Raw genomic sequence first — 72,089 nt, 5'->3', positions numbered from 1 at the left:
CTTTTTTTTGTAATAAATACAGTAAGGATTTCAGTAACAAAAATTATATCCTACCTGTTTTATAATCTAGGTGCTTTCTATTGAGTACAGTATAATAACCTCATTTCTGCTGGCGAATGGCGAAGCCGGAAGCTACTTAGCAGGATCTACAGTATACTAAATCTGGATCATAGTAATCTAAAAAAGCTGTATTGAAAGACTAAAACTCAAACACACACACACACACACACACACACAATATATATAATATATATATATATATATATATATATATATATATATATAATATATATATATATATATATATATATATAATATATATATATATATAAGAGTCTTACATGTGCCTGAATTCCCAGTCTGCCATGTCCCTATCATCCTTATCAAATACATGTGTAGGTAAGCTTTTGCGTGTGTGTTTTTTTCTGTGTATATTATACTCTACTTTTCTACCAGTCCTTGTGAGTTTATCGTCCAGGAAGGGGGATTATCACTTCTTTCTATCTTCTAAGGCAAATTTGATCTGTTCTTGTTTTGGTTGAGTTCTGCCAAACAACTAACAAATTTCTCTTTCTCCCCAAAGTATATTATTAGGAAGTCACCTACATACCTAATCCACTTAGCGGTCTCGAGCCCAGGTATCTTAATTTTTCCACCTTTTGTGTCTTCAGCCATTCCATAAATATATACAGGAGAATGGGTGACCATGTGTTCCAACCTGTCGCCTATTATTGAAGCATAACACGAGTAGTAAATATATAGTGTGTGTGTGTATATATATATATATATATATATATATATATATATATATATATATATATATATATATATATATATATATATATATATATCTATATGTATATATATATGAGTGTGTGTGTGTATAAATTTCTGACTCACATCAGGATCGAACCCAGGTCTTTCAAGTGAAAGGCAAGGCCGGTGACAACTAAGCCACACAAGTCATAAAAGAAGTTGGTACCTAAGTACCACTGTACCTAAGGCTTTACCAGGGCAGGCTAACTGCCCCGCATACCAGCGTGTATGTATGTATGTATGTTTGATAACAACTTATCGTTTAAAACATGAGCCAAGAGTGAACCATAATCTCAGTAACCTTCCAAAGTATAAGTTCCTTCATTTATTTGCAAGAGATGCTCATAGGTAGCCTTTTTGATAGCTGCATGTTGCAAAGTTCAGCTCTTTCCTGCGCTGTCTTTAGCATCTTAAATATTATCACGTTCTGATTTCAACACCTTTTCCATTTTGAACCTATCTTGTGATAGCTCCTTAGCCTCCCTGATTAAACTTCTATTATTTATATATATTGTTTTTATGGTAACATATCATTCCTCATTTTCTTTATTTAAACAAACCGACTCATAACTCTCAGAAGTATAAATACATTTAATGTCTTCATGAATCTCTCCCAATCTCGTCCATAAACTATGAGGACTTTTGACGATGAACTATATCAGAAGCACTGTGAAACTTATACATGCTTATAATGGTCCATTGTGACCATATTCAAAATGCTTAAAATTTCTCCTTCAGAGAAATAAAACATTCAGATCAAGGATAGGAAATGGATTGGGCAAATTAGTGATCTCATTAAGCAGCGCTTTGGATTTTCTTTAGATGGTCTGCTAAGCTGCTTCTCGTCGAAAGCTAAAAACTGTGCACTGTAAAAGCACAAAAGTGTTGCACGGGAAATTAAGTTTATTGTTATTATACTGAAAAAGATTTGTTCCTTTTTTGGTATCGGAAAATAGATGACATCCATCATATTTAGGGTATATCTTCTTCATCAGCTACAGCTTAGTATTTAAGAGAGAGAGAGAGAGAGAGAGAGAGAGAGATAGATAGATCCCATATACCAAAAGTCTTCTCCTGAAAGTTTGATCAGACATTTTACAGCCATATTAATGCTCTGTTCCCGGACCTTCTCCGCCTTTGTACTTCTTATTGCATTTTCCACAGTGAATATATTATGATGCAAAGTTATGTTTGCTATATCTCTATTTAACAAATGCTCCAAAATTTCAGCCTGCTTTCTGATCTTTTCCATAGTGGGTAATCCGCTGCTGGTTTCCAAAAGATCTTTCTTTTCCCCTTGTGCTTAATCCTTCCATGAAATGATCATTTCCTTAATTTTGCTAAGCATTCGCTCTTCCATTAATATACCTCCTTTTTCAACGTTTAATCCTACTTCGAAAGAAACAAATTTCAGAGTTTCTATGTTCTTTATGTGTGAGTCAGACACCACCATTTCCTTGCCTGGGACAAGGTTCCCTTTTTTCAAAGGGCCGAGAATTACTTGAAAAATGATGAAGAAGACTATCAGTACAATCTCGTGTTACCATAGCATTTTTTATCCATGGCCAAGTGTTTGTTCAGAAGTTGTCTCACATTAGAGTGGATACCTAAACAAATAGATACCACCTGTTTTCTCGAAAACAACGAAAATAAAAGAGTGACTATTTTTTTAATTCTGATTTTCTTACAGTGGGGTGCCATAAAATTTTTTTGATGAAAATGTTAGAAACTTCGATGAAAATATAGCTTAAAAGGCAATAAATTAATTATAAATAAAAACATATATAAATATATAAATATATATATATATATATATATATATATATATATATATATATATATATATATATATATATATATATATATATATATATATATATATATATATATATATATATATATATATATATATATATATATATATATATATATATATATATATATATATATATATATATATATATATATATATATATATATATATATATATTATATATATATATATTATATATATATATATATATTATATATATATATATTATATATATATATATATACTGTATATATAATGGTTCTAACCTCATTGTACACTTCTATGGAGTACAAACAACATAGGCCGGTTTCCTGAACAATCCATTCTAATCCATTTTGCACCTGACAAATGGTGGAGAATTTTGTATCCAGTAGGTAGGCTAGGCGACTCTATTGGGTTGCAACTAGAATGGAACGAGCAAAATACTGGCAACCTTTGTACCATCGTTTGAGGTGAAAGCAGATTTAAGCTGATTCTATACATGTTAACCGAAGTGGAATTTTTTTTTTTTTTTTTTAGTTGATAACATAGGCTCGAACTACGGAACACAAGACCCCACACAGGCCGTCAACTGCACGTCGTGATTTTTTGTGTTCCGTGGTTCGAGCCCATGTTATAAAAAAAAAAAAATTCCCCTTCGGTTAACATATATGAAAATATATTATTTCGAGGTAGAGCGAACTGGATATTAAACGACATTTGCTGCTTAATGCTTGTATATGAATCACGGTGATGTCATAAAATTCATTCATATACATATTATATATATATATATATATATATATATATATATATATATATATATATATATATATATATATATATTTGTGTGTGTGTGTACATGCTTGCTGTTAAAGTAGAGAAGCATGAGAGTGTAACAGCTCCTCTGTAAAAAGACAGCGCCCATCTGATTACTTAGAAATGTTTTGTAAATTGAAAAATAAATCACATTCATTTGTATCGATAACACTTGGCTTTAAAGAATGATGAAACGTGAAAGTTGGCTCCTAGTTTAAAGTTCCAAAGAGGTTTATCGCTCTCCCCTTATTAAGGAAGACCTCATTTAATACTGATACCACTATAAAAGTGACTCTGGTTTTTGCATTGCCTAAACTAGGTTTTCGTTGTTATACAATGCCAGTCACAGAAGTTAAGAGAGAGAGAGAGAGAGAGAGAGAGAGAGAGAGAGAGAGAGAGAGTTTTATTCCCCCTAACTTCAGTTCCATTCTTACATCTAGTACAATAGCCTACGCTTATTCCATGACTGGAAGCATTTCAATTTCAACTGAGGTTTAGGAAAAAAGAATGAATTTTTTTTCTTAATGTTGAATTAGAGCGTAAATGGGCTACCGTTGTCTATTCCCTTTGTTCAGTTTAATAGTCCATTCACTAACTTTTGACATATAAAACTTTTTCATTACCTTTTGTTTTCTGTAGGAATATTGCAAACGTTCCACCTTTTCTCATATGTAGAGACAATGACTTAAAGGAAGTAATAATACATGAACAGACACTTTGAAAACATATTTTTTTTATGTGACCAACTGAAGGAAATAGTATTTTTGGGAGCAATACCAAAGATTCAACATTATTAAAATTGTTCTTTCATATGTTAACTTTTCTTTTAAATATTTTAGGGAAATGTTTTCAGCATACATTTTAGGTGTTGGATATAAATTTTAATTTTTTTTTTTTTTTTTTTTTTTTTACAGGAAATCAAATAACCTGGTGGGAATTAAAAATAACAGCTTACCATCGTTCAGCGTACCGGAATAGACATTGCCATAGTCAAACTACGGGGAGCCAGCATACATAGAGCCATTTATAATGACAGGTGCTACCGTTGTATGAAGTATGTGTGAGAAATTAAGCAAGTTTGTATTTAATGAAATGCCGTCACATTTCCCCCTTTGATTGTTGTTTAAGCACTGTCGTTAAGTTAATCTGCAGCTAAAAATAAACATATAACATGTATACATTATGTATATGTATATATACGTATATACATGTATATATTTGTATATATTTGTGACTTTTTTATATTCACAAATAATATCGAATTCACTATGCTCTGAAAGTAACGTGCACCGAAGGGAAGCGTAATTGATAAGGGTATCTGTTCTGCCCACGGTTATAACCTGGGCTTTTGGTTTAAACAGTGGTAGAATGTCGACTTAGACCCTTTGCCTGTTAATTTTATAATGAATTCGGTGCTAAATTGTACATGTGGCATCATATTTATGATATATATATATATATATATATATATATATATATATATATATATATATATATATATATATATATATATATATATATATATGTGTGTTTGTATATGTATATGTATATATATATATATATATATATATATATATATATATATATATATATATATATATATGAGAGAGAGAGAGAGAGAGGTATTTGTCTAAAAATTTTGCAAAATGTAGACCTATGCAGTCGGGTTTCATGCAGCATCCATACCCTCCTTTCAAAGTTGTCTTCACTCCCTCTAAAGAAGAAGGACTGAATTAGTACTAAAGCTTTTCGCCTTCATGGTAAAACCAACATTAGCTCCGTAACAATAAAAATAAAGTTTTTAACACTCTTCACCATCATTATCTGAGGCGCACAATTAACTCACCAGAGGATTTTCTGCCGAAGGATTTTGATTTCTCCCTTCCCGAGCGTTATCCTAACAGCTCCCCTTCCATCTTTTCCATCTCCTCCAAAGAGGACCATCTCGTCTGTCAGCAACAAATCAACCCTAACGAACTCCTCCCCATCCCAGAACCTTCAACGATGGTATTCATCAAATGAATTCTGTCACACTTTTCCTTGGTACGAAACTCTTCATTTTATTTTCTTTTCTTATTCTCTGTCCTGATGTTTTTTCATGATAAATTGTATCTGAATATAATATCATATACATTATCACGGGGAAGGTGGTGTTCAGAAAGTGACTACGAATTTTATTGAAACATCGCAGTTACATTCTGGAAGAAACAAGAGGTGCGTGGAGGCAAACGATGGATGATGAACGGTTTAAAGATACAAAAGAACCTGGTCGTATGTTTCAAAGATTCATGGATGCAGTATTGGAACGGCAGGTGGTTTTTGCCTGTAAAGGAACATAGGAGGGAGAAATGAAACATGTACATCACGGCATAAATGCTGAATGATTTAATGAAGGAAAAAGACAAGGGTTGTAATCCACTCGTGATATAGAAAGGAGACTGGTTACTTTTAGTGTGGACTGATTTTGATTAAGAAAGCGAGGAGGACGAAAGGGGACTTTTGTAGAATCGGTTAATGGATTAAGTTCTCGCAGACAAGGGCAAGTGATGGTCGGTTAGCTAGTGATTAAAACCATTAATTTTTACTTGTGAAGGTAAAAGGCTTATGTAGAACTCACGAAGCAGAAAATAAATGAAAAAAATTATGATTCAAAGCAAAGTTATTTATGACGTAAAGTGTATATTGTAGTTTAATAGCACTGACAGGGTTTGGGCAAGACTCTATATGGTAGGCGTAAGGCTTCATAGGAGATCAAGTTAGGAAGAAATGGGTTGTAAATGAAAGTAAAAGGATTAATACTTAATGTTTGATTGTTGGTTACTGATGTCTTATACAATACGCAAGACTTGTACCAACTTAAGATAGTGTTTGTTAGAGAAATGTTAAGCCCAAAAAGGGGAGAATACAAGTTTACAAGAAAAATTTTTAAAAATACAGGGAATTGGAAGACTGAATATAGCGTGGAATGGTGAGGGAGTCGATGCACTTTTCGGATTTATTTATTTGACAATTCCAGAAGTGTAAATCACACACACACACACACACACACACACATATATATATATATATATATATATATATATATATATATATATATATATATATATATATATGTGTGTGTGTGTGTGTGTGTGTGTGTGTGTGTGTGTGTGTGTGTGTGTGTGTGTATGTATGTATTTATAGTGTATATAGAAAATCTTCGTCCAATGCTTTTCCCAATTTTCCAAACAAGTGGTATTTCTGTGTGTAAGCAACAAACAATCCACTATAAATTTCATTCTTTAAAAGCAAATTGAATATACAACCCATCGTTAATCCCGTGGATTTTTAACTTCATCTCCCTCTTTCGCTCTCAAGAAACTTGAAAACTTACTGTGTTTCATTGACTCCGCGTGACGAAATTTGTATCGCTCTCGTGTCAATCTTTTTTAACACAGCTGTTTTCTCTCCACATTCTCCCGTTCCAAATCTTTTCAGAAAATAACATCTACCATTTCTTTTTATCGGCAACGAATGATCACCCGACATTACCATAAAAGGATCCTTACTTGACAGTACCTTCTCGCATCCAAAATGGAGCTTTCGTAGAGAAGTATTTTTCATTTCAAACCTTGTGGCCCCACTTTCCCCAACAATCACTGCGTTTAAGAAAAAAAAAAAGAGGTACGTAAGAAACCAAGGAAATTAATATGACTGTAAAACTGGTATAAGAACCATTACGATCAGCTAAATTGTTAACTGAGAGAAAGCATCATTTCCATTTATATTCCAGAATAAAAAAGACTTTCTAATGGAATTGCAGATCAGCTGAGGTACAAGTTATTGGAAAAAGCTTCTTTGCAGCTGAACATGACGAAACTAACCAGTATCTCTGATATGTTTAAAAGTTAGTTCCAAGGTAAAGGTTAGCACCGTGGAAAGTGAATGAAGTGACGTCTGACTCTCTTTCTGTGGTGTTGCGAAAAAAAAAAATAGATTTATCTCACTCACGCTGGCAGAAAGACAACAAATAAACACGCCCCAGCAGACACACACACACACACACATTTTATATAGTTGAGAGAGAGGAGAGAGAGAGAGAGAGAGAGAGAGAGAGAGAGAGAGAGAGAGAGAGAGAGAGAACAATTATCTACGCCATGAGCATCAAGAGAAATGTGACGCTTTTCCATAAACTTATACCATCTATCCTTCGTGCTATTCTTCATCTATCGTTTTATGTTTTTATTACATAGGTGTCATTGAAACGAATATTTCGCCTTGCATCAAAGTTTGAAGAATTTACATTCACTATTTCCCAGGCTTTCGTAAAATTGGGAAGCGCGCCTTCCTTATCACAGGCGTCCTCCAAAACGAGGCTATCAACTAGTCCGTAAAAGCTGGTCGTGATTCCAGAAGAGAGCGAGGGGAGGGGGCGACGAGGCGACTGCCACTTCCTAACAGTCCATCCCTATTCCGAGTCCTTCCGGAAAATGGGTCTCATTGGACGTTTCAGTCCACTCATGCACTCGCCACTTCGGATTTTTTACACGCTAAATTGTGCTTGGAAATCGTTTGCAGGCTCTTCAACATACTGATTTGTTAAATATTCTCTAGGAGTCCTTTGATTTCTCAGATAGTATTGCTGTTACCATTAACATCTTAGTCAAATAGTGAGTGTTGAACGTTGCAGATGAATATTCACAGACAAAACAGCGTTTCAAAAGTGGAACACTACTAAAACTTCATCATTATGATGAACGGTTTGTTCGTAACTGGTCCTTTTTCACAAAGAATATAAATGACCCCGTGAATATTTCAGTATAAAAATGAATGGAAATTAACACTAAAAGATTTTATAATCATTGACATCTGACGTTTAGAAATTATTTATTTTGAGATAAAATTAATATAGCGTATAAAAATCAAATAAATTCTCGGGATATCCACATTATTTTCAAGTGAGTCGGCTCATCAACAAACGAGAAGCATTTTGAGGTAAATGTCATTAATTATACTTTAGCATCGTCATATGCCGTCAGTACTTAAGTGACATTCATCAATTAACAGGATAACTCACTGCAAAGAAAAAAAAATATCTTCTATAAAACTGATGAATGATCACATGAGATTGCCCGACGTAATTAATATGTCGAGTCTGTGAGAAATTGAACTGTAAATCATATTTTATGACAAATTATGGGCGGGCAATGCCTCTTTCCTCGGTTTGCTTCTATTGATTTATTTATTTTGTACAGGTTTCAGGACGGGTGATGAGTACGCACCACTGAAACGAAAAATCATGTTAAGCATTAGTTGACCTCAGCAATGAATTAGGTACCTGATGGCTAAGAAGACTTTGATGGTCCCACCCAAGTTGAAAATATCGCCGGCTAGCAACCTTTTCATCACCTCTGGGGAAACAAGTTGTATGTACAGAATGTATGTATGTATACACACACATTATATATATATATGTACACATATACATATATATACATATACATACACACACACACACACACACACACACACATATATATATATATATATATATATATATATATATATATATATATATATATATTTTATATACATATACAAATTCCAAAATATTTCCATTTGCTTTTCACTGATCATTTCATGTAAGGCTTATATAAACAAGAAGGCAATGTTGATTGATAAGTAATGTTCTTCATGTAAATATTTTTCCTACAATATTTTCAGTTTCTTCCAGATCCATAATTTCATCGGCCTCATTATAATTTTGAAGAAGACTAGTTTTCTTTCATATATATTGCATAGTGCTCGCGTACACGCTACTCCATTCCATAAAGAAAAGCTGATAGGCCATCGCCCTCTGAATCATGGCTCGTCTCCCGAAACTTTTATGATTTAACCATGAGTCTTAGGTATATTGGATGTCTTCCGTCGAGGGGAAAGTAAATCATTGGTTATGCTTCCATTCCTTAAATGAAAACGTGACGGATTCTCCGGAAAATTGTACGACAGGAAAACTTGAAGCTAAGCGAGTTCGTATCTTTGATAAACTTGTAAAATATGTTCACTGATTATGTACAGAAAAAGGTTTCTGGTCAACAATTGCCAAGTTTCTTGTTTGTTTCTGAAAACCAAACAACGATTTAAGGTTAGTGATAGGGTTCAGAGCTAAAAGTAACGCATCAGGAAGAGATTTTTTATAAGCGGAATTTCATTTTATTTTCACGTTTAAGTAGAATTTTGCGTTCGATAATATATGAAGAGAAATGATAGAAATTTTGTTTAGTATGATAATTCAGCAAGTGACCATCTAATTCGCTTTTCCTTTTCCTTTTAGTTTATATATACTGGTATGTTATTTTTTTAAAAACCATTTTTCTTTATATAGCTGTAATCAGTTATGATACCTTATCTGTGAATGAACAAAATCAATTCGAAAACTGAGCTGTAGGACTAATCATGTAATATATTATGCCAGTAATACGTTGTGAGTAAAAAGTTTCTTTGTGGAATTGTATAAAGAAAAGACTGTCTTTTATAACCCTAGTGAAGATAGAAGAAAAAAAAAGTATGAACTTGAAGCTTACTGGTAGTCTCTAGGTGTGTTTAACAATGTTTTGCTACCGCCAAGTAAACGTGGTCAAAATCATTGCTGATTGGTGGCGTGATGTATAGTGTTGAAGGTTCGTCAGTTGTCGACATTATGATTCTTGGTAAAATATTGTAACCTTACTGCGCTAAAACGAAGGTAAACCTTTCCTGATTTCATAATTTCAGGACGAAAAGCAGGTAACCAACGGCAGAAAGATATGTGATCGAGAATGGCGTTATGCTTACGAAAGTAAGAACAGCAACGGTGTTCAGCAAAAATAAATAAACAAATAAATAAAATAATTAAATAGATAAACAAATAAATAAATAAATGAATAAATAAATAAATAAGTAAGTAAGTAAGTAAGTAAGTAAATAAATAAATAAATAAATAAATAAATAAAAGTTTTAGATATGGTGTCAGGAGGGATGACAAAGAAATTACCTCGTGCATTTTTGCAAAAAGCCACACAAATTTTTGCTAGCAATCTGCGGTAAATATTTTCTGTTTTCGACTGTATTTGATATTAATCTAGTTAGGATTTAACTCCGGTTTTGTTGAATAAGTTGACGTAATTCAAAGATTCTTTATTACTTTTAACCTCTCAAAAATTGCTAAAATATTTATTTACTGCTTCTTCTGTGAGTATCTAGAAATATATGCCGTTAGCAATTGTGCTTATTGATTTATGTTATATATTCTGATCATGTGTTTGTTATTGCTCAGAACAAAACTTACAGAACAGTTTGAAAGTTGTAAAGAAAAATGAACTACGTTATCCTATTGCATCCATCCTTCTTAATGTGAATGGATGCGGATAATTAAATTTAATAACAGAATATGCAAACAATTGAGGAATAAGTTTAAGTGCAGAAGACCTACATTTATGTAATGTTAATTTACTGTTTGATTATATCTTCTGCAAGATGGCTTTCCACAATGAGCTACTTGATTTTGTAGGTACTACGAATCTCGGTTCTGTGGATAATAGGTTATGAAGAGGAAAATTAAAACCAGTTTTTTGGGAGGGACCTTCAATTCTAAAATGACCTGTGTTCTGTAAGCGTGAAATCTAAACTCTCCATTTAGAAATTCAGAGAACGTAAAAATGGCTATAAAATTCTTTTTTAATTTTTTAAACCTGTGATCGAGAGAGAACACAAAAGCTATCTCATTGATTGTATGAAAGTCATTAAACTTTCACGCTCGCCACCACACCAAGAGAAATATGATCAGAAGCAGCTTTATGATTTAGTGCGTCTCTGACTTTCGTTGGGACTGTGTTGAACTACAGAGAAACGTTAACGGCCATATTTCACATTTCTCTACTTCTCTACTACGAGGATAGCGCCATCAGTGCACCTCATGTGGTGCACTCTAGGCATTGTTTAAGGTTCTCTGCAGCGTCCCTTCGGCCCCTTTCATTCCTTTTACACCTCCGATCGTATTCTCTTTCTGCCATCTTACTGTCCACCCTCTCCTAACAACTGATTCATAGTGCAACTGCGAGGTTTTCCTCCTGTTAAACCTTTCAAACATTTCTACTCTCAATTTTCGTTTCAGCGCTGAATGACCTCATAGGTCCCGGCGCTTGGCGTTTGGCCTAAATTCTATTCTATGCTATGCTTATGTACGTTTAAGAATAATTGTGCATCCGTATCATTAAAATGGAAAGGTTCCTGGGTGAGTCCATACCCTCCTTTCGATGAAATAAATATTAGACAAATATTGTGCAGCTTTTCCCTACAGAAAAAGGAACCATTAGAGTAATGATTTCTTAATAATGATATTGCAAAATGAACCACGTTGATGCAGCTATAATTCTTAATGAGACATGTATACGATAGGGCCTCCTTCCTTGACGTTTCAGATAAATTGGATTAGGTTTTTTTTATTCTATATTAATGATAATAGCCTACTCTTCTCTGGTGGTGGTGAATGGTCGTTCCAGTGTTCATGAAGAAAATATACTTTGTTTAATTGCTATCTATTCGTTTAAGTAGACGTGCCAGGCATGCGCCACCTCTACATTCCTTCTGAATATAACTAAAACATGTAAGACTCTCCTGACCTGTGATCACAATATGGTCGGGTAGCCATGACTAGTCAAGGCATCTGCTTGCATAAGTGCAAAGTGGTGGATATGGGGTTATGACTGAGACCACTGAATTGCCTTTGGGAATAGCGGATGGCACTGTATGCTTCCCAGCTCTACTGCCGAATCCAGGATGCCATCCCCAAGGCAGAACGAACACTTTTGGTGAACAAGTTGCTAGAGGCCTTCAAGGCCTTTCAAACCACAAACCACATCTGTCAAATCAGGAGGGATCGGCACCAGGAGGAAGGTAGCAGTGGAAGAATCCAAGATTGCACTGCACAAATTTGCCCTTTCAAAAAAGGGTACCCATCTTTTACATATGCTACCACAAGTTTGGACCTGCTCCCTGGATGCAGTTGGAAGAAAAATTGCGAAGGGTGACCGCCCAAGATAATTGCAGTTGTTGCCACAACCCCGATGGATGCTCGCTCCACCTGATTCTACATCACCAGCCAAGACCCTAGCAGGAAGTTCCTGGTGGACACAGACTCGTTCAGTTCCATCCCTCCTGCATCAACGGCAGAGCACTGGAGGCCCTCAGACATTAGTATAATATTTGTGGCAGCCAGTGGTAACCACACGGATACGTACGTTAAAATTCGTCCAGAACACGCCAGAACCATCACAAAATGGTATTTCAGATTCATAATACATTATAGTGATAAAAGTAACATTTATAGAAATGTATTTTCTGTTGTTGTAGAAACCGGTGTTAGTTTTTCGTAAATGAAGGAAAGAAGTGAAGTCAAACATAAATGTTTGACTTAGGAATCACGAGACAGGAATAAAGAAATTAAGAAAACAGGGATGTTTTATGAAAAATTTTGTATACTTTGAAAGAATAGAGTAGATTGATGGTATTTCACAGGTATGGTTAAACTAAATGGGGTAGCTTTTAGTTAGCTGACTTGGTTCAATTTTGTATGCTTACCTGTTAAATCTAATAATCTAATTTAATTTTTTCTTTTGTCATTTAGTGTTTCATTTGAAGCATTAAATTTTTTACTCCTTTCTCATAACACTAGATTCATTGAACTTTAATGTTCTATTTCACTGTTTTAACTCCTGTTGCGATATAAATGAAAAAAAAAATTCTTCAAAAGTTGAGAAATTGTCGGAATCAAAATTATTAAAAACCTCATAGTCAAATTCATGCTTATTGCAGGCAACCATTTCGTATAGATTCGCCAAACTACTGGAAGCAATTTCAGGATATGCAATGAAGTCCTGTTATAAAATTTTGGGCAGTACCTCTTGAAATAGTTGATGATACCACCGAACAATGACGCAATGTATCGAAAACCACTTATTCTGCAATGTAGATTTTATCAAAAGAAAAAAAAAGAATTGGACTCTTCTCCCTAAACAACCCAACTTCTCCAATCGAAAGGCTATTAGTGGCGGATAATGGACTGTTATGGGGCAGCACACTTATTTTTACTAAGGCTTTGGAAGTTTAGCCGTTAAGAGAAACGATTCCCTTCGTGAATTATCACGGCCATTCGTGAACCAAAAAGTGGCATCAATATCCAATGTTACACCAGGAATTAATGAGGCAAAGTCTCCATGAAAGAGATACATGGTGGGAAATTAATTGAGAGCAATTTGCAAGGGAAGTGTGAAATGACCAAGAAAATTGCGTATGGACCCGAGGATATCTTTGGTAAATTTTTCGTAGATTCTTCCATGATGCTATCCATGCTTTAAAGGTTCGGATAGAGGCTTCAGGTGATATATAGCTTTAATGGAAACCAACTAACACCAAAAAAATAAGTTGTTAAGATGAACCTTACAGCATTGCTTTATTTACAAGGAAGCATTTATATACATGAAGTATTCGGTTATTGGTAAATAATCCGTATGACAAGTTATGAAATTCCATATGTAATTTGTATAATTAGCAAAATACCTTATTTTCCCTGGATTTTCATATATTTTAGTTCAGTCCTTCATCTGACAAACTTGAAAAAATTTAGAACTGCGATTCTCGTATTTTTTTTTTTTTTTTTTTGTGTATTCCTATATGGGATGATGAATTAGCATCAAACGGAGCCCGTTAATGATAAAGAAACTGAATGGGTACAAATCCATAATATCAACTTTTTTAGTTTTCCATAAAAGAAAACTATTGTTCCGGCTTTGTCTGTCCGTCCGCACTTTATTCTGTCCACACTTTATTCTGTCCGCACTTTTCTGTCCGCCCTCAGATCTTAAAAACTACTGAGACTAGAGGGCTGCAAATTGGTATATTGATCATCCACCCTCCAATCATCAAACATACCAAATTGCAGCCCTCTGGCCGCAGTAGTTTTTATTTTATTTAAGGTTAAAGTTAGCCATAATCGTGCTTCGTGCAACGATATAGGCCATGCCACCACGGGATCGTGGTTAAAGTTTCATGGGACGCGGCTCGTACAGCATTATACCGAGACTACCTAAAGATAGATGTACTTTTGTTGGCCTTGATTATACGCTGTAGCGGCTGTACAGAAACTCGACTGCGCCGAAGAAACGAAGGCGCATTTTTTACTTCTTTGTATTTGAAGTAGGGCTACTTTCTGAGCAAGTAATTGTGCAACCATGTTAATTCTTTAACACTTCATATATGTTAATGATTTTATATGATGAGGCTTTCCCTTTTATTTGAATATCACCTATTTTCTTTTCTACCGGGATATTGGGTCAATTAATTTCCTTTTCAGATCATTCGATGCCGTCAGATGGCTTGGTCTTGATGAACAACTTATCTATCAATTGTCAGTAACATTGAAGGTATTACTCTGGTGAGCCCTTTTGTACTTAGGTTCATCATCGTTTATGAGGACGGACGCTTTAGGCTTCCACTTCTCTGCCACGCTAAAGACTTTACATAATTTCACTGCTCATCGAGTGTTGTTATGCACGAGTAGTCACAGAGGAATTATTTCTGTTTTCCGTCTGGTCTCTTCAAGTTTGATTTTGTGCGTGTGTTTGAGCCGAAATGTTTAAAGTACATTCTGCCTTGTAACAACATCTGCTCACCAACCCTTTTCATTGTTATTCCCGAGGGGAACTTTTTTCTCTGTGGTTATTGGGATTATTCAATATCCATTGCGTTGAAACAGTGCTTGCACCAGATGCTGTATTTATCTGGCAATAATCCGGAGACGCCTCTCTCCTCTGTGATATGAAGTGCTGTGATTCTTATACAAGCGTATGATATTTGTTGTTATGTAGCATGGAATTTGCATTGGCTGTTTGGACGTCGAGTACGCTAAGGGTAAAGACCCAGAGCTGGAAGATGCACTTGAAAAATGAGCCAATGCTTAGGATGGGTTCGTGGTGTCTGCTTGGAGAGAGAATTTAAACAGAAGAAAGAAAAATGAAAATATTGTGAGTAAAATGGCATGGCCAAAGAGATCGTGTGCAAATATACAAGATGGTTGATAGGATAGTCTATCAAAATATGATAGAAACGAAGGCAAAAAAAAAGAAACCGGAAAGGTAAATATGGCGAAGAGAACTAAAAGAAAAGAGGATGGTTGACAACAAATATTTCTCTGAAAAAGTAAAATGCAAATGGAGAGATGAGGTCTGAAGTTGAGATTTCAGGCCTCATCTCTCAATTTGCCATTTTTTTTTCAGAGATGTGTGTTATTAACCATCCTCTTTTTTTTAACGCAACGTATAATAAAAGATGACATCAGAGGCCAATAAAAATTAATTATTAATCAGTTAAAAGGAAATTCATCTTTTCGTTATATTGTTAAGGGTATCTGTAAAATCATTCTTAAAGATCTCCGTAATTCATACTACGTAAATATAACCATTTTTAAGAAGCAATTAAATCGAGTTGATCTTGTACGCTGAGGTAGTCAGTATTATCGTGAATTGTAAACGGTGTTAAGAAAGTGCATATTTGAGCAGTATGAATTACTGAGATAACCCAGAATAAATTTACAGACACTTTTAACATTAAAAAAAAAGAAAAGTTGATTTTCCTTTTCACTGATTAATATTTAATATTTATAAGCATCTGGTGTATTCTTTTATTACAAGATGAATTTTGCGTGTACGTTCCGTAAGGTAAGTCTTTGTCTATTAAACTTATGTAAAGGTGTCATACGTACCTACCAATCTCTCTCTCTCTCTCTCTCTCTCTCTCTCTCTCTCTCTCTCTCTCTCTCTCTCTCTCTCTCTCTGCTATTAATCATACCCTTCCCCAGACAAGAATTAATTTTCTTGTTCCAGTGGAGCGTTATGAAAACGGCTCACTACCCACTGATTTACCTTCGGGAAAGTTATGATCTCGCCCTCGCAAAAGGGTATCTTAACAGCTCCTCTTCATTCTTGTCCTTCCTCTTCCAAGGACATTCCATTTTTCTTTATGAACTTAATGACGTCTAAAGAACTCGTTCCCGCTTTGCAAGAGCCATATAACTAAGGTGTTCTTATAATATAGTGTGTCAGTCTTGTGTCTGATGGAAGTTCCGTGAGAGATTTCTTCTTCATCATGTTGGGTACATTATCTTATATTCATTTGCTCCTTCCCCTTTGTGTTTTATTATTATTATCATTAGTTTTGTTGTTATTGTTAATGGTTACTTGGTTCTCTTTTAAGCAAGTTTCGATGAAGGTCAAAACTGAATCAGCTGTGTTTACTTTAAGATCTGTAAAATTCTTTTTGTAGTAAATACATTACTTAGGAATTCTCCTGTATTTATTACGAAAGTGGTGTCTCCTCAGAATAAGGAACGGAAAGAAATTCCCTTAGTACCTGAAAGTACGGGAAACTTTATAAATGAACAAATGGCTGTCGTTTCGTCTTATCGTGCTACGTTACGATCACAGCCATGGTGAGATTTACGATGGATTGAGAATGTATCGTAGCGGCGTCATAATCACTATCTTTGCACTAAACCTTTGGGGCGATGCAGAAGCTGAGATCGTTGTTGCAGCTGTTCTCGTCGCCGATGTCATTTGTATGAGTCTCTAAAGGGGGTGGGCAGGAAGAAAGTATTCTAGATTGCCTTAGGATGTGCAAGGACGACAGTCAGATGAGACAGTAATTACAATTTCAGGAATTATGCTTTTTGCAACAATGGCATGTGGTTTGTTTTCACAGTGCCTCTCTGAGTACCGCTTTGAGCATGGCGCAATATCCACTGCTGAGGCATACCATGCTCGTACAGGCATAAAGGGAATTTCTCTTCTACAGGGTGTTGCGAATGAATAAATTCGGGATTTTATCATAAGTATTCAGGGTTTAACCAGTTTCAAAATGATCGTCAAAAATTTATCGGTCGTCATTTTCAGGCTGTTTGTATACTTATTGAGCTGCTTGTGGATACGACTTTCCATAAGGCTGGTGCCATATGAGTAAGAAACTGTCCGACTTAGTATTCTGCATGCAAAGCCTTCCAAGAACTGCAGTGCATAACAGCTCCTCTTATGGAGGTTGCCATGACAGAGCATGTGTAGGAGTTGGGGCACTCTCTGCAGGTGTTCAGGCATCAGCCTACATTATTTCATTTTTTTTGTAAACTATCGTGCTGTATTAATCCTTCTTCTTTTCTGTGTTCACATCTAGGAACAAGAGATAGCTTTCGACAGGAGGGTCATGTCTTTGTATAAGTTGCTGGCAGTGAAGATGTACATTATATATTTGACATATAACCAAGTTGAGGATGGGCACTTATGATCTTCTCCTTAACTTCTGAAGTGTACATACTGTTGAACAGAACTCACAGCAGGAAGTGCATCACAAGTCCATGTACCCTCCAAAACAGGTCTACAGAAGGATGATGTCTTCATTGGGGTTGCTCCCAGTGATGGTGTCCCCCACACATTTAACTTATAACCCAGAATTAGCTTATATAGCTCACATTGGGAAGTCCATCACGACTCCAAGTGCCTGCCGCAAGAAGTCTTCCTTAGGAGACATGAAGGGTTAGTCCTTTATTCATATCTAAAGAAGACATCTACGGGTGTCGTTTGGGAAGTCTATGGGAGTGGCATCCATATGATAAGTCCTTTTGAGGATTATCTCAATTGCCTCATTTACAGGTACATTGAAAACCAAGCTTTTGACTTCCAATGATGCAATTGTCAAGCTGGCGGGTTCCATCCTTATCATGTTTATAAACTCAACCTACAGTTCAGCTTCTTATCACTTGGGGATATATTATGTGGTGATGAACTTATTTAGGATGTTTACGACACAGTGTGTCGGTGAAGTTAGTTGAATATTCTCGGGTGCAAGGGATTGCCAGTCTTGTGCATCTTTACAGTCACCTGACAGTAACCAAGACCACAGTCACCAATGACCTTAGCAAGCTTGTTGGTGAGCTATCTTGGCTGATTTTCTTAAGGAAGCTATTTAAGCTTTGCTTTATGTTGTCGGTTGGGTCTTTATTTATTGAATAGAATTTTTAGGTGCCACTTAATATGTCACCCATTTTCGCATCATATGAATTTTCATGAAGACGTAGACAATAACTTCTAACAAAGCTAGAATATCGTTTGCTTAATGGGGACAAGAATATAGAGATGGCCTTAAATTAATATTATTTACCTTTTCTCTGTATTAATGCAGATTCATAGTGTTTCTTTAAGCAATATTCTATCTCTTCTGTAAAAATACTGCGGAACCAATGAATTATATGTGAACTTCCTTTACTTGAACTAAAAGGGCAATATTCTTTTGACTTAATCTAACTTATGCGGATTTATTCTGTTTGAATTGTTTGCCTGTATTGCCGATTACATGTATTTCATCTTATATATATTCAAGCAATGTTCTTAAAGAATGGATCTGAATACCAGTTTGTTTACTTTGCCTCTGGGGCCAGAATGAGTGGACACAACGGGCCACTTCCGAACGCTTTGTGGTTTCTTTCCCCTCTTGGAATATATGCGCTGAGAAAGAATTTGCAACGCTCTCACAAAAGCTTACGATATCTTCGTGAATGTCGGGTCGGGATGAATAAATTATTTCGAGATCAGTAATAACAAAGAATCCATTTGAGAAAGGGAGATTTGTTCTTTGATGTTCAGTGAAGTATACAAAACGCATCAAGAAAACTGGAAACGATATTACGGGAAGAATGCAGGAGCAAAAGAAAGCCTTTTGTACCTTCAGTACCAAAAGGACATACTGCGAGATTATTGCTATAAGTAAATGGGGAAAATTTTTTAAGATATTGAAAGGTTTCAGGGACTAAGAGAATAAAAGCATTATTTTTTTATTTCCTCAAGCATGGAAGTGGCATGAAAAGAAAAATTCCCACCTTATTATCCCAGTTAATGCATTGTTTCTTGTCACAAAGAGTTTACTTATATTTGATTGTATTTTCCTACAAGATGCAGGAATCTGATGATACGTCTTGGAAAATTTCGAACGAGTCTTTATTTAAATGTATGAATTTGCAACCTCTCCTCAATAATTCACCATCAAATTGCATTGAATGCCTTTATTTAATAACGCAGAAAAGAAGTGGCTTAAAGGTAAGGAATATGCAAGGATAAAACTTCCCTTTTCTTTATTAGACGTGAGAGAGGATTGCAATATTCCCCCAACTGAGAACAAACCACGGCAGTTCAAAGAAATAAAAGATATCATGGGTAAGAAAAAATCCTTTTAGAAAGAGAGCGCACATTTCGTTTTCCAGCTGGGTCACTGAAGCAGAGTGCATAAAGAATGGAAGGGAGAGAGAAACACAGAAGGTAGAAAAAATGGAGAACGAGTTCTGATGTCATTTCGTTTGCATTTAAAGGCTGGGTTATTCCGCCTAAGCGAATCTGGTTGATTGCTTAGCTATGAATGCAATATGTATTCAGTGGGAGCATTCACTCTTCAGTGATTCTTGTATGAAGGAGCGCTACTATAAGCCATTCAATTATACTATATGGTTCAGTGTTCTTACCTATACGGTCGTTGGTTTCTACGTACTATCCAGTCTCTCTCTCTCTCTCTCTCTCTCTCTCTCTCTCTCTCTCTCTCTCTCTCTCTCTCTCTCTCTTCCTTCCATAGAATATTAGAACTTCGTCGGCTTTTAGGAAGTCCACCTCAACCATTCCCATTTATAAGTTGTCATTTTTAGATTTACGTAAAAGAAAACTATTGAGATGGCTTTGTCTGTCCGTCCGCACTTTTTTGTCCGCCCTTAGATCTTCAAAACTATTGAGGCTAGAGGGCTGCAAATTGGTATGTTCAGCATCCAATCTCCAATCATCAAACATACCAAATCGCAGCCCTGTAGCCGCAGTAGTTTTTATTTTATTTAAGGTTAAAGTTAGCCATGATCGTGCGTCTGGTAACGCTTAGGATAGGTCACCACGGGCCGTGGCCGAAAGTTTCTTGGGCCACGGCTCATACAGCATTATACGCTGTACAGAAAACTCTGTTGCGCCGAAGAAACTTCGGCGCATCTTTTACTTGTTTCCTCACTAATTCAAATATTCTCCTAAACCATCTTTTGCCTCGTTTTGTTAAAATCTGTGACGTACACGCCTTTTCCCTTTTCGTTTAATATATAGTATATAAATCAACTTTCTTGCCTGTATTCGTTGAACTTCTCATTTAGCCTTGTCAGGTATAACGTTCAGTACTAATACATGAAATTCTGACGTTACTATAAACTCATTCTCTTTAAACTAAGGTTTATTTTTTTATATGCAGACACTGAAAACCTTGAATTTGTGAAGAAATTTTCACTGTAAACGCTGAGTTGATGTATGTTTTATTCATTTCATGTAAAATCCTAAGTTCTTTTATTTGTTTCAAGTTCGTGTTTTGAATTTCATTAATATGAAATAAGAGGGTTTAAGGAAATGATATATTATGAGACATCTATCATTCCTTTAAACCGTATTCTTTCTCATTTTTAATGAAATTCAAGAAAGGAACTTGAAACAAATAAGAGAATGTAAGATTTTACATGAAATGAATAAAAGATATATCAACTCAGCAGCTGGAATGAAAAACTGATAAATTATGGAAGCATAATATACAGGAAAACCATTAAAAGTTGCAACAAAAAGAGTTCGACGAGTACCAACGAATAATAGTATGTGTTTTTCGATTAAGATGTGAAATACCTAAGTCAAACATTCTCAGAATTGCTATTGTAGTAAACACCATCAGTGTTATTAAAAGATACAAAGGTTCTGTTCATCCGTAAATTTGATAGTAAGATAGCCTGACAATCTGCAAAAAAAGAAAAATATTTCAGTATTGAGTCCGATAATGCAGCACAATTTGAATTGTGACAAAAACAATTCTTAAAATCACGGGAAACAGATGTAGAATTTCTGGTCAAATACAGTTCATTTCTTGTTAGGCAACTGATGTTTATTATGCTCTCATCAATATTAATGTCATGATTATCATAATGAGGCCAAACTCAGTGTTTTGGCCTTATGTCGACAATGGTCAAATGTCTTTTAGTACGCTGTAACTAAATAACCTCGAAAATTTTATAATAAGACACATTTATATAATGAGGATTATATATATATATATATATATATATATATATATATATATATATATATATATTATCACTTTTGTACGTGATTCATTGATCACACATTACCACAGGTGAAAAATAAGAAACGAGGTGTAGGTCCTGACCGGTTTCGACTTTATTTCCAAGCCATTGACGAAGGACTGATACAGAGTATGAGAAGTCACAAATATATATACTACAAGAACAGTACTGACGAACATACACAACCGTTAGAGACTACATATCCCCACTCAGGCCAGTGTCGAGGTAGGAGTGGCCTTTAAAACTCATTTGGCTAAAAATCACAATATACTCTCAGGGGACAATGCTGATAAACAAACCATACGCCTCCTCAGATCCACACCTGACAGGTGTCACGGAGGCGGAGTTTGGAAACTCATTAACACTACTACCCTCGTACTGTGTTTACAAATATGATAATCCTATTTTCATACATCTCTACTGCCTACCTTAAAGTTTAAACAATTTACAAATTTCTTCTGATATTAAAGGATCAAGTTTATACATCCCTTGACTGATATTCATATTATGGTTGTAACTTTCTTTTATAAAGCTAGAGTCAATGATATTCCTTTCCACTGCATGGTTAGAATATACAATCCTTTTTGCCCCTTCCCAGTTGATAGCATGATTGTTCTCACTAACATGGGAAGGGGCAAAAAGGATTGTATATTCTAATAATGCACTGGAAAGGAATATCATTGAATCTAGCTTTATAAAAGAAAGTTACAACCATAATATGAATATCAGTCAAGGGATGTATAAACTTGATTCTTTAATATCAAAAGAAATTTGTAAATTGTTTAAACTTTAAGGTAGGCAGTAGAGATGTATGAAAATAGGATTATCATATTTGTAAACACAGTACGAGGGTAGTAAGGTTAATGAGTTTCCAACTCTGCCTCCGTGACACCTGTCAGGTGTGGATCTGAGGAGGCGTATGGTTTGTTTATCAGCATTGTCCCCTGAGAGTATATTGTGATTTTTAGCCAAATGAGTTTTAAAGGCCACTCCTACCTCGACACTGGCCTGAGTGGGGATATGTAGTCTCTAACGGTTGTGTATGTTCGTCAGTACTGTTCTTGTAGTATATATATTTGTGACTTCTCATACTCTGTATCAGTCCTTCGTCAATGGCTTGAAATAAAGTCGAAACTGGTCAGACCTACACCCTGTTTCTTATTTTTCACTTGTGGTAATGTATATATATATATATATATATATATATATATATATATATATATATATATATATATATAGTATACACACTCGTGGTCAGGTCGGTAATGCGACCTCGTTCTAATTCTCTGGGTGCTGGTTTGAATCCTGTTATAGTCGTCAGAATTTCTCACTACTCTTGCGCATCAAAAAGTGTGAAGAATTCGAAAGTTAAGAGGTCAGTGTGGTTATTACAATCATTCACGCATCTGGTAAGAGTTAGCCATTATTTTCTATATATTCAACCAACATGCGCACCTCTAGGGGGAACACAAAAATATTTGCGAAAGTAGGCTTGAAGTGTCACTCGATCTTTGCCTTCGATTATTGCTCGGTAGGCTATACTTTGTTCCTTTTTCTCATGTTTTGCTTATATACTTTTAATATTTTATGTTAAATAATTTGTGAAGACTAATTCATTCCCATCCGTTTAGCAGAATCCGAAAGGAAATGCCACAAATGCCCTTTTCTCACGAAACGGTGATTCATGTTTCCTTTTGCAAAGTCAGGACTGAAGCTTGTCACGTAAACAAAACATTTGGTGACAAAGTGGGTGACTTGTGTAGCTTATTATTATTATTATTATTATTATTATTATTATTATTATTATTATTATTATTGGGTCTGAAAAAGGAAACTAATGGTCTTGTTATATCTTCATTGAAAATATATTTTCAGATGCTGCTTATTCGAGTTAAATAAACACACATACACACACACACACACACACATATATATATATATATATATATATATATATATATATATATATATATATATATATATATATATATATATATATATATATATGTATGTATATATTCAAGAAGAGGCTGGTTTCCCTAAGTTCACTTCATTTATATATATATATATATATATATATATATATATATATATATATATATATATATATATATATATATATATATATATATATATATATATATATATATATATATATATATATACATATATATAATATATATATATGTATATATGTATATATGTATATATATATATATATACATATATATATATATATTATACACACAAAACAGTACATATAAATGAAAAAAACTTAGGGAAACCAACCAGCCACTTCAAGAGTATTGACTATATTTAAAAGAATCGACCTATTATTATTATTATTATTATTATTATTATTATTATTATTATTATTATTATTATTATTATTATTATTATTATTATTATTATCCACGCAGTGGTAAGTGTCTAACACTTACAAAATCTTGTATAGTACCACAAACTTTTGCACACTATTCCATCTTCTGAACATACCAATTGCTACCCTGTTTTCATTTATAGTTTTCCTCGGATCTCGGCTACCTAAGAGCAAATGGTTGCCTCTCCCGTCGGCCTCTGCACTAAATAAAAGGTGACTGTAATTTCTTGAAGAGACTCACGGGATCTGAGTCAGAGGAAGAGTCCCGTACAGTAGACAGCGGATGTAACTAATGCAGGAGTTATTTAGTAGACTCTCTCTCTCTCTCTCTCTCTCTCTCTCTCTCTCTCTCTCTCTCTCTCTCTCTCTCTCTCTCTCTCTCTCAGTCAAGTGAAATCTTCATTGTGGTTTTATGAGAAGTTTTCTTTAATTTAGTTTAATTTATGATTTCTTCTTTATGCGTACAAATACTCTCTCTCTCTCTCTCTCTCTCTCTCTCTCTCTCTCTCTCTCTCTCTCTCTCTTTTCTTCTTAATTTACACAAATACTCTCTCTCTCTCTCTCTCTCTCTCTCTCTCTCTCTCTCTCTCTCTCTCTCTCTCAGAGTCTGTTTATTTAACTATTTATTCATCTGTGTATTTATATTGTTACTTGTTTTTTTTTATATTAAGAAGATTCAGATGATGGAGACTAGTATTCTCTTATCGATTTCTTAATTTATTTTGTAATGACTGTGATATACATCAGGCCTATATGTATATGTGTGTATATGTGTGTGCGCATGTACGATTTCCTAAATTAGACTGTTTCCCCTGACTTGGTGGCTCCACATATATACTGTACGTTACCTGCTGAATCATATCTGAATCATAGGTTAACCCACTGTGCAGGCTTTTACAATTGTCACTAAGCTCGTCAGCAGTATTTTAAACCCCTGCCATACACATTGCGCAATTCACCTGCTTTTCCAGTACTCCTTTCACAAAATTTATTCAGTCCTTGACAGATCTTCCTTTCCTACTTCCCCCTGAACACATGTAGATTGTTATCTCCATACTTTAATAAGTTTTGCATTTTTATAATGCTCTCTTTGCCACCTTAGGCCTATACTTCAATTCCAATCACGGTGTGCGTCTGATGTTACCAACTTCCTGTACCGAGGGCCGGGGCGGGGGTGTGCCGAACGACCCCCCAAAAATTTCTGGAGGGCCATATTTTCTGTGACTATCCTTTTCATTGAACTGTACTTATAAAGTAATAAATAACAATCTTTTTTTTTTGGCAAGTCTTCTTTTATAATTACAACATGCCGATTGATTTGGATAAAGCTGTGGATATTACTTCTAAGCTTCACCCAAAACGACTAGAGCTTACATCTGTTTTCACATGAGCTTTAGTGTTTCGTTGTTTTTGAGCATAAAAGAACGTGTTAATTACCCTTCTTTCATTAAGGAACTATGTAATCATATAGCCAACATATTAAAGGAAATTCCTTTCATCCTACATCATTGCTACATATTATTTGTGTTTGTAGTTTATTATTTGTACAAATATTTGAAGTCTGCATACATTTTATATTTTTATTTGTAGCGTGCGTTTGAAAATTTTCATATATAACTATACATAGTAATTGCAGTTTCTCCTTTTTATTTTTAATTTTTTTTTTTTCATTGCATCACATGCATACTCTTTAGAATATTTATTAAGTATTGCCTTTTGTTAAGTCAAAGTATATAACATAACAACAAATAAAGTAATATGCATGTTGCAGTATTTGTTATTGTTAACATATTAAATGAATCAATCAATAAAACTGAAAAAATATTTTTTAATTTCAGTGCAAACTTTCAACATTATAAGTAAAATTCTGTTAACCAAAGTCAGTACTTTGAATAACATCTAATCGGGTAGAAGGGCATAGGCTGCATGCCCAGTTTTTCTTCTTAATATAACTAAAGTAACGTTTTCAAGTATTTCATCTTGTATATACCTATATACATATATAGAAGAAACGGTCCAGTTTTGGGAAAAACGACCCCTCCCCATAAAAAAAAAAAACTCTGGGTACGGGCCTGCCAAGCTACCGGTGGCTTTTGCAACATTCTCCAACGTTCGCTGGAAATAATGAAGGAATCCTAATAATATTTTAATCCTAAACACTACGGTAAGAAATTTACGTCGTCACTGGGAGATTTTTATAAAATATACATTAGAGCTGACCTTTTTATTTTAAGAGATTTTCATTACCTTCGTTCAAGAAAATATGAGATTTCAGTTTTCTGTCTTTTTTTAAATTTTATGTGGATAAGTTCATACTCAGCTGCGGTCAAAAGTTAAACATGTGATTAACGTAAGACCGCATGCCCATTAAATAATTTTGTAATACTGTAGTGTCTTAAACTTAGTGTGATTATTAAGTCAGTGCCTGTTGTAAATATTAGTTTTCTTTGTTATTTATTATCTTCTACTCCCGTTTTCATGAGATTTTCCTAGACATTGTTACCAGCCGTAGGGTTTAGGAAACCTCATCAACTCAAGATATTCATGAAATGATAATATTGTTTTATAGCATATTAAATACTTAAGATAATTAATATATATATATATATATATATATATATATATATATATATATATATATATATATATTTTTGTGTATGTATTTAGAATATATCAGGGAATGACAGTTCCACGTAGGTAGAACATTTGCCGCAGGTATGGCAATGTTGTCACTCGAGCAGGAAGCCACGAACCGGGTGACGGAAGTGCCGGTGGCAATATCGTTTAGTTTCACTTTTCGTTTTCCCGTGTTATATGAACTAAAGCCGGCGTTTATTGCATCCAAGTTTACTTATAATGTGAGTATAATGTTGATTAAAGTGTATTTTTCAGTTTATAAATGACATTGAAGCAAATAATGACCTGATACAAGTAGCCGGCTGTGAAGATCATTTGGAATGACTTACCTTAGGTTAGGATATTTCTAAGCCGTAGTTCCGCGGTGGCAATTGACGTTTTCCAATGTTATTTTACGTGCTTTACAATAATTTAAAGTAATATTTTGTCGGCCGGCTGTAACTAAACTGTAATTGACCTTTGAAGACTACACTGCCGATGGGGTAGATCTAAGCCGGCATTCCGTGGCGACCCCCCCCCCCCACATAGCTAATACGGCAAAATTGTAACCAGTAAACACCCCTAGGGTGCGTTAGGTTGGTATTTTTAGGGACGTTTTCTGGTTACAATTTTGCCGCATAAGCTATGGAGGGGGGTGGGGGTACCCTAGGGATGTTTACTGGTTACAATTTTGCCATATTATCTATGGAGGGGGTGGGTACCCTAGGGGTGTTTACTGGTTACAATTTTGGGTAGGCCTAAGTAGTAGCTCCGCGGCAGTGATTTCCTTCGAACTTGACTTTTTCTACAGTATTTGGTTGCTAATTATGGATTTATTTTCAGTTTTTGTCACACGAATGTAATTAACCTGTAATTAACCCTTGAAGTCCATCCAACAAGGGGTTTGGCAGAACTAAGTTATAGGTACACGGCGGGTATTTAGCGAGAAATGGCAGTTTCTTATAGTATTTTGGATGCTTATTAACAATTTAACGTAAATTTTTGGCGGTCGGCTGTAATTTACTTACAATTTCCCTTTGAACTCTACCCTACGGTAAGGGGGACCCCGATGGGAATCCAGGGTTTCCATACGCGATCTTCACGAGACAGAGCAGGGTACGTCTGTTTCGAACGGTTCATATCCCGTCTGGCAAGTGCAGTAGCTTGTTAACGTATGGGTAACTCCCCCCACCCCCCCGGGCCAGTACTAAACACGGCGAAGGGACATTCCATTTGGCCGACAACAAACAAATGCACCGCCAGTATCAGAAGCCCTAAAAGTGTTGAAAAAACCCAGTTTCCAAGGTACTGCACTTGCCGGATGGGATATGAACCATTCGAAACAGACGTAGCCGCGCTCTGTCTTGTGAAGATCACGTTAGGAAACCCCTTGTTGGATGGACTTCAGGGGACAATTACAGGTTAATTACAACCGACCGCCAAAAAATAACGTTGAATTGTAAGTAAGCAACCAAAATACTGTGAGAAACTGCCATTTCTCGCCAAATACCCACGGTGTCTCTATTACTTAGAAATACCTCCAAAACAATGTAAGACGTTATGTTTATGGTATTTACCATTATTATTTCATGTTTTACGTATATCCCCAAGGGGCTGGTACTAAACACAGCACCCATTTTGCACGTAAACGTGCTTACAGCTGAAACGACACGAATGCGACAGAGCAAGGGTATGTCTGTCTGGAACGATTGTTATTCCGTCCGGCAAGTGCAATAACTTGTTAACGTATGGGTACCCCCCGGGGCCAGTACTAAACACAGCGAAGGGACATTCCATGCCCCCCGAGGCCAGTACTAAATACTGCGAAATGCATTTAACTCCCTCCTGTTGGCGAATGGCTCCCTCTCGCTTTTCCCCTCCAGAGGGTGCCTCCCCAACATAAACATATGCGCTCCATTTCTGCGTTCTCCCCCACCCAAAACCCCGAATTCCCACAGTCCCTCTTTACTGTTGAGTAGAGTTAGGGGGCAAATAACAGTTGGCCGACAACAAACAAATCCACCACCAGTATCAGAAGCCCTAAAAGTTTAGGAAAAACCAGTTTCCAAGGTAAACACAGGCGCGGAGCTAGTACTTAGAATTACCTAATTTTGCCGTATTGGCTATGGAGGCGGGTGGGAGGCTCACCACGGAATGCTGGCTTAGATCTACTCCGTTGGTAGCGTAGTCTTCAAAGGTCATTTACAGATTAGTTACAGCTGGCCGACAAAATATTACTGTAAATTCTTGTAAAGCAAGTAAAATAACGAAAATGTCAATTGCCATAGTCTAGGTCACTGCAGAACTATGGTCAAGAATTATTATTTATGTAGGGAGCATGATAAAGTTAATAAGGGATTATGCTGAGGCTAACTGGCTTTGAAAGTTGGCCAAGCCTAGCCTATAGGCTAGTTAAGCAGTAGCAGCCTAGGTTAGGTTAACTGCATCTCTTGCATTTAAATTATTTCTAACCACTGTGTTTTGTGTGTGTGTGTGTGTGTGTATGTGTTTCCTGTATAAAAATGTAGGCATATACTTTATAGCCTAATGCAGTAGGCTACAATTGAGATTTAAAAAAAAATTACTGTTGTTGTTGTTGTGGTTCCCCAGACTGTTATGCCAGGAAGCCTGCACCGCGCAAGAAGGACACCACGCTTACTGGATCCGACCATAACTGTGTGGTAGTGTGGATGTTGTGTTGTTGTCTAAGGGCTGCCAAGTTAGGGCAATCTACTAAGAGATGTGTAATTGTGTGGGGACTAACTTGGTAGAGTGGACATATGTCTGTTTGGGTGTTGTCTATGCGGTGTTTGTAGGTGTTTAGTGATTGGTGATGACCACAGCGAAGTCGAGTCAGGTGTACTCTCTCCAATCTTGAGAGCTGTGTTTCTGTGCTGCTTATGTTGGGTGGGGGATGCTGAGTATTTTGTTGTTGGGAAGGTTATTAAGTGCTTGTCTGGTGAGGTGAGTATGGATGTGCTTTTTGTTTTGTGTGATGTTTGTAGGTGGTGGTATAGAATTCAAGATATTTGTATAGTGTCTGTGTGGTGTATTCGCTATTTGCCTGTGTTGGAGGGTGGTTGTGAAGGTAATAGCATGGGCTGTTTGTGTTGTTTATGACCGATGCCAAGAATTGTGTGCCTCTCATGTCTAAGTGTTGCCTGATGTTGAGAATCTTGGTTTCGGCGTGTAAGTGTTCTATTGGTGTGGATTGTGTACTGCCAAGGATGATTCTAAGAGCTGTGTTTTGTATTATTTGTAGTTTGTTTAGTTGTGTGTTGGATATGGCAGGGTGCCAGGCTGGGCTGGCGTAGTTTATTATGGAGCGGATGTATTGTTTGTATACTGTGATGAGCGTTTCTTTTTGTTGTCCAAATGTTGTGCCTGTTAGTGATCTTAGTGCATTTAGTCTAGGTCTGCATTTCTTGATGATGTTACTGACATGTGGAGCAAATGACACTGAAGTGTTGTATGTGACTCCTAGGATTTTTGTTTCGTGTGTGTGTGGAATTGTGGTGTTGTTCAGCGTTGCTGTGGGTCTGTACTGATGTTCTTTGTTGTGACTAGTGAGTAGTGTACTTGTGGATTTTGTTGGTGCTACCTGTAATCTGTTTTGTGTGAGCCAGTTTTCAAGTTGTGTTATGTAAGTCTGTACATACTGAAACATAGGCTAATCATTAGGAAAAACATGCTTTGTGTTGCGCGATTCCAGGTAAAATTTTATAAGTTGCCAATAAAACTCCAGCGAGCTATTTTTGCATGAAAAACTATTTTCGGTTTTTCATGCAAAAAGGGTCAGGAAATGATAGGGCACTAAAAGAACCTAAAAATACCAACCTAACCTAACCTAACATACAGGTGTTGACTGGTTACAGTTTTGCTATATTAGCTTTGGAGGTGGGCAGGGGGGGAGGTTATTGTCTTGCCTTTTAAGTTGTAATTTGATTAATTTTTTGTCATTTGCGCATAGGGTTTAGGGGTTCAAAACAACGAGAACGAAAAGCTCTTTTCAAAAATGTAGGTTACAGTTTCGTATCATGTCTTGGCAACTTATAAAATAATACCCGATTTCATGTGTGTTATGGAAGGGTGAAGTTCCTCTTCCAGGTTGAGGCATAATTCCCTAGCATTCATAAGGTTAACCGAAGGTGGGGTTAGGATGCACCCCTGTTAAATTAAGCCAAGAGGTAGATCTAAGCTGGCTGTCTGTGGTGAGCTAGGCTATGACAGTTGACATTTTTCTAAAGAACTTTACCTGCTGAACAAGAATTTAAAGTAATATTTTGTCGCTCAGCTGTAATTAAGCTGTAAATTACCTTAGAACTGTAGCCGATGGTAAAGGGGACCCGTTGGGAATCGGGGTTTTGGGTGTGGTAAAACCCCTTCAAGAATAGTTAACAGTAAGGGGGACCCATTGGGAATTTGGGGTTTCTTGATGATGTTACTGACATGTGGAGCAAATGACATTGAAGTGTTGTATGGCATACCCAAGGAATATCATGTTGTTGTTGTTGTTGTGGTTCCCAGACTCTGTTATGCCAGGAAGCCTGTACCGCGCAAGAAGGACACCACGCTTACTGGATCCGACCATAACTGTGTGGTAGTGTGGATGTTGTGTTGTTGTCTAGGGCTGCCAAGTTAGGGGCAATCTACCCAAGAGATGTGTAATTGTGTGGGGACTAACTGGCAGAGTGGACATATGTCTGTTTGGAGTGTTGTCCTGCGGTGTTTGTAGGTGTTTAGTGATTGGTGATGACCACAGCAAAGTCGAGTCAGGTGTACTCTCTCCAATCTTGAGAGCTGTGTTTCTGTGCTGCTTATGTTGGGTGGGGGTGCCGAGTATTTTGTTGTTGGGAAGGTTGATTAAGTGCTTGTCTGGTGAGGTGAGTATGGATGTGCTTTTTGTTTGTGTGATGTTTGTGGGTGGTGGTATAGAATTCAAGACTATTTGCATAGTGTCTGCGTGGTATTCGCTATTTGCCTGTGTGTGTTTGGAGGAATGGTGGTCGTGAAGGTATACATGGGCTGTTTGTGTTGTTTATGACTGATGCCAAGAATTGTGTGCCTCTCATTCAAGTGTTGCCTGATGGTGAGAATCTTGCTTTGCGTGTAAGTGTTCTTATTGGTGTGGATTGTGTACTGCCAAGGATGATTCTAAAGAGCTGTGTTTTGTATTATTTGTAGTTTGTTTAGTTGTGTGTTGGATATGGCAGGGTGCCAGGCTGGGCTGGCGTAGTTTATTATGGAGCGGATGTATTGTTTGTATACTGTGATGAGCGTTTCTTTTTTGTTGTCCAAATGTTGTGCCTGTTAGTGATCTTAGTGCATTTAGTCTAGGTCTGCATTTCTTGATGATGTTACCGACATGTGGAGCAAAATGACATTGAAGTGTTGTATGTGACTCCTAGGATTTTTGTTTCGTGTGAATTGTGGTGTTGTTCAGCGTTGCTGTGGGTCTGTACTGATGTTCTTTGTTGTGACTTGTGAGTAGTGTACTTGTGGATTTTGTTGGTGCTACCTGTAATCTGTTTTGTGTGAGCCAGTTTTCAAGTTGTGTTATGTAAGTCTGTACTTGTGTGGATATACATTTTGTCTGCATGTATTGATATGGATTGTTAGATCGTCTGCATATGAGGAGAGATGTATATGTTGTTAGGTGGTGTTGGTATGTCATGCATGAACAGGTTAAAAAGTGTTGGGCTTTAGGACGGAGCCTTGTGGACGCCGTTCGGGAAGTTTCTGATTTAGGATAACTCGCCATTGTAGTGTACAAATGCTTGTCGTCTGTTAAGTAAGCAATTGTTTACGGTGTTGTTGTGTAGTGTGGTGTTGTAAACTTTGTTGATGAGAAGTGGTCTAGAGATGGCGTCAAAGGCTTTAATGATGTCTATTGTGATTAGCAGTGTTTTTGTGGTGGGCGTCTGAGTTAATGCCATCTTGTATTTTTGTGTAAGTGTTGCGAGTAGTGTTGTTGTGGAGTGTGGTCTGTAGCCATGTTGAGTGGGTGACAGTGGTATGTGTGGTGTGGTTTGCGTAAGATGAGGCGTTCTATTACTTTTGATGGTGTGCAGAGTAAAAGTTATAGGTCTGTATGAAGATGCTTGTGTAGGTGTTTTGTTTGGTTTTAGAAGTGCTATTATTTTCCCCAGTTTCCAAATGTGTGGTATAATGCAGTGTGCGTGAATAGTTGGCTATGTTTGTCAGTGTTTGTGTGCCATGGGGACCTAGATGTTTTAAGTGAATGTTTGAAATGTTATCGATGCCCATGGCTGGCTTAGTTTTGTGGTTGTTTAATGATTCTAGCAGTGTCTTCTGTTGTAGCCTAAAATATTACTGTGTAATCTAATAAACTGTTGTTTGCGTCTGTAGATGTGTCTGTCTTCTTTGTATTTGCGTAGGTGGCTGATTTTTTGTGTAGTGGTTTATTAAGATGTTGGCTTGTAGTTTGCGTGAAGGGATCTTGTCAGATGTGGTGATTGAGGCGTGACTTGAGTGTTCCCACTGTTTGAATTAATGAGACTGTTGATAGTTCTGTGTAGTTTGGATGGGTTAGTTCTGTAGTCTAGTGTACTCTGAAAAAGTTTGCCAGTTCTCTGTCTGTTTTGAGTTAATTTGGTGTTTATTTCTGTGTTTAAATCATGTATGATTTGTTGTGATTTGTGTGTGTAGAGGTTGGTGTATTTCTTAAATTGTTTCGTTCTGTTATGAGTCTGTTTATGTCAGGCGTGAAGTTTGGGTTGTAGTGTTTTCTTATTTACCTTTTATCTCTGCATTATTTATTATGTCGTTGAATTGTATTGTTGTATTGTTTAGTGTCTGTGATGATGTTATGTGTGTGTGTTTAGCTCCCGGAAATGAGCCTCAGTGGTTTCAAGTACTCATCCCAGGCAGCGCCAGTTAGGGATGGTGTGGTTGTGAGAAGTGTTATTAAAAATAGAAGGTGGTCTGATGATAGGTCTGTTGTGTTTTCCATGTGATTGATGTTATGTTGGGTGAGCAAAATGTTATGTCTGGGGAAGTGAGACTAAAGTTGGCTTGGTGTGGTATGTGTGTGTGCGTATCTGTGTTGTTTAGTATGTATAGCTGGTCTAATTGTGTTGAGATGTCTGTGCCTCTTTTGTGTGATGTCTTGGTGGGCGTACCCGTCAGGTGTTTGGCATTGAAATCTCCTCCCCAGAAGTATATCTGGGAGGTATTCAACATGCAATCTAATTCAGAAGTTGCTAGTAAACCAGGTGAATATTCTGGGAGGGATGTATGTGTTGATGATTGTGATTTGTTTATTGTGCTCTATTTTGATATTAAATGCTTGTAGTTCTGTATGTCTGTCTACTTGGTATAGCAGGTGACAGGCCTACCCTAATTCCCAGGCAGCGTAAACGTCAGTAGTCTTCATACCCACCGTGTCACACTATGACACCGCACTACTTCTCTGAATTATGATATCTCATCAATGCAAAACAGATCATCAAAATGTGAGGTACATGAAGCAAAATAAAAACAGCTCAAGTACCTCTAGGCTAAATTTAAATACACAGCACATCAAAACACAATCACCAAGACAAATAATAATAATGGCACATTATCATCAATTATGAGGAGCAAGGCAGGAGGGCATGATTGATCCAGGAGAACAGGCAGAGAAATAAATGAGGCAGGCGGGCGGGGGGGGGGAAAGGGATTAAGGATAATTAAGGTGGGGAAATGACACTCCCCACAGCCACTGTAGAAAATTTCAGGGCTTCGAGTGATTTTAAATAGTGGCGTTTAAACACTAGAGGTGATTTCCATCCCGTATACCTCTGGTGTCTGGAGGATGGATATCGCGAACCTTAGGACTGAATCCAAGCTGGCTTGTTTAATAAAATACAGAATTTGCTGTCTTATAAAGGTTCAATCTAAAAGAGTTCCACCTTTTTCCCTTATAAAAGAGGACCCGACTTACACTGTGGAGTTCTTTGTAGGTAAGATCTTAAGGTATAGACTGACATAAGGACTGGTTCTGTGAAGAGGCACCACCTTCCAGGGGACCACCTGTCCTGAGGGTCTTCATTTTTAGCTAGGAACCTATGATCAGTGGAAAGGAGGACTTCTCCGATCGGAGGAAACTCAGCATGATCATCAATTCTAGCTTGAGAGCCGATAGCTCTGGAAATTCTGGCACCTGGAAGCCAAGCTAATCAGAAACAAGGTCTTCCTTAACAGATCCAAATAAGAGCATTGTGAGTTATTAATATCAGAGGCTAATTTCAGAACATCGTTGAGGAACCAGGTAACAGAATGTGGGCGTGTTACCGGCCTCAAACGAGCGCATGCTCTAGGGATGGATGAAAAGTATGAATCTGTAAGGTCAATTTTAAAACCATACAAAAATACCTTCTTTAAGGCTGATTTAGCTGTAGTAATAGTGGCCGGGGCTAGGCCTTTTTCAAACAATGATCTAAAGAAAGTAACCGCTAGGTTAGTAGTCATAGTTTGAGCTTCAGATGCCTTCAAAAAGGATGCTAATTTTTTGACTGCTGAATCATATTGCCTGAGCGTAGAATCCCTCTTATCAGATTCTAGAAACAGAGTGTTAACGGATCAATGTTTGGCTCCATTTTGCCGCAAGAAACTTTATAAAGTCCATAAAGCCAGGCATTCTGAATTTTGGCTGTGTTGACACAGTCTTGGTTTGTACTACTTGGCCGTCTGGGTTTGCATCTGATGACACCGCAACTTGAGCTCCTGAAGCAGAGGGAACCAGTTGCTCTTCGGCCAGTAGGGAGCTACCAGAGCTAGTTGGCCCTTGAATGACCTGAGTTTGTGCAGTACTTTCAACAACATATTTATTGGGGGAAACAAGTAGATCCTCTCCCAATTGTTCCAATCTATGGTCATCGCGTCCGTGGCGAAGGCATGGGGTCCAGGTTGGGAGCCAGCATAACAGGGAAGCTTGTGATTACCCCGTAGCTTAACAGATCCACTTGGAGTCCCGGAATCCGGGCGCGGCAATCCAATTGGACGATTCTTCCGTCCAGAGACCACACTCCGCTTCCAACGGAGTAGTCCTGGACAGGGAATCCGCCAACACGCTCCGCACTCGGGTTAGGTGGGTGGCTGACAGGATGCCAGCCGTATTTGGCTCGCCAGTGAGAAGATAGCTATCATCACCTGATTTACGCGACCTGACTTGGAGCCGCCCCTGTTGATGCAATGAACCACCACGGCGCTGTCCAACACCAGCCTGATGTGAATCCGGCTGGCGGGGCGGAGTTTCTTTAGGGTTAGAAACACTGCCATAGCTTCCAAGGTGTTTATATGGAACTGTTGAAATATTGTAGACCATGTCCCCTGTACTTTTTGTTTTGATGAGTACCTCCCAGCCAAGCACGAAGGTCTGTGTGGATTACCAGAGCTGAGGGGGAAATTGAAGGGACCGACTTCGACAGGCCCTGACTGTGGACCATGGCCAAGCCTGCCTTCAAGATCCATGAATTGAAGAGACCCTGTCTCTGAGCTTGACATTGGCTTGTCTCCGCCACACTCTGTTTATGTCTTTAATTTCGCTAAGATGTCCAGGTCTGTCACTGAAGGAGCTCAGAATTTGTCTTGAGACCTGGATTTCCGGTAAGCGGCGCACTTCCTTCCGCTTGGACGGCGGGAGGAGGGTCTGTACGCAGGACAGGTCCCACTGAGACCCAGCCACTGAAACCGGGACTCGGAGTCAGGCGACTTCTCCTGTTCAACTGGAAAACCCAACGATCCCAGGAACTTGATCACTATGGCTGTAGCCCCGCAATTTTTGTACTGTTGAGCCCAGATTATCCAATCGTCCAGGTATGCTGCCAAGGAGATCCCCCGGGACCGAAGCTGCTGAACAACTGTTTCCGCCAGCTTTGTAAAAATCCTGGGGGCTATATTGAGACCGAAAGGCATGACCTTGAAGGAGTAGGCTTGTTTCCCAAGTCTGGAAACCAGAAGGAGAGTTCCACGCAACCGGGACGTGATAGTAAGCCTGGAAAGATCGATAGAGGTGGTGATGGCTCCACGCGCAGTAGAGTGCGATTTGAGCCACTCATAAGCATGTAAATTTGTCATGATTTATGTAAAGATCTTGGACGCAGAGATCTAGAATCACTCTTTGCTGACCGGAATCTTTCTTTGGGACAGTGAACAGTCTGCCTTGAAATTTGAGGTGCCTTACTTTCTTTATTGCTGTCTTGCTGAGAAGCTCCGCCACAAAACCAGGGCTTTGGAGGGTGTTGCAAAATCTGGTCAGGGGAGGGGGGACTTGACCTAGCTCAACCCAGACCTTGGACACAATGCTGTGTGCCCATGACTGAAGGACCACTGGTCTCGAACCAGTAAAGGCGACCACCTACCCGACTGGTCTCAGTGGAGGAAGCAGGTTTGTTTCCTCATCAAGGCCAGTTTTTCTCCCTGAGAGGCAGATCCAGCTCATTTCTGTATAGCTCACTTACCTCATGTTTCTATTAAGGGGGTCGAAAAGACCCTACGGCCTCATAGGTAGGGTTGTACGCCATGGCAGACATTTAGGGTGCAGTAAGGGATTGGGCTGGGTTGAACCAGCCGCACTGTTGGGGTTGAGCCTCTTGAGGTGGAGGGGTTGGCCCACCAGACTGGGACTGCCTGAACTACCGCCTGCGTTGAGGTCTTGTGCCTTCTGAAACGTTTCCCAGACTTAGTCTGGGAGCGCTGACCCCGGGGTCTTTCGCTTGAAGGAGGATACCTCAACGGGAGCGCAGGCCTGGTTGGCCCTGGAGGCCAGCACTGACACTTGCGACTTCGGGCTCTCTGGGAAGGTTGTCCCCAGATAGAACTCTTCATGAGCTTGTTAGGCTCATGACGAATGGTGGCATCTGCAAAGATGAATTTGCGGCAGTCCAACTTTGCCACCATAAAGTCGTACAGGTCTGACTGAAACCCTGCCAACAGGGATTTAGCCAGAACCTGAAACAGAGGCTCCTCTGCACAGGAGACGGCGGTCGCTTCCGTCAAGCACAGCGAGTTTAGGGACCGCCCAGCCGACACCGTGCTCAACCTCCGCTCTCTCAGGGGAGAGCTTCCGGGAGCTTAGGAAGCTGCTCACTGAACTGAGAAGATGCGCAATCAGCGTCCAATTTACCTTCCAGAACTCCTCACCTCCTGGGAAGACCAGAGATGTAGAGTCTGTCTCCCTTAGCTGAGGCAAAGGTTTGCCTTCGAAGCATGCCTGAGCAGTTGCCAAAGCAACTTTGTTCAGGCAGGGAGTGGGCAACTTATCACCCAAAGAAAACATGGTATAGTTGCCCTTGAAGGGGGTCAACTTGGTATTGTCTGCCCGCCACCTGTGAGAGGCGCAAGAGAAAGAGATTGTGCTTTGGTCCCTAGGAAGATCACCGCTCCTTAGGGACCTTGGTCTGAGCGTGACATCTGCAGCCCCTCCGTCAGCCTAATGAAGCCTGGATAGGGCAAGAGATCAGGTAAAGAACTCCAGTTCCTCCAGACGCCAGTACCAAGACCAATGGTCATGTCCTCGCCGGATAGCACGAAGAGCAAACGCCACGGGTTCCCTACATCGAAAGGGGAGGAGGTCAGCAGTAACCGATCTCGTACTGCGGACCAGCCCCGCCTGAGCGAGCCATATCCGCCAGCAGAGTCTCCTGACTTTGAAGCCTTTCCGTAATCCTGGAAAGCTTAGCCTCAACGTCCGTAAAGATTCTCTCCAGCAACATCCCTGCAAACGCCTCAGGGTCAAAGGCAGGCTGGCGAGGAGGGCTGGGCTGGGCCACCCTCTTACTCGCCTCCTTTGCCTGAGGTACTGGTTTGTTCTCGGAGGCCACAGGTTCAGCAACCTTGCCTTTCGACGTGGGGGAAAGGGAGATGTTTGATGGAAGACGCAGGCTTGTAGCCCGCCTTCCACGACGCCTTCAACTTCAGCTTGGGACAGCAGAGGGAGCCCTGTCCCTCAAGATAGAAGACTTGCCAAAACCTGAAAATGATGATACAGAGGAAGATGGGGAATCAAAAAGGGCGCCCGCCCCCGCTGCCTCACTTACCTCTCTACCTACCCCCTGGTCCGGCTCCGTGTTCATCGGCTCCAGGTCCAAATCTAAGGCGGCGACGTCCTCCGAAACCTCCGCGTACAGGGGGTCCTCTTGAGGTGGCTGGGTCGCGGCCCGGATCTGCTCGATGATGGGCGTGGCCAGATCCGCAGGTACGGCCGCAGCGAGCCGGGCGCCGGGGTAAAGCAGGTCCCTCAACCTCCCGTCGAGGACGTAAGGCTTCCCCGACGGCACGGCTCCTCCTTCAACCCAGCCACCCGGGCGCGAGATACCTAGGGCCTCTTCTGAGGACTCACAGCCTGAAAGAGAGTAGGGAATCAGGGCTAACATATTGCAACATGCAGCCATGACATACAATATGACCACATATCAGACTGAAACTAACGCGAAGAACGAAAGTCAATAGCTACCGACCGTCTCTGATGCTTCCGCACAGAGCTTAAGCAACCTCACACCCGCTGTAGGATGCCAGACGAGCAGAAAACATCAAACCGACCGCATACAGCCAGCGTGGTCCGCACACCATGCCCGTAGGTTGATGGAGGGTGGCGGTGCATCCTGGCTCTCACAACGCACAGTCTGTAAGTGTGAAAGTACATGAACCTACCACTTAAGAAACTTAAACTAAGCACAGGTATTTTCAACCATGCATCGGAGTACTCCGGCGGAAAGAAAAACCCCCGTCAGAGACGGACCTACCCAAACAAGTAACTTAAATATAGTGGTAAGCAAGAAGCTCTCCGACCACCGGAATACCCGGCGGAAATGATAGAGCTGAGTCATTGAGGGCCTTACTGCAAGGGGATGCCGGGAATAAAATGGCAGGACCCAAGGGTAGGGATCACCGACTTGATACAGAAACAACATTAGTGTCCAACGCATGGAGGAACTGCCAGGAACAAAATAAAATGTATAAACATATATAAAATACAGAGAATGGTAACGTAACTGGTTAACAATTCAAAAATTCCACATACTCCGGAGTCCGGAACCACCCCCTCCGGAGATCCCAAGCCTCAACCGCTAGAGAACAATAGTAGGGTGAGGCTATCAAACACCACAGGACCACAAGGGCCGGAGTAAGCGCCAGTCAACCCAACTAAAGTATCTCGAACGACAAGCGAACGCGGAAAAAGGTTGAGAACAAATAACCTTAAGAATGTTCGAAACCTGCTCGATCCTAGGAGAGCGGGTTAACGAGACACTGAGCCAAACAAAAAGCCATCGGGGACTTGCCCTGGGAGGGAGCGAATCCCTCCACCACAACTCGGAGTGAACACCAGCTGACGTCACCCGCACGAGAAGATGACAAAGAGCTTGACCTACGGTAGGGGGGGAGGAAAGGGTTGAGGTAGGGAGTGGAGTAGGCCAGAGCAAGTGAAAACAGGAGACTGGGGAAGATTTCTTCACCCGCTCGACTGCAGACACACACCACGCCAAGTAAATTAATACCAGCAGTGGAAGGTCATAGCCTACTCCGAATAAGGGGAAGGAAGGGATAGCGACCTAAGGCTCCCAACGCTGCCGCTCAGAGACTCAGGCGTAGCCTAGGTTAACACTCCGCGCGAGCCTAGGCTAACAGGAGGAATAAGGGAAGGGAGGAATGAGGAAAAACAACAGAGAGAAATTCCCGCTGAAAACCAACCAGAGCCGAACGAAAGGGGGATGCTGCTATAATAGCAGAGAGGAGACACACCATTAAGAAAGCCTCTACCTCTCCGTAAAGAAGGGGGAGGACAATGGGGTCTCACTCTACAACCCAAACAACGGCCAGTGGAAGGAACAACAACAGAAATTCTCTCTACCTGCTGATCCCCTCCTCACACCTAACCTAACTCAGGGTGAAAGGGAGAGCGGGAGGCCAAAGGATGCAAAATACAAGCCTAACGTGACATAGGCAGGCTAGGGGAACCCCACACAACCGAAGTAACCAGATAAAAATAAATCACCATCACTAAGAATAATATATATATATAAAACAATAATTAATCTTGTGCTTGTGCAAGGCGCATAGCCTAACCGAGAGGAGCGACAGGAGTAAAATAATAAACTGCACTCTGATGCTCCACCGTAGGAACATAATCAAAGCAATAAAACACCTGGATTAAAAGCACCAGCACATCACAATATAATAATTATAGCTAAAACTGTCAGAAGGAAAACATCCTGGGGAGAAACCTAAGCGGGAAAATGACGGGAACCCTAATGAAGGAACCCCAATATGCGGTTCAACAAAATTAACATAGAGAAACACCGAAACAACCCGCCCAGGAAACGCCATCAGGATGAATCCTAGGGGGATAACGATAAGTAACGTAAACGTACAAAGAGAAGCCCCAAACAGAACAAGCTGATGGGCGACCACGTGTCGACATGGCTGATCAATATCGCCACAAGGCCATACCAACAACCACGTATAATATGAATATACGGGCCGAAACAGCCAAACTTAACATAAAAACCCCACAATAAGATGGTACTTAACTTGGTGACAGTAAAGCTGCTCGACGACATGCTGAGAAAAAGGCAAAATTAGCCAAAAGCACAAGCACACAGAAACACAAATCGTGAAGATCACGTGCTAGAAATGGAATGAGTGTAGGTGGCGCTGGAGTCGCCGCTTGGCGGGCGGGTGAGTGTGGGAGCTGGTATGGCTCTCCGCTCTTCTGAGGGGTTTTGACATGGGGATGTCTATCGAGTGTGGCTCTGTGGTTGTGATTCTTCACTACCCTGTAATACCGACGTCTTCACATAGAAGACGCCGATCTGGGTAGTAAACCCAGCATTCCTGCTTTTTCTCTGGTATACTTAGCAATATTTATACCTAGAAATTCGTGTTAGTATGGAATTTCACCGGATGACACGGGGCCGAGCTCAGAAAAGAAAGTCTAAAATCTGCTGATGGTCTGTAGGGATAATGTGGTCACATTGTGAGTTCAAGTAACTTTTAGTCTCTAGTTCAGATTAATAATTTCTTTGAAGATTTTGAGGATATTTTCTGTGAAGAGAGATTATGGGGTTGTTTTCCTTTCTCAGAATCCAATGACCTTGCTGCTGTACACCTTGATATTCCATAGACTCATGTGAAACAGTGGCAGTGGTTAAACCTTCTAGTAACTGTGTTTTAGGAAGATTCCCAGTTTCAACAATTTCTTCATCACCAGAAACCTCACTGGTAATTTTCACCACCGAGTGAAGAAATATGCCATACAGTAATATATTTCTCTCTCTTTGCAATGACATTGTCATCCTGTTTGTCTTTGTCATCTGAACCTTTCCTCATCTGATTGCAAGCTGTCTAGCATACATCAATTTCATATCCATCCATTCAAGCTTTTGGAAGCTGAATATGTAAATATATACAGTAACCATGTAGTAAGTGCATAGTAATAGTGTATATAGATATATTTATATATAAAAGTAATCCTCCAGTTATCCAGATCGCCATTATCCAAAACCTGACATTGTCCAACACACCCAGACTAGGGATGAATGCCCCAAAGATGTCTCTGATGGTTGTCAATGCTGCATGGCCTCAGGAAAATGTTGGTATCACTGCTTACACTCAAACAGACTTAGAAAGGCTTCTGGGGAGGGGAAGGCCTGGAGAAGTTTCCGAGGGTGGGGGGTTGAATTAGATGGCTGGGCACAATGGGAGAGGAGGGCCAATAAGGCTGTGTAGAGAAGGGGTTGTTTTGGAAAGTGGCTAGAGCTATGGAGCATTTTCCCCGGCTGGGAGGGGTGGGTATGCAGTGTTGGATGGGTGAAGAGGGCTAGGTAGATGTCTGACTGGATACAGCTTGTTTTGTTTTATGTTGTTAGGCTTATGACTTTATTAATATTTTACATTAATCACTTTTATATTTTTACTGTATTTTCTCATTTTTCATTTTTGCAACCCAAAAGATAAATGCTGTCGTGTGTAGAGAGAGAGAGAGAGAGAGAGAGAGAGAGAGAGAGAGAATATTCTGATGTGTACTGTTATATGTGTGATAATCTTACTGAGAGTCAACTAAACTTGTACTGAAATACAGTACAGTACAGTAAGTCAAACAAAGCAAAAAAGAAAAATGGCAAACATGATACCATTCTGAGAAACAAACACACAAATGCACACAATGCACACACTATGTAGAGGTGGTTACATCGGCATTGATGAAATGCCACGTCGATGTAAACACACGCACACACAGGCATAAAAGTACAGCTTCCATGATATTAGGAGGTGAAATGAAAAATCATTAACTCCAATAAAACAGTGTTCTTTAAATGCATTTGCTTTAAACAGTCTTTATTGAGAAATGTCATATGCACAAAAGATGTAAACACAGGGTGTTCGAATGGCATACACAAGCACAGTTTGTGCAGTTAGGCTTCCAAACAAGATTACCAAATTTACGACTTATGTAACAATCCATAACTATCTCATATAATTAACAATCACCAAAGAATTGGCATAAACAACTTTGACATAAACAAATGAATTTGAAACAGCTGTTTTGTGATTTTGAGGGATTTTACTATAACAAAGTACTAAATCCTTTAAGGCAACGGCATTGTAGTAAATGAGAATTAAAATTTTAATACATTACTACTATTTTATGGATGTGACACATTGATCTTGTTTCCTTACATCATACTGTGAACATATACTTGTGGCCATGCAGGCCTGGGTTAATTTGAAGTGTTCGCAGCATATACAGTGATACAGTAGCTAACACTATAGTTTTTATCAAACATTTGTTCCTTTCATCACTACTGGGTTTTTATCAAACATTTGTTCCTTTCAACACTACTGGGCTAATATTACACAGGACCCACACCATGCATATTGCTCAAGCTGCGTTTTCCCTGTGGAAATGGCTCATAACTACTGCCTTGAGCCAGCCCCTGAAGGAATAAATAATAATAATAATAATAACTTTATGAATTTCCCTGGGGTTATTTGATTTTTAGAGATTTTACAGGCCGTAAGTAAATCTAAAAACTTTATTTAATTGACCTTGGAGTTTGGATTTGCATAGAGGGAATCGTAAAAACAAAGAACAAGGGACGATTTGGAGCTGAAGGCTCTACTCATAAGGAAATGTTAGGTAAACACTTGGGATAGATTAAGGAATTATATTTACAAAAGAAAGCATTAGAAGGGAAAATGGGTAATTGAATTGTTAAAGGGCTTGCAACGCCTGAAGATCCTCCTACTGGAGTCTTGACTAAGGGCAAGGCACAGTCCAAGATGAGTCCACTGCGAATAGGTCCCTCTGCAAGAGAGATTTACACATTACACGCCAGTAAAGGAAAATATAACACAGAATATGACTCGAGTCTGCACTGAGGGTGCCAAGGACTCAAGGAATAACTGAACACTTTACACTGGAACAAGAAACACTGCAAAAGGCACTGAACAAATGACACAAGGATGAGAAACAATACTGGCACTCGGTAACACTTCAAATTGGCAAATGGTCGTGACTGAAATGTCTTTACTCGCACTTTACCTTAGGGAAACGGGGTCTCTGGCAAAGGATAACGAGGGACAATCACACACGTGACATCATTCTCAGGTTCCTGGGTGGGTCCTTTCGAGGATGATGGTAGTACTGGGTTCACGTCAGGAGTCTGGTGTGGACATCTGGGGGGAAGGTGGAGGGTGACCTCTCAGCATCTCTAAACACCACCTGCGTGTATGGCCAACTGCAACTGCTAACGGCCCAACTGCATTGTGACTGACTGTCCAACGACTACTCAGTGACTACCCAACGACTACTCAACAACTACCCAACGACTACCTGAGATGTCTCCTGTCCTTCTCTTTTTAAGGCCTTGGCCGAGTGTCCTGACCGAGTGCAAAGATTGGTGACTGTGTGCAAAAGATGTGTCATCTGCCCAGGTGTTCAGCCATCTGGTTGCCTCCTCCCAGGGATCCTGCGAAAGGAAAGACAATTCAGCATCTTAATCTGCCTTTAGAAGGTTGTTTTATGCAGCATAGTTCGGCTAAGCTGCTTCAGGGAGTGGCACCCAGCCTCTCATCTTTGCCTCTTTCGACCATGCCATCTAAATGTCTGTTTCAGGTAAAGGAAATGGACAGATCGAACTGTTGATAACTTTGTTTTGATATCTAGGTTCTACTTTCAATAAACTAAGTGCAAATTAAGGGTCGTCTGTCAGCGACTCCTTGTATTATAATAGCTCTCACCGAAGAAAACATTCGCACTTCCTTCGGCATGGTGTTGATATTCAAGCAGTTTACAGATGCTTTACTTTACCTTATTCCCAACACAAAATTGAAAGAAGTTTTATTTTACTTTATTTCCCAACACAAAAATGGAGAGAAGCTTTACTTTACTTCCAACACACATTAATAGTAACTACTTTAATATGGCACATTAATTTCTTCAAATTTACGGTATACGTTACTTTAAGATTATGAGGACAAGATAATTTTGAGGCAGGTGACAAAATTTAGGGAAATCAATTTACATGTGTTCCTTAATTCTAAACAAGCAGAGGCATGTGGTTAGTATGCCTTGAAGAGGCGGGGTAAATGATACACACAGCATTTATTTTGTGAATGACATCCCCTTTACGTGATATTGTAATGACGATACACAATTCGCATTGGTAATTGCTTAGCTAATAGTTCAAAGCATCGCCAACTCAACAGTTGATGGCCGACAACTTACACTGGGGATTTTGACAGCTGTGGGCGAGCGAGAGTATTCGTGAGTTTTAATTCGCTAACTTTAAACAACGCTAATTTTATGCTTCCACGGCCCACAACTCGGGCAAAGGCTATAAATAGATACTCACTCAATGTTATGATGGGATAAACAGACAAATGATGAGGGGTCTGGGACAAAAGTAGAGTTCTTAGAAAAAAAAATAAAACAAAAGGAAAAATGAACAGAATGAAACAAGTGAGGGGCGACAAGTGCATCAAAAGGCGGGATATGTCTCTTTGTTTAAGGGCGTGGCGTTAAAATCACAAGGGCAGGAGTCTATGAGTCACGATTCTTTAAAAGTAGATACACAGAAAAATAAATAAATGAATAAAAGAGTAAATGATATGCGCAGAAGAGCCAATGAAGCAGAGTGAGGTATTTATTGTTTATGCAAGAATTTATTGTCCGTCGCATATAAACTACGGCCTGGACTATCTCTCAGCCCAAGGGCTGGAAAAGGGAACCCAAAGGGCAATGACTCCTTCACGAAGGGCCGACACGATGCCCCAGTTGAAGGTATGGGGCGCATGGTAAACACTTCCCACTCTGTTATTTTACTACTTTATAACAAAATGATTTATATATTTAGAGGGAATGGTATCCTGTATTTAATTGCCTCTTGTGGTGATAATTTAGGAAAAGATTAAAGGAAAGATCAACAGAGAATGATAAGGGATAGAAGTTCCAGAGGAACAGAAGAGAGTAGAGGGCCTTGACATCCTCTTCTGGAGTAGAGGTGCCAAGACTCTTGAAAGATGAAGGGGTGGCACAGGTGCCAGGAGAGCTCTAGAGCTCTTTGTAGACTACCTGGAATTTTCCACCACTGGTAATTCCGCTGTGAACCTCTCTTACTTGGACAGTCGGCCTCGGCCGGGGAATTGGAGGGCCCGAGGCCGGAAGTGTCAGCTGCTGCGACAGCTGACACAGGGTTCTTCTTCGCCAGTTCTACCATGATCTGTTGCAGCTCTTGGAGTTCATTGGCCAAGGAGAGATGGTAGAATCCTGACTCATGATTGTTTCTGGGCGACAGACCGAGAGAGAGAGAGCACAAGTTAGGGGGGGCATGAGAGGCCCACAGGCATCAATGACCAGCTCAGGCATGGGCGAGGCCGCACCTTAGGTGAACTTCTGTTGTGGTTTAGAGGAACCGCTCTCTTACCGGGCGCTGGTATATGTGCCAGGCTGGGGAGACGAGAGAGGGGTCCTGAGTTGGATCCCCTTGAATGGAGATGGGGCGTGCTCTACGCTGGCACTCCAAGGCAGTGGTCAGGCACTATCAGTGGTTTCTGTGTCACGGGTCAGGACGGATCATGGAGCTTGGCACTGCTCGGTGCATGCAAGTGGCACTGGCAGGGGATTTGGCATTCCTGAGGGAGATTTGATCAAGCCCTGGCACTGGCATTGAGGCAGGCCGGGCACTGAAATTGGATTGGAAATCGATCAAGGGCCACTGTACATCTGTACCTGTGGTGGCACTGGTAGGAACTTCACGCCCCATGGTACCGAGGGCTGGGTCTTGACTGGGGAAAGGTGGTGGAGGATTTCACGCCTGGGATGAATGAGTTGGGAGGCAGGACCCCTGGATTGTCGTGGGATTTCTGGGGGACTGGAAAGTCCTGTCCCCAGGATGATCGCCATAGGGCCTCCGGGAAAATAGCTTGCTACTGCAAGATTGCAAATTCTTGATTGATGAGGTTTTAGACTCTCAGTTGGACCTAGGGAGGATCATTTAAATTGATTTAATTTCTCGATCGTGACGAAGCCATCATTGACAACACTTTAGCTCCATAGGGAACTCTATCCCTTGTATGAGGGAATGGCGCGCCAGAGCTCAATTCACTGCCCCGGACCTGGCGCGGGGTAGCTGCCTTGGGAGGGGCCACATATATGGACTTTTCGGTGGAGGGCCCAAGTACTGAATTGCGGACGCCAAGGTGATGGCGGAACATTGGGCTTGTTATTTTAGGCATTTCGCCCATGAGGAGAGGCTATAAACTTTGCATGCGGCAAAAGGTTTGGCTGAAATCTCAGCACTACCCGTGTGGAGGGTGCAGGCCAGTTATTGAATGGTTTTCTAGAGAAAGAGGCGCTGTTTGCTTGTTTTGGCACTGATCAGAGGAATACCCCGTCTTTTTGCAATAATGGCAAGTTAGGGGCTTGCCCAAGTTTCCATTCCCATGGGGATTTGATCTTCCGAAGAGGGGTGGGGGATTTATCTTCCGCCCCATAGATCCTTCCTCCTGAGGGTGGTGAGTCTCCCCGCATGTCGAAGTTATCCGCAACACTCTCGTGAGTGTTGCAGGGCTTTTTCTACTACACATGAGATTGGCCAGGCAGGAGGGACGTAGCACAGGAAATGCTCAAATTTAAATTTATCTAGTACCTCTTAAAAGTAGTGGCTCCTTCCAGACTTGACGCCATTTGCTAACGTACCCGGGCCTCAGAATGGTATGCCCAATCAGACCAAGTCTGGCCTGCTTCTCTTGGCTGCCTTCCAACGCCCTCCACCGCCTGGGGTAATCTTAGCGTCTTTGGCACCGCCTGGCGACGCTTCCTCAGTTTCCAAACCTTCTGCCGAAAGGGCGTGGTAGGCAACAAGGGCTCTTCCCTCCCAGGAATTTAGTGAGAACAAGGGAGAGTTCCGCTGGGAGAGGCAGCACTCCAGGACTCTTTCTCGGCCCTCTCGGGTCCATATTTTCAGATCTGGCCTCTGTCCATTTTGGCATGAACGAGTGAGCTTGGCTGAGGTACTTATTCCCACTGCAGGAGCCGGGGTTACGTTCTCTACGCTCTACCATCTGGAGGTCATGGGCACACTGTCTCTCGCTCCCTCTCCCTCCTTTCTTGCCTCCATCTCCTCTCTTGCGCTCTGGGCTTATCTTTCTTCTCCCTCTCTTGCCGTCTCTAACTCCTCTCTTTTCTCCTGGGCGTATTCTCTATTTCTTTCTTTTCTTGTTGTTCTAACTCCTTTCTCCTGGGCGATTCTTCTTTCTCCCTCTCTCTTGCCATTCTAACTCCTCGCCTTCGGCCTCTTGCTGTTCTATTTCCCTCTCTCTCTCTTTTCTCCTGGGCGATTCTTTGCTTTCTCTCTTTGCCTCTCGGCTTTCTTTCCACCTTGCATTGTCCACTTTCTCTTGAACCCATTCCCTCAGTGCTTGGGTTCCTGATAGTCCCATGTCCTTCCAGTGACATGTAGAATTTGAAGTCTTCATTTTGTTGGGCTCTGACAGTAGCCATCTTGAAATAATGGTTATGTGGACTGGACCCGCTAGAGAATCAAATATGTCTGAGAATACTCAGGTTGTCTGAAAAGACTTAATTGCAAGAATAAGGAAACACCCAGTTGTTCAGACTGAATGAGAATGGATCTGTCTGAATAAGACACTGATCAGTAAGTCTGGAGGAGACTTTGTTAAAATTTAATATGTCTGAGTAAGACGGGTTGTTCGTGGCGTAATGAATTTTAATATGTGTCTCGAAGACGAAATGAGCTTATGTCACGCACGGACTTGGCTGGCTGTAGCGTGAAATTATGGTGCAGGTTCTAATTAACTGAAATGATCAGTCCCATAAGGGGCTGGATTTTTTGGTTTTCCCGCAGGAGTTAGAAATTCTCGCTGCAGGATGTAGAATTTAGTGGAGTCTTGTAAGATTTGGAATTTGGTTTGCTCACAGGACTTGGAAATTTCACTGTTATGTATGTCATTTGGAACACAAAAACAAGTGTAAAAAGAAGGGTGAATAAATGGATAACGGGAGCTGTTCCAAAGGCACTTTTTATTCATTACTAGTATTGCTGATTCTAAGCCTTGACACCCATGCGCTAGCTTTCAGTTCACCAATCAGCATCTGCCGGTTTTCTGCGCTTAGCGAGAGCTGCGAGAGACTGGTAATTGACGTTTTACTGTGTTATTTTACTTGCAGAACAAGAATTTAAAGTAATTACCTCTTGCCAGAACATAGGAGATTGCCAGGAATCTTAAAAAGCTTTGAATAGTGTGCATTGGAGCTAGACTGTGGCAATTGATGTTTTTCTATGTTATATTTTACTTGCTTTACAAGAGTTTAAGGTAATATTTTGCCGGTCAGCTGCTGCTAAACTGTAATTTACCCTTAAGCTGCGTGCAACCCACTGGTACAGACGCGCAGTTTCCATGGGTCAGTTACATTTTAGTTACAGCCGACTGCCAAAATATCGTTTTAAATTCATGTTCTCCAGGTAAAATAACATAGGAAAATATCAATTGCCATAGGTTAGCTCACCGCGGACAGCCGGCTTAGAATTACCAGCCAAGACAGTTGCAGGGAAACATCTTAACTAAACGTAGGTTCTAGGGTGCTAGGTCCTTAGTTGTCTGAGGGCTGTTTTGTGTTTACATTTTTTTAATATCCTATGTTCAACTGAATGTTAACCAGAGAGTTTAATGAACCAAGGCTTTTTTTGGTATCTATCATGTAGCATGATTTAAGGGATAATTGCATATTTTCCTTTGCCATCAGATTTTGTTAGTACACAGTGGTATGGCTAGTGAGACAGCAAGTGAACGATTTGACTGTGATATATTAAGATAAAAAAGTTATTTTTTTATTGGTATTATTATACTTTACACCTGGTCTACAACCCAACTATGAAACCCACATAGATAGGCAGTACATAATGAGAGGAGTTCAAAACACCCCCATCTTGTTTCAGAGATATGATTGATAAATGTTGAAAAGTTACCAATATACGATAGAGCTAGGTTTAAGTTACCAATATACGATAGAGCTATAAACCTACACAGCTGTTTAGTGCTCCTCAAAACTAACATTTTGAACCCAATACCACTAGTCGCAAAGCAAAATTTACTTAGATAACGAATTTACTTTTAAAAAAACCCGATTTTTCACTTCGGTAAACTGAAAATTTTCTAAGTCTCAAGTTCATTTTACCCCCACCCGAAGCTGCTCCTGTTCATTCGTTTGTGTGTGTTCGTTGAAGACACTTTGGGTGAAGTTCCGCCCACGCATTTGAATCATCGAATAAATTCGATTTTTTCCAGTTGGCATGTTTTTTGAAGCCTCTTCCAGTCTCTTTCCAGCCAGTGGGAGTTCACTATTCAAATGCCTTTAGGTAGACTCCTGATATATTTCAAATCACTTAGTTGTTCGCCTCAAGAATGGAAGAACTCCAATTGTGCGTTTCGTGCAATATATCTTATTTTTGTGCTTTTAGAGTTTTTTGAAGAGGAGGAGAAGGCAGTGGACTTTTTAAGAAGGCACGGTGCTGCCCATACAGGTTTCGTGTAGAAAGTGTGAAAAACCTTGTAGATACAGAGAAGACAGGAAGCAGTGGGTGTGTGACTGTTACATGTGCAACAGTAAAAGCAAGAAGAGAAAGTATTGCAATTTTGTAGTGAGTGACTCTCAGGCTACATGCAATATTTTTCTTGCTTGTTTTGATGGTGCTTGCATGTTTTCATACCATTATTGTTTTCAGAAATGCTTAGTTTTTGACTGTAATTAAAGTGGGTCATTTTTGTGAAGCCTCCAGCCAGCATAAAACAACGTTCTTATCTGTTCTTTTGTTTTCCTGTTTTTATTACCTTCCACGCATCGCTCGTCTTCTGTGACTACCTTCCTCACATTGCTAGTTTTCTGTAACCCCTTTGGCTAGCGTGCACAGCGCAACATTACCACCTGCCAGATCATACGAGCTTGCCAAGAATCTTTCAAAATGCAGGTAAGGTGCGAAGCTCCGTTCTGCCATGCCCAAACTGAAAGCAGAAATATTGAAAAAATGACCGTTAAAAAAGTAGCCTCACCCATATTCTTGGGTTATGTTGAGGCAGTGACAATCGGAAAACGATAGTTTTGCCAAAGATCATAACATCAGAAAACAACAAAACAAGAAAACTATCAGGAAAAAATGTTTTTTCATGCTGGCTGGAGACATTCCCGAAAGCAATAATGGTATGATACATGCAAAAACCATCAAAACAAGCAAGAAAAATATTGTGTGCAGCCTGAGAGGCAGTCCGGGTATAAAGTATAATTTTACCTTTTTATTTTCATTAAAAGTTTAGTTTTAGATTTTTATTGAAATATTTTAATTTTAAAAAAGTGCAAGGGGTTCCCAGAATATTTCCCATACCAGCAGTGTACTGTGTGGTTAATTTAGGAAATTTAGCAATAGGAGGGTACCAACCCACTTTTCATATTTTTCATAGGCATTTTTGATGGAAATCAGATGAATTTGATATTTTCATTGATGTTTGGTTAGCTTATTACAATCCCCTAATATTTAATGGGCTCCTCCCCATTGGAAACATAGTTAATTTGTATGGGAATGAGTGGAAAAATGGGTATATATACTGTAGTAACCTAATCTTCCTAATGGTGTCAGTAACCTAGAAGTTATGATGCCAGTGTTAGTAACCATAGATCAGTCAATTAAAAATCGATCAAACATGTCGCTAGATAATCAGGTGCTGGGTTCAAGGCCCCAGTGTTCGTCAGATGTCCGATTGAGGAAAATGTAGATTTACTTGGGTTGTCCAACTCCAAGTCACAAGTTCTAACAACTGCCTTTTGAGGCCTTAGTTGCCAGGGTTAGTAACCACTGTATTCGAAATGTCTTGGTACTGCACATGTCAGATTGTGCTTTGTGAGGTGTCTAGTAATAAGGTTACTTACAGTTCCTGCACTTGTCACAAATATGTTGAGAGGCAAAAAATTATATACCTTGGCTCCTACACCGCAAAAGTGGTATTGACAGTAACCCTGATCAGTAAAGCCGTAACCCATTCATTCCCGAGGGGTAGTGCTGTCAGAACACCACACAGGGTGCACTGTAGACATTATTAAAGGTTCATTTCAGCGTCCCTTCCTTAGGTCCTTAGCTCCATCTTGCTATCCACCCTCTCCTAACAATTATTTCATGGTGCAGCTGCCACGTTTTCCTTCTGTTACGCCTTTCAAACCTACCTACCTCTCAATTTCCTGTCCAGAGCCGAATGACCTCATAGGTCCCAGTGCTTGGCCATTGGCCTAAACTCTATATTCCATTCCATAACCCATCCATTAGGCTGGGGCTGTATGACTCTTGCATGTTATTTACAATGAAATGGTTGCTGTAAGGTGGTGTGTAGAAAGTGACAGTACGGTATGTTGTTAATTGGGTTTGGATACAGTATACTTTAGTTTTTGTTTCATATGTTAAATAAGTTAGGATCTAGATTAACATATGAATATTTTTATCAAGACTTTTATGTCCCTCATTGTAATGTTAAAGTTGAGGAAACACTAGATCAGCATCAAAGTTGAGGAAACAGTAGATTATCTTCTCCAGTCTTACTGTAATTACATTGATACTGTTGTCTTTTAATAACATTTTGGTGAACTGTATTCGCACCATGAAGGATTTTAAAACCTCTGAACATACAGAGTTTTTAAGGCCATCATAAATGTATGCAACTTTCTCATAAGCATCATTGTTTTCAGAGTTGACTGGAAGGAGACCCATTGTCATTTAATGGAGATGAATTGATTGGCATAAACTGGTATAGCAAGAACATCTGATGGGGGAGAAGGCTCTTAAGAACACAGGACATAACTACTTCATCAAGATGTAAATTGCATTTTCTGTAACATGGCCAGATAGTGAAGGCCAGCACCTGGAAATGTTAGTATGGCGTAGCTTATTTTCACTAAAGCAACAGTTACAGGTGGCTCGTGGATGTCATCTGCTGTCCTCTTGATAGTAAGTGAATGATTGGTATGATTATATTAGCGTTGTGCTGAGTACCTTTTTCCTGAGTCCTCATTTGGTCGAAGTCTTCATCTTTTTTTTTTTTTTCCTTAGCATAATTTTTGTCCTTATACAATTGCTCCCATGTCTGGTACTTTTCTAACTACCTACAGTTCCTCAACCCTTCTCATGACATGTCCAGACTATCTCGGTCTTTGGGATCTCTTCCTGTTTTCGCTGCACACCACAATTCCTTACAGTTTCTTGTATAACTGAATCGTCTCACTGTATCTCACCATCTGGAACATCCAATACATGTTATTGAGCTTTTTTTTTTTTTTAATATTCTCATCTTTCTTCATTGCTTTTGTTTTGCTTACGTTGAGTTTAGATCCTTCCCTCCTTTGCACTCTTCCATTTGTAAACATTCTTCAACTTTTCTTATACTGCTGTCAATGCTAGTCCTCTGCCTATAGCAACTCTCAGGAGCTTCCCTTTATGCACGCCTTTGTAGCTTCCTTTATTACATTGATGAACAACAAAGAACTTGAGGCTGTTAGATGTATACCAACATTTATCTTGAATTCATTAGATGCACCTGCCTCTGCCTTCACTGTAGCTCTTGTGTTTTGCTAGAGTAATACCACTGGTTTAGTTTCATGTACCTGAGCTTTTGTAATGATGTGTTATTGCTTGCCTTTGTCGAATTCTTTAGGATTCATAAATGGCCATGTGAGTAATCTCCCTTTTCACATAATACTGTAGTCCGCCTGTGCTACAGTTGTCTGATGGTAAAGGCTGCCTCTTTTATTTCTTAGGCAGGAAATCAAACTAACTGTTGTTGATATTAATCCTCCTTAAGCTTACCTAAAGAACCGTGCCTAAATTTTTCATAACGTGCTCGATAAATCTTTTGCTCCTCTAATTCCCATGCATTCTCTTGAGCATTATTGTCATACTTTGTAATTGGTTTTCATATATTGTATTGTGGTCAGTTCATCACTAAGGGTTTCTCTGGTTGCTTTTAGCAAATTGCTTTTTATTCCTTTTTTCTTAGATTAAGCTGACTATATGTTAGAACAAGCTCTTTATTTTCGAGCAGTTAGTTAAACCATTATATTCTTGATTTTCTTGAAGCCTTTTCACTTTTCATCTTCCAAATTTGTACCTGGCTTCTGTTGATGTTAATATCTCAATGGGTCCCTCTTCCATGTCAGTTTCCTCTAGATTATATTCGCTCAATTCTGCCTGAAGATTTTCAGAGCACGTATGACATTATTCCACTCCCCTCAACTTTATTTTTTCTATTTCTGTATTTTATTTACTCAACCCTTTCACATATTTTCAATCTTTCCGTACCCAGTTCATTATCCTCAATGGTTCATGGTTGAATTCAGCATTATTGTAAAGAATTCCTACACAAATGGAACTCCTAGTCATTTTTACAGGTGCATTTGTATAGGTATATGTAAGAGTAATTGGTGAAATGAGTCATCCAAAATAGAGTAAAAGATGCTCTACTTGCCAAGAGATGTGATTGATTTATCAGCTTGTTTACTAATACCATTTATGCTATTTATTACGTGAACCATTCAGGAAGCTTCATACGTTTTGTGTTCATAGATCCATTCAAAATTTTAAATAACGTACAGTAGGTTCACTAATTTTTCTCCAGCCTGTGTGTAAGCTGTGTGTGTGTGTGTGTGGCCGCTTATAAATTTTTTAAATCTAAATTTAATCTAAATGTAATGTAATTTTAATGTATTTTAACAAGACAAGTGAGTAATTTCTTGGTATTCAGGGGTCCTTCCTAAGGATATTTTCTTTTATGACGGGTGAAATATGGAGGAAAGTAAGGTTAAAAAGACCAAGGTGGCTGAATGAGAATGAAAGGAGCTCAAAGGGAACAGAAGAGAGTGAAAAGGCAGAAAGTAATAAATACACGTAGGGAATTCATTGTGAATGTTTGTGTGTGCTGTGTTTAGTGTGAACCTGAAGAATAAACCCTGTGGGTTGGCCCTATGAGTGTATAGAAGAGTTACTTTATGTTCTTGGACTTTTAACAATTCAAAATATGATTATCAGGTTAATGACGTTGGAACTCCAATCATTTAGATCTTTTCACCTTTTCAAATTGCTAGGTGTTATTCTGGTGTGCAAAGTTGCTTTTGAGAAGTAGCCTTGCCCTGTATCTTCTGTATTTATTATGCAGAAAACTGGTATATTGAGGTCTTTAAAAGATTTTTGAATACCTGTCTGTCTTGTGTAAATATTTTTATTCATTAATTCTTCCATGTTTTGAATATTATTCTCCAGTTTGGCCTTCAGCAGAAGCTTGATGTATTGAATAATTATTCATGACCTGTGACACTGTCATAAAATTAGCTCATTGTGTATCCCACCTGTGACACTCATAAGATTAGCTCATTGTGTGTATCCCTTACTATTGTTGCTCTTTTTCTTATTGCTTCATAGTTCAGTGTATTCCAGGTAACAGAAATGTTTTTACTTTAAAGATCTGTGATATTCCTCCACTTACTCCAATTTATGTTTTCATTTCAGACAAAGTCCCACAGGCCCTACTCCATTAAGTTTTAAAATCTGGGATAATTCCTTTGACATATGTATTGAATTTACCCCAAAACATACCCAGGAACATGCATACAGCCCTTTATTTTACCTTTCCTGTTTCTTGTTCAGCCATGATGGGTTTGTTTGGCTTTCATTAATTTTCGTTCCTTTCATCTTTTCATTTTTCATCTTTTAAACATTTTTTTGATGTCTCAGATTTTTCTGTTAACTCTAGGACAGTTGTATAATGTAGCACCAAGGGTTTTTTTTTCTCTCTCTCTCTCTCTCTCTCTCTCTCTCTCTCTCTCTCTCTCTCTCTCTCTCTCTCTCTCTCTCTCTCTCTCTCTCTCCATTACTCAGGAATAGTAAAGGACATCTGATATACTCGCCTCTATCACCACTTCATATAGATGATGCTATGGTACATTAACATCACTAGCTTAATGAGTCATACCAAGTGTCCTCAGCTAATCTAATTTACACACTATAAATGACATCCTTGAATTGCCCTGGCAAATGGTTTATGTAATCTTGAGAACGTTTACATTTTTATAGTTACAGAATTAACTTGTTTACTGGAATATATATTGCTTTGATATTACGGGCTTCATTAATATAATGGTTTTTTTCCAGGGTATTGCCTAGTGAAGAATGATGATAACACCAATCAGAGTGCACATCAGCCTTTCATGTCCAACCAGTCAGAACTAACCTTTCAGCAAGAATATGCATCATCCAGGATTGATTTTGATGCTGACAGAAAGACATTTCTCATCCATTCCTCGTCTTGATATATTTTGCAATTGGCTGTTCATTTTGGTTAATTTACTTTATTTAAGTACAATAGTGGGTCAAAGGTTTTAATTTTCAGTTTGAGAAAAAGGTGGACAGAATAGGCATAATTAAAATCAGCCTTCCACATCGGTGCAATGATTATATAGAAATTTTTATTAGTCATATTTGTGATATTTTTATAAAAGGTAATTAGACCTTGGTGTTATGTGCTCCAGTCTTCATGTTTTAATTATTAACAACATTTTTAAGTCAGATTTTCCCTCAAGGGGTTAGTTGTGTGATGTGTTCTCTCTTCTCTTTTCTCTCGTGCTTTTTCTTCTTGACTTCCCATCTGGTTTAGGTGTTATTTTGCCTGGGCCTGACTATTCCCATCTGTTGCTTTTTTGACCGACTAGGTCTTGTTTGTTATTACAGTATTTCATGCCTGAAACATATCGATTTTGAGAGATGTGTGTTTTCAATCCTCGCGACATATTTCTCAGTGTCTTCATACAAAAATGTTCTGCTTAGTGGTTTTTTTTTTTTTATTGATTAATACTCCAAATTCCACTTTCTTTGTATCTGTCTGCTGTGTAGAGTAATTTTTTGAGATATTTTAACTCCTTGAATGTTCTCACCCTTTGTTAAACTTACAGTTCATTTCATGCCTGATTCAGAAATAATTATCATATCGAAAATATTCATTATTTAGATGTGTTTTGTCCCCATCTCTTACTTCCATTTTTTTTAGTTGTTTTTGGGCTCAAAAATCACTTTTGCCATTTAAAAAATGTTTTCTGTGAGGCATTAGTGGTTTTTTTTCTTTCCTGCAGTTATTGATTAATACTATCCAAATTCCAAAGTTTTTTGCCTTTCAAGTCACAGTTAGTTTGTCCAGTTTCTTTGTAAGTGCCCATGTCTGCTGTGTAGAGTAATAGAGGTTTTTGCACACCTTGTAGATGTTTAACTCCTTGCTAAGGTGATAGTGTTAATTGTAATTGGCCAAGTACAGTACAGTAATTCCTTTCTACTCAAACTGTGTTGCCCTAGTTCATATTTACACTGCCCTCTCAAAGCCTGATTCAGAATCCATAATTATCACATATTAAAAATATTCATTATTTAAGGCTTGGCCTTACACCACAACAGGTTTGTCCCCCATCTCTTACTTCCAATTTTTTTTACATTGTTTTGGGCATCAAAAATCACTTTTGCCATTTATGTAGTAAAATCTTTGGTTTTTCATGTGAGGCATTTAATACTTGGCACTCGGTTTGTCCTTGCATCTTTCCTGCAGTTATTGACAGTGTGTACTACTCTTGTAAGTGCTCTCTCTCTCTCTCTCTCTCTTACAATAATTACCCACTCTCTCTAAGCTCTTGTAAGTTTTTTGCCTTCTCTCTAAGCTCTTGTACAGTTAGTTTGTCCAGTCTCTCTCTAAGCTCTTGTGCCCTTTTCTCTCTCTCTCTCAAGGCCTTGTACCCACTCCTCTCTCTCTCTCTCTCTCTCTCTCTCTCTCTCTCTCTCTCTCTCTCTCTCTCTCTCTCTCTTGTAAGTGCCCTCAGGCCCTTTACCCTCTCTCTCTTACTCTTAAGCTCTTGTAAGTTTACCCACTTGTAAGTGCCTCACCCACTCTCTCTGAGCTCTTGTAAGTGCCCTTTACCCACTCTCTCTCTAAGCTCTTGTAAGTGCTCCCACTCTCTCTCAAGGCCTTCTCTCTCTCTCTTCTCTTTACCCTCTCTCTCTAAGCTCTTGTAAGTGCTCTCTCTCTCTAAGCTCTTGTAAGTGCCCTTTACCCACTCTCTCTCTAAGCTCTTGTAAGTGCCCTTTACCCACTCTCTCTCTCTCTCAAGGCCTTGTAAGTGTCCTCTCTCTCTCTCTCTTGTCTCTCTCTCTCTCTCTCTCTTGTAAGTCTCTCTCCCACTCTCTCTAAGCTCTCTCTCTCTCTCTAAGCTCTTGTAAGTGCCTTGTAAGTGCCTTACCCACTCTCTCTCTCTCAAGGCCTTGTAAGTGTCCACTCTCTCTCTCTCTCTCTCTCTCTCTCTCTCTCTCTCTCTTGTAAGTGCCTCTCTCCACTCTCTCTCTCTCAAGGCCTTGTAAGTGTCCTTGTCCTCTCTCTCTCTCTGTCTCTCTCTCTCTCTCTCTCTCTCTCTCTCTCTCTCTCTCTCTCTCTCTCTCTCTCTCTCTCTCTCTCTTTCCACCTTTGTTACCTCCTTTAAGCACCCCTCACCCACCCTCTCTCTCCACCTCTTGTTAATCTCCACCCCCTCTCTTTCCACCTTTTGTTCCTTTAGCCCTTGAAAGTGCCCACCTCTTGTGTAAGTCTCTCCTCTCTCTCTCTCTCTCCTCTCTCTCTCTCTCTCTCTCTCTTGTAAGCCCTCTCCTTTAGCTCTTGAAAGTGCCCTTCTCTCTCTCTCTCACTTTTGTATTAGTACTTAAAACATGGACATCTGTAAACTCACCTCACCCTTCGCATTATTCATCTGCGCAGAATTTATGGGGAGAGAGAGAGAGAGAACTCGTTTTAAGGGAAATAGGCACATACGAAGATCACCAAATGTTATGTCTAAAAATTGTTTTAAGCTTCAAAGTTCATGAACACTTTCAGTGCATATTTTTTTATAAGCCAATGTAGATTTGGTTAGTAGTTGCTAATTTAACGCCATGTTGGAAGCATAAGCTATTGTGTAAAGGAGGAGTTTTGTGAAACTGTGTGTTCTTCATGCATATGTTACAGAAATTCGCAGTGGTCAAGAGCAGAAAACGTGTATTGTATTACCTATACCACCCCAAGCATTACCCTATTTTACATTAGCCATTGTTTGTGATATTGTCAGTGTGTTCCCCGTACTGTAGGCTACTATAGCCTCCTCGCACTAACCTGGCGGAGAAGCCCCGCCCACCACTGTAACTGCATGGATTGCAGGGTTCGTCAGTATTGTATTTATTTCGAATTTAATCAACAACAAGCTTACAAAATATAGCATATCATTACAAAGTCTTGATGTAATATATAAATTTCTATTCTTTCTGCATAGTTGCTGTCACAGAAACACTTGTCATTGTTTAAAAAAAACGAAGAAAAAAAAACGAGTGGAACTGTATGCAAAGAAAGGGGAGGCGTGCTGGTTAATGAAACAGCTGATTTCATTGACGTCAACAAATTTCTGATATTTTTCACCCCATTTGAAGGTAAATACTTGCATAGTTTCACATATTTACCTATTTAATTTCCTGCGTAATCTGACACAAAGTAAAGGTGTCTTTTTATATTTATATTCATAATGAGCGACCGGAGGAGGATGACTAGATAAGCATTACCCATAGTAGGTCTATTAATAATTTTCCCCAGCTCTCCAGTTCCAATTCAGTTGTTAAAGGCCACACGTGTCCGTAGATGGTTGGTTAGGAATGGAAGGTTTGATCCAGTTCAACAAAGATGGGTAAACTTTCAGAAAAGTGTTAGATATCTCCTAACAAATAGTAAAAAAAAAAAAACTGGTCTAAAACGAGGCATTTTCTTCCATCCGTTTTGTTTTAATTATTTTTTGAATTTTATTTTTTATCTTATTTTTGTGTTTTGTTTATCCAATGGCAATATTGAGTACCAGTATAGGATTTTATCACAGGGCTGAACTAGAGTTACTAGAGTGCTTATTCCATATGTAGTCAAACTCAGAAAATTATCATCGCTAGAATTTAGAATACTTGGAGATAGTTGCGATCACAGATAGGTTAGGCTATTTACTAAAATTCCTTGGTTAAGTGGTTGAATCTGGCGGAGCCGGTTGGTAGCCTCGTATGGGTCTAGTTCCAATAATTGTATAAACCAATAAATTATATCTCTAATTTTATCTACCCCCTGTTTTGTGCGACTATACATTTAAACTATTATATTATGAGGTTTGTTTATGAATTTATGCATTCGTATTGTAAATGAAGCTGTAGGCTATAGGCTATATGTGGTTAATTGCCTTCGTTTGCTAACATTCACTTTTAAATTATAACTTTAACGTTGTCATTTTAATACGTTTCTTGGCTAGTAGAAAAGATATATGATTTTTCGACATATATTTCCCATTTCAGTATTACTATTACTCAATAAATACATTAAAAACTATATAGCTTTTATATTTCCCCGTCAATTAGCTCGAAAATAGCATAAAATTTATGTAGTCCTATAGCAAATTAATTTTAGATCACCTTAAACCAAAGAGTATTGCTCTTATGATTAAACCCAAACCTAAATTCAAATGCAAATTAAAAATTAATCAGTAAAAATAATTATTTGTGTTGTCAAAACAATGGCTGTTCCATTAACCAGCACGCCTCCCCTTTCTTTTCATACAGTTGCACTCGTTTTTTTTCGTGTTTTTTTATACAATGGCAAGTATTTCAGTGACAACTATGCAGAAAGAATAGAAATTTATATATTCAAGATTTTTGTAATATGCTATATTTTGTATTCTTGTTAATTAAATTCGAAATAGGTACAATACTGACGAATCCTGCAAGCTGTTCAGTTACAATGGTGGGCGGGGCTTCTCCGCCAGGTTTGTGCGAGGAGACTATAGGGTGGAACTCTGGTACTTAGTCGCAAATTTCATGTTACGAACACGAGACTTACTTCCAGTGTTTTTTACCTAGAAGATAGAGGCGTGTGTTTTGATGTACGAAAATTGCGACCGATTAACGGTTTCATTCTGGTATGTATAGTACGAGGAACGCACTAACAAGATCAAGTAATTCCTTATGCAAAAGAGGTCTGTGCTTAAGTGGTGTAAAGTAGTATAAATGCAGTGTTTTTGACTGGCCAGAATTGGGTGTAGCATTTACAAAAACCATTTTTATGAGGTAAATTCCAGGAGAAATAAAATTAATAACTTACGGACGCTCTTTTATTCATTCCATAGAAAATAAAACATGGTAGGCGGGGAAGGTACGAATATTTTATCAATTTTTTTTTTTTTTTTTAACTCTTGAACCAACGCTGCAGTAACCCAAAAGGGGAAAGGAAGGTCCTCAGCAGGAGGTTAAACCGAGCCGGTGTCACCTGTGCCATTCAGAGCAAAAATGTTAGGAAACCAGTTGTTGATGGGTAGTTTGAGTGGTTAACCAATACTCAAGAAATGGAAGGTTTTCGACCGCTCACTTTTCCAACGTCCATGCAAATGCTGGAGGGTGTCCGTTTTCTGCGATACCAGTTCAGGGATAACTAAGGCAAAATGGTCACCCCTATAGCTAACACGTGGTTCTTAGGGAAAGCAAGAATAGATCATTTGCCTCTGTACGCTTACCAAGTCTGACTGCCGCTATATAAGCAAGTTTTCACTCTGTACTCTGTAAAGTTATGTAACGAGCCCTTAGATTTTGTAACTAGCCACTTCGTAGTCAGTAATACGTCAAACGTATAACAAATGCCTTTACCCTGCCGAAAATGGTTAGACATTGATTCTCTGGTCTTAGAAAACGTAAGGAAACTTTATGGCATACTATCACAAAAATAGGAGACGTTATCCTCTTAACCTGACAGAAACCAACTACTTCGTTGATTCTAGAGCCTTAGAAAACGGAATAGACAATTTATGGAAAACTTATTACAATACCAGGGAAGCTGACTTGCTTTAGAAGCTGAATCTGAAACCTCACAGAAAACGGAGATATTGAACAGACTTGTAAGTTTCTTGTCATTTTTTTTTTAATTCAAGTTCATAATAAATGAAAATATGAAGTAGTTATTAATTAACGGCAGCATACTGTATGTTGGCCCTCTTTGTAGTAATAATAATGTTAGATGTGGCAGCGAGCACTTAATATTTTCAAAATTTCTTTTCCTGAACAGACGTTATAGAAAACGTTGTCTGATCAACAGACATTTTCAGAACTGTCAGGAAATTTCTTGTCACCTTTTGAAAATGTACTTTAAATCTTGGTGCCACTTAACACTTTGAATATATGAGAAATATGTTGAAAATTCTCAGTAACTTATGCCACATATTCATTACTACAGCATGTAGTTACCTTTAATTTACATTTACTACTAAATTTTGTAAAATAATTCATATTAAGCTATTTATCATACTTAAGGTTTTCAATAGCTACCCTTTTAAAAGAGGAAAACATAGGAAAATAAACGAGACGTATAAACAAAAACGATCTTTATTTGACTTTCAAATCGTACACACATTCTTAAACCTTATGAAATCACAACAGCATTTAAATCATTACACATTGACACGTTACAGTCCTCTCGAAAGCAGACAATATGACTTATAAAACTTCTAAAATTCATCTCTGATAAAATATATATCCTAAAATATGCCCATGATTGAGTCTGGTAAAGAAGGGAGAAGAAGAGGGCAAATAGTATTTTGGCTGGCTCTGTAGCTTTCCCAATCAAGAGGACAGCTAAATTAGACCTATGTAAGCCTTCTACTTGCCACGCAGTCCACCAAATCAACTGGATTCTGCATCTGGTAACTTCAACAATCGTATATCCTATAGATGGTAATATAAATGTTAAAGCCAAAATGCAATATAATTGTCAGTATTCAAACAAAATTACCTTCAATATAACAACATTACAGCTTTCTCAAATGTACATTTCATAGCCTTTCACTTAGCTGTTCTAGACGAAGCTATAGAGTGTTCTCATTGTTTATACCAAATTATGACATAGTCCTAATGTAACTGCTAGTCTGTAGAAAACATACCGAATTAACTTGAACTAGAATTCAGCTCCTTAAGCCCCTAATTATCAGATTATTTTGCATATGCGTATATTGCTTTTCTGTTTAGTTCATCCTCGTTCAGTCTACGTTTTCGTTATTTACCAAAATTTCAACATTTAGTTGGGTTACCCATTTTGATAATTTTTTTTTTTTTTAAGAATCAGTGCACAGTGAATGGTTTAAAAAGATTCAGCCCCTTCTGTTTTATACAAATTCTCAATTTGCATTCCAATTTCAAGCCATGGGTACAGTTCTCACTGGCTGAAATAGGTCTGTAATTAATGCTTATAGTATGTCATTATTTTTTAGTTAAACCAGAACTATTTCAAGCCTCAAAACAAAGCTTTCTCGTGTGCTCACTCATAATTTATTGAGAGTTACCATAACAAAACTCGCATGAACTCCATCATAACTAACTGTTAGCTGTCAGTCTTCAAAACGGTAAAAGTATAAAGGAAGCTGCGTTCACTGACTCGGTTCGTTTAGCCTGCCAGACATTCATATAATCTTTTAGGCAGTTATTTAGCCTGCCTGACAAAACTATTCGCATGGAGATTTTTATTTAAATTGCATTATAATACCAACATGAAAATGTCCTCTTTTTTCTGATAATTCAAGATGTACCGCGTTATCCTGAATTTTCATCCTTTCTCTAGTCTCAGTTGTGAGAAAGCCTATAAAACACATTTAAAATATATAACTGTACCAAGATTTAAAGCTAATGTATAAAGTGTGCTTTCTGGTGTCGAGAAAGCGCGCACAAAAAAGAATCTAGATGTTGAAACTAAATATATAAAGATAAATTTTCAATACTAATGTCTTTAAGTTACAACAGGGAAATAGACCTAAGTAAATCTCTCGAAAACTTTTTTGATTTTTACCTGACTCCTGCCTAGGTCTACCTGCTCAGAATTGATACTTCCGAGACCAATTTCATCGCATTTAAGTTCAGAATTAGGATCTGAATGACGATTTCAGCGAACTGAAATTCAAGACTCGATATTTTTTGTGTTGTTGGGGAGGGGGCGGGCGGGATTTCATTGCGTTGAAGTTCAGAACCGAAACTTTATAGTGACTAGTTTCATTCTGTCGAAGCTCGGATAAGTGATATAGCAACTCCTTTGAACTTGGTAACAAACTTTAGTGGTAGATTTTGATGCTTTAATATGAAAAATCTTAGCTTTTGGCGAAATCTTGAACTGAAGATGAGAAAAAAATTTAATACAAAGTAGTTCAGAGCTTCCTGTGTTTCTGGGGACAGATTTAAATTCACTTTAGATTAAAATTTTACAGGGGACAGATTTCAGCAATGCAGTTCAGTACACTGACTGTTACAACTCCGTTTGAGGGACAGATGATAATGCATTAAAGCACTAAATTACAATATTTGTGCGTAAGATTTTATATTATGAAGTTTGGAACTATTATTTTTAGTGAGCATTTCACTACTGTGAAAGTCAGCAAAAAAACTTTAGTGGTAAATTTCAGTGGACATGAAATCAGAAGGTAGATTCTAGTGGCATTTTACTTATCAGTTATTCTCAAATGGAATTCTGATGATGAACTCAGCGCTGAAGTTTATCCGTAAGTCTAAATAATATTTAACTGCTCTGAAGAACGCAACTTAAATTGTTGTGATATTTCACTACAAAAGTGAAAATAAATGTCACTACATTTTAGTACAGAATGGTAATTTCAGTGGAAAGCTTTACTACACAACCTCAGAACAGAACATTTTATACAACAGATGCTCCTACTGATTTTTTTTTTTTTTTATAGCCAGATTACATAGTAGTTTAGTTTGAAATTGAAGATTTAGTGACAAATAATCCTGCAGTAGAGCTCAGAACCAAAAATTTTGCCTAGAAACTGAACCGCAATGATGCTCAAGCTATTGCATATTCAGTGCATGAATTCCCTGCACTGGACAACCTCATCAAGAGATGCAAAAGATTTTTTTTGCGTTTTCAAAATGAAGCTTGACAAAGAGGCAACTTGTACAGAATCCTGTTGTAGATGACACCCTCCCTTCTTAGAAGAAAGATGATTATAGATACTGGAGAAAACAAGAGAAATTTAGAAGAAGCAAAAGCTTAGCGATAGGGGAAAGTAGAACAGATTCTTGCAATATAGTACGATTGCTAATCTGCGGAAAATTTTGACAGATAAATGCTTTATTTACACAAGCCTGTTTGGTAGAATAAACTAGAACGGACTAGATAAACTGGTGTCCCAGAAACATTCCAAACATTTGTTGCATGGAGTGTTTCTCACCATATCTTTAGTTCAATTCGTTGTTTGGGAACTGAACTAGCCATGCTAGGAAAAGCCAAGATTCTCAGTCAAGCTCATGTATAATTTTTTTCTTTCTTTTTTGAGGGAATGTATCTTCTGTTCAAGTACGAACATCCTTAAATTCTGATTGCCTGCCAATGCGTTCAAAATGTCAACAGAAAAAAGGTATTAGGAAACGAGAGAGAGAGAGAGAGAGAGAGAGAGAGAGAGAGAGAGAGAGAGAGAGAGATGCCACAGCAAGGCAAAGTGGGAACAGACCCCCCCCTTTTTAAGACTACAAACTTGCTTCTGGAAACAGATGCAAGATGGAATGATTTAAGAAACTCAAAGATAAACGCGGCGTTCCACATTCTCGAGATAAATGTCTCACACTTGGGTTTTGCACAACTCCCCATGAAATGCGTCGAATTCTAAACCTGACGTAATCAAAGATGGCAATGTATAGTGAGGGAACACAACCAAAAACTCTTTATGATAAATGTTTAAAAGAGAGAACCTGTCAGAAGTAATAGAACCTGGATACAGTTTAAATTAAAAGTTTACTATTGTTGCTGTTGCTAAATAAAGCTGGCCTTATACCAGCACAAGTCCTTGCGCAACTCATAGCTATACAAACCCTTTGCATCACGAAAGATAATTGCAGCCTTAGATTAAGGCTTTGTATCAGCCTGTGCCGATTGTGTGAGTGTCACTGATTGGTCGTTAAAAATTGAACCAACTCGACGGATAACCAAACCACGACAGAAGTTAATAAACCAAAGATGATAAAACAGATCGATGTTCTCCAGGAAGAAATTTTTCTGAGAAACGAAAGAACTCCAGACAATTCTACTAAAAAACACTTTCCACTTTACTCCAAGTTCTCCACAAATTCAGATAGTCTTATGAATCTCTGTCAAAGATTGACTCTAAATCTCCACAGATTCGAGCCGTCACTTGTGTGAATGCTTCAACAGATCCAGAGCAGAAAAAAACTTCTCTAAGGAAAAACTAAACAACAAATACTTTGCAATATTCTGTGGTAACAAGCATTTAAGAAATACTGAGAAACATTGAATCATAATTATTTCTTAAGAGAACTGGCCAATGGTACGGACAAAGGCAACCTAGTGCCCTTTGCTTGACCAGGCCAGAAGAAAGCTGGAAAAAGGAAGAAGGAAAAAAAGGTGAGGATACCACCACAGAGAAATGCAGATGGGTTGTCATTTTCAGGAAAAACAGAAGCAGGAAGAGAATTCCAAAGTTTGACAGAAGAGAAATTGTGTACAATGTTAGTTTTTTTCCCCATAAGGAATATAAAATCTTCAAAAACCAGTCATGAGTGTTTTGTGAGGAATGAAAAGTTTTCATAAGTTTCTTGTTTTAAAAAAAATTTTTGTTTTCAATAATTTGAGTTTTTTTTTTTAATAAAGTAAAGCAGCATCAAAACCAGGTCGTATATAAGTATTCTGATGAGAATACAAAGGATTTAAAATCTAGCCTTGAGCGTTCTGAAAATAATATAAATCGCTCAGTGGAGAGGAATGAGCATTCTGAAAATACAAAGGACATTAAGATGTCAGTTATCAGTGTCCAGAGAATGTGCTAAGCACTCGAGTCACTCATGAACATTCCTAGAATAATTTAAATCATTCCAAGAAGCGTTCCTGTTTCTGAAATTGCAGAGGACTAAGGTTAACTTAGGGATGTTCTTCAATGAACTTTAAGACATCCATTCAGTTTTAATACAAAGCACTCTTCAGTTAAGTGACCAATATTCTGAGAAAGCAACGCGCTTAGGGTTATCCATAAATGACCAGAAAATAAATTAAAGCACATTAAACATTCATGTTTTCAAGAAAAAGCAAAGCACTCCAACAACGTTTTAGTGTTTTCGAAAAATTCAGAGCACTCTCCAGTATGTAGCGATGATTCTGTGAGAATGAAAAGAATTCAGAGTTACCTATGAGAGACCAGGAAAGCTAAGCAAAGCAATAGAAATGCAATACAAGTACTCTAAATAAAAAGAAAGTACTCAAGCTAGTCATTAATGCCTTTAAAAATCAGCAATTAGTCATGAATATTCTGAAACAGACCACCTCATTTCAGAGTAATGAGTGTTTGGACCCAAATTTATAAAGCACTTCGTAGCCCTTGATGACTGTCGCCAAGAATGTCAATTCCAAAATCTGTAGGCTGCCATTACAAGAATTGTGAAAAAACTTACAAACCACTGTCAAAACGCTACGTATTTTAAGGCCTGCAGCTCTTCGTTGGATGAGTCGGTAGAGTTGTGGCCTAGCACTCGCTAGGCCCGAGTTCGACTCTCCGGCCGGCTAATGAGTTAGAGGAATTTATTTCTTGTGATAGAAATTCATTTCTCGCTTTAATGCGGTTCGGATTCCACAATAAGCTGTAGGTCTCGTTGCTAAGTAACCAATTGGTTCTTAGCCACGTTAAATAAGTCTAATCCTTCGGGCCAGCCCTAGGAGAGTTGTTAAGCAGCTCAGTGGTCTGGTAAAACTAGAGTATACTTTTTTAAGACCTGTTTCTTAATAAATGTAGCGAATGGCAAGAGACAACCTTTGTGGTGTACGAATGTTGATGGATTTCTCGTAGTACCATCAAAATATTTTCATTATTATGATGCTATCATATGTTTCCGCCTAGTGAAATAACTAAACTATCTTTCCAAGTGCTGCGTCACTAACAACATACGAGAACATGTCCTCAAGTAACACGACATTAAATTGTCACCAGTAATATGACATTAAGACATCAAAACCTATCACCAATGGAATGAAATCAAAATATACGGCCAGTAATATATCAAAATGGCACATTGTAATACAGCACCAAAGTGTGTCACTAATATTATGACATCAAAACATGTCACCATGTCATAGGCCACCAGTATGTGCCAATAATATGCCATCAAATTTCATCAACATGTGATGTCATCGAAATATATCACTTAATATATCACCTAAACAGAGTACCAAGTAATATGGCATCAAAATGTCACCAGGCAATATGACATCAGATAGTGTGTCAAGTAATATGACATCACAATTTGTCACCAAACTTATAAGAGCAGATTCATATCACCATACGTTAGCAACAGCAAACGCCTATTATATAATAAATAGCAAGCCAGCAGTAGCAAGCTATCAAAGCGTGTTATCATGTGACAGCATCGCCGTGTTATCAAATTACAGTATCAAAGTGCTATCAAAATCACGCCGTCACGTGACATTCAAGGAAAACATGTCATAACACTTCATAACACGACAATAGTATTACATCGTCACCTAACATGTCCACAAAAACTTGATCAGTTCACATGGCAGAAAAATTATGTCATAAGTTATATAACTTCTAAGGTCTGCTGTAAAATAACGAGGACTTGTGTTTACCGTCATCATTCAACATCGAACGAAAACCAGCAAACACTGGTATGACCCCACTGGAAGATCAACTCTGGAATTGAATACTCCATGACCTGGAGCAATTTAAGCCAAATTCTCCCATTGTAAAGAAGTATTCCACATCTCACTGGTTTTTAATCTTAGCCCTGCAAAGCAAAGCAGCTCGACAACACTTTACAAAGTACAAAAGAAAAGGTTACTTAACACATCTTTTTTAGGAATTGTGTAATTTGTGCCCTGCAAAAGAAGGCAGTTTAATTACATTTCACAGCGTACAAAATAAAAGCTTCTTAAAGCTCTGAAAAGTAAACAAAAAGCAAGTAATTAAGAATTCTTGCAACTTTAGCCAGTTGCATACTAGATTAACTTGCTAAATTAACATCTCACAGAAGATACCACTAGGTTGAATTTAGCAGAAAATCTCACCAAAATCAGTTTTGAAGGATATCTGTCCACTGAAACCTTTCGCTAAAATATAAGTTGTGAAATTCAGTGCAATGAAAGCAACTCCATTCAGTATCATAATGCAATTAAAAAAAGCACCATGTGAGTAACTTTGACTACCAGTTAATTAAATGCCTAAAAACTTAAAGTCATCTGACATGCTAAAGAGACTAATGCAATAAAAACAACTTACTTTATATATTTCCATTTTGAGGACTGGTTTGCAACTTTTGCAACTTAAGACTAGTTTTAACAGAGACCTAAAAGTTCTGTTTGAAAACTCACAACTTGGTACAACTGAACATGGGAGGGCTTTCTTTCAAAGTAAATTTGTCTGGCACAACTAACAAATAACATTAACAAAAGCAACAATAACATTTATTTCACAACCTTCGCCAACTGTACTTAACACCTGTAAATCGGAATGAAAGAATAGAGTATTTGGTTAAATAGAAAGGCTTTCTGTTTGAACAATTCTCTGTGACACATATTTAAAAAAAAAAAAACTATTTTATCAGAAGGAACAACCAAAATAATTGATCAAATTTTGGTAGACAATGAAAATTTTAAAAACTGAACGGGGATGGAATAGATAGCATAGCAATTTACACATGAGCAAAATCTGGTAGGTGTCCGGTACAAGGAACTAAATTCTTGTTTAAGGTAACAGTGTATATCTTTCCACAGTTTTTTCAAATTACAGGACGACTACTTGCAATAAATTGGTAAAACCAATGCGAGCTTGTTTATATAACTTTGCATATGAAAGCTAAACACACAAATATAAAATGCACAGCATTGAAATCTGTAAAGTTAAAAGTTATAAAAAACTTAATTTGGTATGAGTACTAAGAACTGTATATACTGCGTTTTTCTTTTACATTAATTTACGGGCAGTAGAATATGCATTCGTGAATCTACCAACGTACAGAATCTAAGTGGTTCAGTGTTCCACGTGAAATGGAAAAGGTTGACCTTTGACCGAATCTAGCTTATCCTGTAGGTGAGGAAACTATAGGACAGTCAAAATACGATTTGCACACATTTCCTCTCCTCTCTCACCTACCTGATCATGTACACAGTACACGGGATAACTATTTATCAGTCGATTATTAATAAGCTTTTACGTCATATTAGCCTGCTTGTGAAACAGTTGGAACGTGTCCTGTATAATGAAATGCTACTGTGTAAGGTCTAAGGATATATGTAATTTTTGAAGTCAAATAGGCCTAATTCTTGTTTAGATCATGACTCGATATTCTCAAATTTTCCTCTTTAAAAAAGTTGTAACTTTTGAAACTTTAAGGATCTCAGTTAACATAATATCAACTACTTTCAGCAAAACGTAACAGTAAATGTAGATGAAGTTAATTCTGCATTCTGTAGAAATGAACATGTAGTGAACGCAACTGAACTTTACCACATTTTCATATGTTCATTATGTCGCAGGAAACAAGATTCTTAGTACAAGTATCACGAGCTGACTTTGATTTACAGTCAGCCCTAAAAGCGTTGGGTTGTTCAGAGAACGTTTTCTGTAGCGATCTGGGACTGTGAAAAAAATTTTCAGAATGTTAAGTAATTGCTGATGTTTCTAACACACTAATTATTGCACAAAGGACCAACAAACAATAAGTTGCTATTAATCATTCTGCTTCACAATTTCATCTATCGTAACCTATAAACTTAAATAAAAAAAAATGACATGAACTATTTTCAACAAAAGCTGTTCAACATTACAGTATTCTGTAAAGTATAAAATCCTGTTTCTAAATTAGCCATCAACTTCTCCAGCCATTGCAATAGCTAACCATACAATTGTACATTCTGTTTCCAAGCCAAGAAAATCAATGAAATGGTAACTGGTTTCTGTCAAGTGAAGATATTAACGTCCATTACCATTGGAATAGTATGGCACACAAATTTACAATTCAGTTTTCTAACAAAAGGGAATCAATGGCACAGTAATCACTTTCTGTCAGATAAAGACAACAGATAAACATTTGACATATACTACAGAGGATGAAGCATATGCCCATTACAAAATCTATGGGCTCGTTATACCACTTTTTACAAAGTACCGAATGAAAACATGCTTACATATACAGGCAATCAAATCCTCAGCAAACGATCAGAGCCAAATGATCTATCCCTGCCACTCCTACAACCCGCTTCAAGTTAGCTATGTGTCAAGTCATTTAACCTTATGCACCCCTGACCAACTGGCATCACATTAAACGGAATAACCCTCCAGCACTGGACATTGGAAAAGCACAAACATGGGTCGAATATAGACCAATTCCATATCTTGAGTAATCGTTATCCACTCAAATTCTCCATCAACAACTCAATTTTCAGACATTTTTTTGCTTTGAATGGCTGATGGCTCCGACTCGGTTAACCTCCTGCTGAGGACACTTTCCTTGCCTCCCTTTGAGCCACTGCAGACGTTGGCTCAGAGCCGTCTTCTTTATTTTTAAAAATCCTTTCCAGTTTTGTACTATCTACTACACAGATCCAGATACATATGAATGGATACATCGATTTAAAAATTATGAAAGAGAGCTTCTGTACTTAAACGCTTTATTAGGATTGAAAACTAAATACCATCAATTTAACTCATAAGTGACTTTAATGGCAAAACCTTTTGTAAGGAAATACTAAAAACTACACTTCTACTTGTATCTTTAAACAGTTGTCGTTACTCTAAGCTCTCATAAAGCCTTCGAGAGAGAATGTATTTTCTAGAT

The 72,089-nt window shown here is 38.5% G+C and overlaps 2 long non-coding RNA genes across 3 annotated transcripts in view; one reads left to right on the top strand and one right to left on the bottom strand.

Moving 5' to 3' along the window:
* The first annotated feature begins 26,722 nt into the window (after positions 1 to 26,722).
* LOC136843261 (uncharacterized) lies at positions 26,723 to 56,822 on the top strand. Its single transcript, XR_010854501.1, has 3 exons — positions 26,723 to 26,861; positions 52,871 to 53,129; positions 56,322 to 56,822. It is a non-coding gene; the product is annotated as an uncharacterized lncRNA (long non-coding RNA).
* An 11,101-nt stretch (positions 56,823 to 67,923) lies between these two features.
* LOC136843260 (uncharacterized) overlaps positions 67,924 to 72,089 on the bottom strand; it is an 18,098-nt gene continuing 13,932 nt past the window's right edge. For both annotated transcript variants that reach the window (XR_010854499.1, XR_010854500.1), the window contains exon 3: positions 67,924 to 72,089. This exon is cut by the window's right edge and continues 4,976 nt beyond it. This is a non-coding gene — a long non-coding RNA (uncharacterized lncRNA).

Source organism: Macrobrachium rosenbergii, chromosome 11, assembly GCF_040412425.1.
Source record: "Macrobrachium rosenbergii isolate ZJJX-2024 chromosome 11, ASM4041242v1, whole genome shotgun sequence".
Lineage (NCBI taxonomy): Eukaryota > Metazoa > Arthropoda > Malacostraca > Decapoda > Palaemonidae > Macrobrachium > Macrobrachium rosenbergii.
The sequence above is the reverse complement of the archived record's forward strand: the minus strand, read 5'-3'. Positions and strand labels throughout refer to the sequence as shown.